General features: G+C 34.8%; 1 non-coding gene across 1 annotated transcript; it reads left to right on the top strand.

The window, feature by feature from the left end:
• Positions 1-35,386: 35,386 nt before the first annotated feature.
• On the top strand, positions 35,387-35,493 carry LOC128284559 (small nucleolar RNA R71). Its single transcript, XR_008274983.1, has one exon. It is a non-coding gene; the product is annotated as a small nucleolar RNA R71 (small nucleolar RNA).
• Positions 35,494-72,089: the final 36,596 nt, after the last annotated feature.

Genomic DNA, 72,089 nt, shown 5'->3' with positions numbered 1-72,089 from the left:
TTAAGCCAATTAGTACAGTTTATTCATTAAAATTTCCCTGTTTCACTTTCTGACAGTTCTGACATCTCTTCACTAAAAATTAATTATCTCACAGTACAAAATTCGGATAATGTTCTTGTTGATTTATCTTGAAAATAGACTCATTAGGGATTTTAAAAATATAAGTTTAAGCCTCTAATTATTTTTATCCAAAATTTTGTGATTTTCCAAATTTAGAACAGGGGATCACGTAATTATTCTAAACCAGTCTCACAAAAACATAAATATCTCAAAATATAGAACTCCTTTTCTTACTCTGTTTCTTTTATATGAAAATAGACTCATTGAGATTTAATTTTATATCTCATTAAGTCTCTGATTTAGTTTCTACTATTTTTGGTGATTTTTCAAAATCAAGTCACTACTACTGTCCAAAACAGTTTTACTGCTATTTCACTCTTTCACACTTTCTTTGTATTAACCTCATTTTAACATACATATCACAAATCATTTTCACCACATTTCATACATCACAAGTATAGGCCCATGATCACAAGGTCACCATAAAATCATCCTCATGTATAACGTACTTGTTTATAACCTCACCACATCCTGGTCACTTAATGAACACATCATTCACATAATCAAGTTCCTGCACTTATTCATCACAAAACTCACAAAGCAATACATAGAGAGTCTCCCGTTGAACACTTTGGATCAATCCTCGATACTTGGTGGTTTCAGCATATAGCTCCACCCATCATATAGTTCGGCTCTCTTGTACACATGGTGAACACTCAGTACCACCCATGTGACCTAGCCAATTTATCTCGTAGCTCTCTTGTCTACATGGTGTCCTTCACCTGAAACCACGCATACGACCTAGCTACATATATCTCATAGCTCTCTTGTCTACATGGTGTACACATAGCATCACCCATGCGACCTAGCTACATCATAATGTCTTGTAGCTCTCTTGTACACATGATGTGCACTCAGCACTATACATGTGACCTAGCTACATACTATCTCAGATCATCCAATCTTTCCGAAGGTTCAACCGGATTTCTCTCTTTTCCAACAATTTCACCAATCAAGTAATTATCCACAAACATATTTCCAATATTATTATAAAATATCATAATACAAGTACTATTGATGTATTACTTACATATAAACTTAAATCTCATTTAATATCAAGGCAATAACATTAAATTACACATTGCCTTATTAAAAATCATATGAACTTACAATTTCCCATAATATCCATAATCATAGAAATCACATTTATGTATGATAATTCAATGCACTTCATGTACCATAGACATATTTTTAAATCAATTCATAAACTTGGCACCATAATCATTTAATTTAATATAATTCAATTAATTCACTAAATTTAATTTTCAAATATAAATTACAAAGATTATTGTCAGTATTATTATCATACCAACTTACATACTTTCAACATCTCGGAAATCATAATGAATATATCAATTTTACATTGAAACATGCATAAATTAATGCTTATTATACATATGAAGTTACCTCGATACTAAAACGGCCATTTTACCAACTTTCCCAATTTTCGATTTTTCTCTCATTCTAGGTTCAAATCTTATTTTCCGGGATCTAAAACATCATATTTTACTTATTTCATTAATGTACTATTCAAAACAGTCCTTAACTCAAACTGTGGAAAAATTACAATTTTGCCCCTAAACTTTTGCATATTTAAACTTTTGCCCCTAGGCTCGGGAATTAAACTTCATCCCTTATTCTTTTGTTTTATGACATGCTGATCACTTTTTCCTTCTATGGCAACATCAAATTCTCACTCTAACATATACTTATGACTATTAGGTATTTTTACCGATTAAGCCCTTTTACTCGTTTTCACTCAAAACCGAGTAGCATAGGTTGTCTAACATAATTTAAAACCTCATATTTCATTATAAAATAGCAAAATAAACACATTTAACCTATGGGTATTTTTCCAAATATGAACCCTAGCTTAAATTATTGCTAGAATAAGCTTAATCAAATTACCGGGATTCCAAAAACGTAAAGAACTTGAAAAACAGGGTTATAACGGACTTACTATTGAGCTTGGAAAGCTTGAAAACCCTATCCATGGCTTCCCCAATGCTAATTTCGGCCTCCATGAGAAAGCTGAGTCAATTTTGGCTTTATTTTCCCTTTTTATTTCTTTTAATTACCAAATGACCAAAATGCCCTTCCTTATTAAATTTTCAAAAATTCCATCTATGTCCAATTTTTATCCATCACTTAGAAATTGGTCAAATTTATATTTAAGACCTCCTAATTAATATTTCAAAGAAATTTCATACTAGAAACTTCTAGAATGCAAGTTTTGCAACTTATTCAATTTAGTCCCTAACTTCAAATTGAGCACTTTATGCATAGAATTTCTTCACGAAATTTTCACACAATCATGAAATCATATCATAGACCTCAAAATAATCATAAAATAATTATTTCTATGTCAGATTTTGTGGTCCCGAAACCTCTGTTCCAACTAGACCCAATTTTGGGCTATTACACTGTGATATACTTATCCATGTTTGTTTGGCCTTTATATGATATTATGTGCTTGACTTGTCTGATTTAATGAATAGATAAGTAATATTATCTAGGAAACATTGAAATACATGTATAAGTACACTTGTTTAAATGAGATAACTAGAAAGTGAGTGTAAAATCAATATGAATGTTAGTTACTCGAAATTAATGACATGATTGAAATATGATTGCTATGATGAAAACTGTGTTACATGTATATGAGAGTTGAGTCAGAGGCCCTACGACCCCCTCCCCCTTACCAAAGTGGTGTTTTATTAGGGAAATTCCTGAGATTTATGTTCAATAAGTTTCTAGGTGAGAAACCAAAGAGTTCAATGATGGAATGGTTATAAGCATGATTAGAGATTGAGAATGGGTTGATAAGTACAAACATAAGCTAGAAAGATATCGGATTGATCGAAAGATTGTTTAATTTTCGCAACATCGCAGTTAGCGAAAAAGGTTAATTTTGGTAAAATGATCTATCCTGGTATGATGTCGAGAAATGTATTGATTGAAATTCCCTCATGAATTGGTTTTCTTAGTAAAGGGAACATTATGGAATTTGGGACGACAGAAATAGTTAAAGGAATAATGTTCAAAATATGAAATGTTCAAGCATGGTAATTATAGTGCACGCTTTGACCTGTCTCTATTGAGATATTGTATGAGATTACCCGACATCGGAAATATTATTGGGGCTATCTAATCCCTGATGAAATCTTATATTATGAAAATGTTCCTTGATCTTAACGTTAGACGAATATATTGTCAGTCTGATTGGGTTATGATCTGCATGGTTCTGTTTTTCTCTGGTATGTTGTTATATTCTGCCTATTGAGAATCGACGAGAAATTGTGTATGGTGGATTTCCTTTCTCAAGAAAGTTAATCAGAGTTAATGTATTCAGTTGAGGTATTAGTATTACTTATGTTAATGCATTTGTTAAGGTATTAGATTGGTGTGATGAGTGAATTTAGAATGATACATGTTGAATCGTTCTGTTGACTAGAAGAGAGAATTTCTTGAAATATCAATTACGGATGAATAAGGTCAACTTGATTGTTCAATCTATATGGAGTATATGTCTAGAATTTAATGAGACGTGCATACTTGAGAATAAGAATTTATTTTTTCACAAGTAAAAAGACGAATAGTCTAATTAAGAAGTGTATGTTTCCTAGAAGAACTGTCTACAATAAGAAGATCTGATATTGATAATGTGAAGATGATCTGGGTATTAAAAAAATGCTGAAACGATCGTTGTTTATCTTTGAGTACAAATTCTTGAAATGTTGAAAGTTTAAAGATGCATAGCAAGAATCATCAGAATTATTTTTGCCGTCTCGGAATTAGAATGGAAATAGAAAAGGTTAATATGGATTTTCTTGTCTAGATCATTCCTATCCTTGAAAGAGGAAAGTGATATGCAGCGTTGTTAAACGTATTGAGATGTGTAAATTATGCTGGTATACCTGAATGTCTGCTCACCAGATTCATAGCCTTTCGTGTCTTTATGAATTTTGGATATTATGGAATTTTAATCTCCACTAATCGGATTGAGATCCGAGTTTCATATCATGATTTCTTTGGAAAGCCAGAAGAGGCTTGAAATAAAAAGTAGCTGAGGGTTGAATTGACAAATAATTGGACTGTGTAAAATTATAAAGAGTATGAGGTTGAGATGAACTGACTAGTTTTACCATTTGAATCCGAAAGGATTCGGGTGCGAATGTATATGTAACATGATGGTATGGATTGGACTTTTGAGTACATGAGCTTTTTAGTAGAGATTAAGTTTTAGTAAAAGTATTGTAAAGTGAATACCACTTATGATTTTTGTATGTAAAATTTAAAGAGACAGGTAGTAAAAGTTTAGCCTGAGTGAAAGCTCTTTGACATTGATTATAGGATTGAGGAATCCAAGTGAAAAACCAAAACCATTTTTTGGTAAGATTTTCGGGGACGAAAATCTCTAAAGGGGGGAGAAATGTAACATCCTGATTTTGGGCTCAGTCGGAATAGTGGTTTCGGGACCAAAAATATGATTAGAAAAATTTCATTTTTATTATATTTTTATGGTCTACAATTTCACGAAATGATTTCGTGAAAATTTCGTTCAAAAATTTCGATGTTTGGGCACTCAATTTAGTAAAAAGGACTAAATTGTAAAAAGTGCAAAAGTTGAGTTCTACATGTTAGAGGTATCAAATTGTTATGAAATTTTAAATGGGAGGACCTTAAATGATAATTAAACCATAGTATAACTTGTTGGACAAAAATGACCTTGATTGGGTAAAATTTGAATGAATAGTAAAAATGGCATTTTGGTCATTTAGGGGTAAAATGAATTAAAAGACAAATTTTAAACTCCAAATGTGTCCTTTTCTTCTTGCTACAGTATAATGTACCAAGAGAGCCATGGTTAGGGTTTGGCCAAGCTTCCAAGCTTAATAGTAAGTGATTCTGAGCTCTGTTTTTAATGTTCTATGTATTTTTGAAATCCCGATAACACGATCTGCTCATTTCTACCATTATTTTGATCTAGGATTTATATTTAAAAATTTACCCATGAATGATATGCATGTATTTTGATGTTTAATGGTAGAACATGAAGCTTGAAATTGTGTTAAACAACTTTTGCTAAGCGATTTTACATGAAAATGAGTAAAATGGTATAATCAGTAAAAATACCTAATGTTCATAAGTACATGTTAGAGTGAGAATTTGATGTTGCCATAGAAGGGAAAAATCATCAGCATGTCATAAAACACAAGAAAATAGGAATAAGTTTAATTTCTGAACCTTGGGATAAAAGTGCAAATATGCAAAAGTTTAGGGGTCAAAATGCAAATTTATAAAAAATGATTTTTAGACCCATATGAATAGTGTGACTAACTAGTAGGTTAAATGTGATATTATAGATCAAGTAAATCGAGATTTGGGCTTAAATCAGGAAAATACAAGGTTATGGACTAGAATGATAAATTGCCATTTCTAGATCCGAGGTAAGTTTGTACGTAAATAATTTATCGATTCTTTTTATTTTATTATATTTTATTATCATATGAAATGTGGTTGCCTATAGAATGATTATTTGTTTGTAAATTGCAAATTGAAAAAGGACTATGAATAAATTGTAACATGTTGGAAAGTGAGGAATTTCCCGGTTGAGCCTTCGAAATAGAAACGATACGAATGGTCTATTGTGAGGCCACATGTGTAGTACTAAGTGCTGGCTACTATGTGTTCTGGATAGTTGGTCGCATGTGTAGTACTAAGTGCAGGCTACTATGCGTACCCAATAACTTCGATCACGTGTATAGTACTAAGTGCAGGCTACTACGTGTATCAGATGGTTAGGTCACGCGTGTAGTACTAAGTGCAGGCTATTACGTGTACCAGATAATTGGTCGCATGTGTAGTACTAAGTGCAGGCTACTATGCGTACCAGATAGCTTTGGCTACAAGTGTGAAAATATGTGCAGGCAACTAAGTATCAGTTATTATTTTGAAGAGTTCAACGGGAAAATCGATTAAGTAAAAAAACATGTGAATATGATTATATGATGAATAAGTGCAAGTATATGTTTAAGAAAATTTTTAGCAATATGCTCGATATTTGAGTGAACTTCGATAAGACAAAATGGATTAAGTGAAATTATGTAAGAGTGAATTTTAGTAGTAAAACAGTGTTAGACAGCAGCAGTTGTTTGACTTTGAAAATTCACCAAAAATTGTGTAAATTGAATTAAATTTCAAAAAAATTATGGAATTAAATCTTAATGAGTCTATTTTCATATCAAGGAAACAGGGGGAGCAAAAGGTTGTATATTATGTGATATTCTATTTTTTGTGAGATAGTGTCAGAATGAATTTTGAGATCCCCTATTCTGAGTTGGAATTTTTTTTTTAAAATTGTTTAAAAATAATTATGGGTTATAGTTTATATGCTTAGAATCTTTGATGAGTCTACTTTTAATAGAAATAAATAGAAACATTATCTAAGTCTCGTACTATGAGATAAATAAATTTTAGTGAAGAAAGGTCGAAGCTGTCAAACAGTGAAATAGGGGAGGCTTTGAATAATAAACTGTACTTATTTGATGGACCAAAAATTCTGAAAAGTTTTTGGTATAAATATATATGAGTCTAAATTTTTGAAAAATTTACGGATCTTAATTTGGAGTTCTGTAACTCTAGATATAAATGATTTAGTGACTATGACTCAAGAAAGCAGCTTAACCAGAACATGTGTAAATGTACAATTGGGTTAGTATTACTATGGAAAGCATGTTAGTAAATTGTTTATTATTATTTCATGCGAGCTTACTAAGCGTAAAGCTTACCCCCTCCTTTCTATTTCTTTTAGTGTTGTCAGGTTAGCTCAGGGTTGGAGATCGTCAGAGGCAGCATCACACTATCAAGCCAACACCTTGACAGTATAAACACATATGCTAGAATTATCAAGTGAGTGGAATGTATAGGAACCTAGTTTTATAACATGTGTTATTATAATTGGGCTAAATATATTGGTCTTTAGTGAGCTAATGATTCTGACTTATAAATCTAGCTATTTATGTTATGTTTGATATTGGTGATGTGCATATGCTTGTTTGCCATGCATGGTTGGTAATATGTTAAGTGTTGTTGTGAATGTTTAAGTCCGTTAACGCCTCGAACCCTATCCCGACATTGGATACGGGTGCGGGGTGTTACAATAAGTGTGATTTTTTTATTTTCTCAACCTTTCAATTTTACTCTTCAATATATAATTTGATGGTTAAATTATATAGATAATTGATTTATCATATTTTTATAAAAAAATTACCATACAGGATGGATATCGGGTTTTGATGTCGCGGTTTCATTTTCCCAAGTACGATCTGGATGAGCGGGTCATGCCTTACTTACAGTTGGCGGGATTTGGGGACGTCGCATTGATCCGGAGGTTTGATTTGAGGGCTAACTTAATATCCGCCTTAGTTAAGCGATGGTGTACGGGGACCCACACCTTCATTGTGCCATGCGGGGAGTGCACTATCACATTGGAAGACGTCGCTATGCAACTTGGGTTACGAGTTGACGAAGTTGTGATCACGGGTCGAAGCAAAATGTTGGAACCTTCAGTATTATGCCACAGATTGCTTGGACGGTCCCTTAGTGATGGGGAACAGAATTTCACATGCTTGACGTTGGCATGGTTAAGAGTAAATTTTAAAGAGTTATCGAGCACTGCCACTGAGCACGAGGTGATGTGTGTTGCTCAAGCCTATATTATGCAGCTGATCAGGGGGTACTTATGCTGAACAACACGTCTAATAGGGTCCACTTAAAGTACTTGCCTCTATTGAAGGATTTTTCTCGTACTGGTAGTTACAGCTGGGGATCGGCAGTTTGGCCGTATTGTACTATGATCTTTGTTGAGCAACAAAACATGGGGTTAGTAACATGGCGGGTTGTCTGGGTCTGCTGCAGTCCTAGGCTTTATATAGGATGTCGTTTCTAGTGGCTGTTAGGCATCAACCATATTCATGGTCACTTATAAATAGGTAAATACAAAATTATACTTAACATTTAACAACTCATAAGTGTAGATAATATTTTCCAAAGTTTAACTGCTAACGTGTTTGTTTTGATTTCAGATGGGCCGCGTCTCTGGGAATTGGTGCGAGCCAATCATTAATCATTTGTAGCCAAATAATAGAAGCGTACGCTGGAGAGAAAGTAATATATATTAATATGGTTTAAGTAACATTGATTTAACTTATCCACTTGCAGTATGTGATTTGACTTGACTCATTATGTTATATTGTGTAGTTCTTGTGGATGTCATATTCTACACTGAACATTGCAGCCCTTATTCCTCAATGGGTTCACGCTGAAGCCCATATGTGGTGCATTAACAAGCCGGTGCTCAACTTCTCAACTGTTGAGTGGTACAACGGTGATCGAGTTATGTGACAATTTGGGTGTAGATAATTTTTGCCGGTCAAGCCACAAAAATTTGCTGATGTCCATGGTAAAACCATGAGGGGGAAACATATAATAGATTGAAGCGTGAGACATCAATGTTATGTGGCACTATGGAATGCCCGGTACGACAGGATGCCTGAGATGCACTCTTGCATGATTGATTTCAGTCCCTTGGCTAAATACATGCAGTGGTACACGACTCGATGACGTATTTATTTATATGGTGGACAACTTATGATAGTACCGGGTCATGACTACAGACGTGAAAATCAACCTATGGGGGAGCTAGAGGATCAACATATGGTGGAGCCTGACTCGGATGACCAACCTTTGAACACATTAGACCAATGGGTTGACGTTTTTTGTGATGAGTCGCAGAGTAGTTCATATAACTTGGACATTGGCTGTTCAAGTTCATATCACCCGGACATGGGCGATTCGGGCTCATATCACCTGGACATAGGCGGTTCGAGTTCATTTCACCCAGAGCAACCACCGATATCATTTGATATGTTTGGTAATAACATGTACTCCACCTCACCTCAGGCCAAGTTCGATCCAGCTGCCGATCCATCTGATGTGTACAGTACACCCCAGCGTCCACCCTGTCAATGAAGGCTCGTAAATCGCTATACCCTAAACGATGATACCACTCCCGGTTCTTTCCAATTTTGAGTTATATAAATTTCAAGTGTTATGTAATATTTGTTGTATTGGTTTAGGGTTCCACAACTTATATATTAGTTTTTTTTGTATAATTTATAATATCTTTTAAAGTATTAAAAGTTGCAACTATTAATTTTAAGTAAAAGCTTAACACTAAATAATACAAACTTTATTTCTAAAAGATCATAAAATACAAACATCAGGTACAACATTTAATTTCTTTCAGACCATGAAGATTGACCAGTGTAGATGTTTCCATGGGGATATTTGCTCCGGTTGTGGCCAACTGTTCTACATATGGTGCAATACTTTGGATCGACTTGTTCTCTTATATCCATGTCGTTCTGAATCCTTATTGTGTCGGTCTACCTTTGACTCTCCTACGTAGTAACTGATCTGGCAACATCTCGAATGCAGGCGGTTACACTTTCCATGTCGATACATCCTTTAATATGAGGAACTCGTTACCCCAAATATGCAACGTATGTTCAAGTGTGTACACATCATTGATATATTGTTCAACATTCAACCTGTAGGTAGCACACACTGCAACCACATGCGCACACAAGTACCGTAGTGTTTCGAACATCCGCACTCACACTACCTGTTTCGAAGATCAGCTCTGTAGGACCGTGGCAGAATCCCCGACTGACGACCGATATACTCTGTCACTTGAAAAGTGTAACAACCAATTTTTTAGTGAAATTGGAACAGTAGTTTCAGGACCACAAATTCGATCTGAAAATAAAATTTATTTTTATTTTATTACATGGTCCGTAATATACTAGAAATGTCATGTGAAAATTCTGATAATAAAATTTTATCAATTTAGTACTTAATTATGGGATGGACTAAATTGCATAAAATGTAAAAGTTGCATTCTAGTAGCTAGAAGGATTAAATAGCTATGAAATTCAAAACTTGAGGTCCTTATATAGAATTAGACCATTAAAGAAAAGTATGTAGATATTTTGGTAACTCATCCATGGATATTTAGAAAAAGGGCAAAGACTAAATTGGAATTTGAAATAATTTAATTAATTAAAAAGATGATAAAAGATATCATCTTTTTTTTCTCATCTTCTTCCCCAAAATTCTATGGAAAAACTAGGAAAGAGAGAAGAAACTTTCATGGCTTAATTGGGTAAGTTTCCTTGTCCCATTTTTAGTAATTTTGATATTTTTGATACCGGGATAGCTTAATCTATCTATTTGAGGGATCAATTTGAAGAGTTATCAAAGTATGAAATTTAGTTCATGGATGTATATGCTGAAAATTAGAAATTTATGGTAGAAAATGAAAGGTTGTTGATAGATAAACAACTTTTATAAAGTGATTTTTAATAAAAACATGATTTAGGGACTAAAATGTAAGGTTGTGAAAATTGATGAAAAATTTTGAAATTTATAAAAAATATGTGCTGTAAATTTTATGTTGAAATTTCGGTTAGGCTTGGAATAGGGAGTAAATTTGCATAAATTTTATTTTCCGATCCTAAGGACGAAATTGGAATTTGTGGAAAAGTTAGGGGCAAAATGGTAATTTTAACTAGGACGTAAATTGAGTCCAAATGAATATGAAATATGTGATGATTAAAGTTATTTATATAGATCCTGACAAAAGAAATTCGAGGTTAGATCGAGGAAAAAAAAAGGTTTCGGATTAGTAGATTTTATACGCGAACCAGTGTTGAGGTAAGTTCGTTTAACTTAATCGAGCATGTAAATATGTTAACTTGAATGTTATGATTGTATGCAATATGAATTATATTTATGTGAATGTTATAAATGTGGGAAATGATTTCATGTTAGGAAATGTTGGAAAAAGGGTAAAGTCTCGCTTGAATATTGAATTTCGATGGATAAATGTGCTTTCCCGAAATGAATGAGGTCCTGCATTTGTTGTTGAAGGGATTTAGCTCGAACAAGTAATTCTATTGATCTCACTATAGAAAAGATTTAGCCCGGACGAGTAATCCTGATATAATCTCTCTTGAGCATATGTTACAATTAGGGTTTAGCTTAGACTGGTAATCCTAATTGAGCTATTCTGAGCATACGTTTCGTAATGGATTTAACCTGGACTGGTAATCCTGTAATACGATCCGTGGCTCGAGAGTATGTTCTTTGATTTAGTGTCCTAATGGGTACTCTTGAATAAGAATTGACGTGTTATTGAATTATACACCTTGAGTGTACTACTTGAGTATCCATCGAAATTTCAATGATTCAACGGATAAAACTCTTGGCATGATGAGAGAATTATAAGATGAAATGATAATGTCTTGAAAGAATATTGCATGATGAGCTTGTCTATGTTTACTTGATGTATATAAAAATTTTGTGACTAACATGTTTGATTGAATACATGTGTTTAGGCAATTTTGCCTAATGGATGGAAAATATGATATTGTATACTTAGATTTAATAAATGGGATTGGTAAGTTTAGTTTCCATTATACGAACTTACTAAGAATGTAATGGTTACCCTGTTTTATCTTCCCTTGTTTTATAGTGCTCGGAAGCTCGCGAAGGTTGGAGGTCATTGGAGCATCATCACACTTTCCACTAATTTATTTTGGGTATTTATAGTAAAATTATTTTGGTACAATGGCATGTATAGGCTAACTTGGCCATAGATGGCTTAACTATGTGGTTTGTTATCTAGCCATTGGAATGACTAGTAATGGTTGTTTTTGATACACTTGTAATGTCATACTATGGTAGCTACATACATGTTAAACGGTTGTATAAATTATGTCTAACATATGGAATATACCAAGGTAAGATTATAAACATGTATGCATGTAATGATATGCCCTGTTGAATGATAGAGTTTGCTTAATTTGAATGCTTGAAATGGTTGGTATTTGGATGTGAGTTTAAGTGCAGGTTATTGGTGTGATTTTGGGTGAGAAATGAAGCTAGAAATTGCTCCATTTTGTCCACACGAGCGTGTGTCTAGACCATGTGTGACACATGGGCGTGTGGCATGGCCATGTGCATAAGTCAGAGAGTTACACGGGGTTGAATACGGCCTGTAGCATGGGCATGTCCCAGGTCACACGGGTGTGTCCCTTGGATCACACGGGCGTGTGAGCCCTGTAACATAGAAAATTTTTGAAATGTCGTAAATTTCTTTTAGAGTTTCCAACTAAGTCCCGATTCAATTTTAATGCTCATATTGGGCCTCGAGGGTCCATTTATGGGACATTTTGAATAATCTCAGGAAATGAACAGTGATTGATGTGATTTATCTGTAAATGTTCTAAAAGTTCCGGTAATGCTCCGTAACTCTGTTCCGTCGATGGATACATCTTCAACCTCCTCCGGGCCTTCATTATCAATATCGTCCAGAACCTCATCAACATTAGGGTCACTAAAATCTTCAACGTCTTGATCAGAATCTTCACCATTATTGGTCATTTCTCTAACATTTGCCTATGTGCTTATTGTCACCTCCGGATGTATTTGTAGACGGAGACCAGGGGTAGGGTTGTTATACGAACTCCCACCATAATTAGGATTTTTGGGTATCTACGATGTCCCTTCGCATTCTAATTGGTATGTCCATCCAACATTAAGATCAAAATCAAATTCACAATATTGACTTATTGGACTAACATTCGCAACAGGCTCTAAGTTTGCTAACTTAGCAAATAATTCAATTAGTATGGGGTTCTCACTCCTAGTCGACCACCATATTTCCATCATAGTGCCCTAGTCATCATTATCTAACAGCTGCATCTCACAAAATTTGAACGGATCTGTAGAGATTAGAAACTTGTAAAATAATTTGGACATCGCCCTTCCACAACGAATAGCTATTTTCGCACTGATCTTCCTTTTCATTTCTGCTAGCTTCACATTTTTTTTTGAATCGCAAACCTACTCTTTGCCGTCCTTGAAATATACAATCAACATCACCTTTTACAATTTCACCATAAAAAAGAATATACACCAAAAACACCTCATTATCCATCTTCAATAGATTTTTTGAACTCTTCTACTGAACACAACAATTTCACCATTTTATATATGTTAGAGAAGCAAGAGATGGAGGCATACTTTATGGCTCCACGAAAATAAAATATTAAATATTAAATATTTATATTAAATATAAAAAAGTACACTATAAAGTTATGGAGCCATTTATCAAATAAAATATTAAATTTTAAAAATTTAAATTTAATTAAGAAAATGTTTGAATATACTTAAAATTAATTTTGAATTAGTAATTTTAAAAATTATATTTAAAATTAAAAAATATTTAAAATATAAATTTAGAATATTATTAAAATAAATAATAAATTTGAAATGTCATATCCTTAAAAATAATATATTTTTAAAAATTTTAAAAATTAAAATATTATAAAACAAATTAAAAATATTAAAATATTTTAAAACAAATTAAACATATTTAAAATTTAAAATATACATTTAAAATATTATAAAATAATAATAAATTTGAAAGATCATATCTTTAAAATATTTAAATGTTTTATATTATTAAAAATATATTTAAAATTAAAAATAATATTTAAAATTTTAAAATATATATATTTAAAATTTTAAAAAATATTATAAAACATTTCAAATATGCATTTCAAGTTTTTAAAATCAATAATAAACAAATAAATAAAATAAATAAATAAGGACAAATAAAAACTTTAAAAAGTAAATAAATAAAAAAGAAAGAAAAAGTAATAAAACAAAACAAAGAATCTGACAGGAAAAAAAACTTTGCCTCAAAACTGTTTGAAATTTTGAATAGGGAAATAGCTAATAGGGTGTAAGGAAATTTTTTGAAATTTGCTAGCGTCAATTTATTTGGATCCACCAGAAAAAGGTAAAATGCCAAAGTCTCCCTTATACTTTTAAAAGTCACTGTATTTTCCTAATATTTATACAAGTGGTGTCATTCTACATGACTCCACCAAATAATTAATTTTTAATGTAGATTATTGACGTGGCATGTTGGTGGCGTCAAACACTTTGGCTCCACCAACTTTTGCTATAGATTTTGGGTTATTTTCGTATTTTATCAAAAAAATATTTCCCTAATATTTATACAAGTGGTGCTATTCTACATGGCTCCACCAAATAATTAATTTTTAATGTAGATTATTGACGTGGCATGTTGGTGGCGTCAAACACTTTGGCTCCACCAACTTTTATTATAGATTTTGGGTTATTTTCGTATTTTATCAAAAAATAAGTTATTTAAGTAATTAAATAATTTTTTAAGGTTATTTTTATAAAAAAGCTGAATCATTTAATATTAAAAGTCATCCCAATACTCTCTTACTTCTTAAACTTCTATTTTGTTTTACTATAAATAATATTATTTTGTCTCATTTGGCCTACCAAGATTCTATGTGGTTAGTGTCTTTCTATTGATGCTTCAATTTTGTATCCACTCACTTATATTTCAAGAGATGTATAATTTACTACTTATAATGTAACACCCCGAACCCGAGACCATTGCCGGTGTCGGACACGAGGGGTTAACAAGCCAAAATCACTTATAGCACCGACCAACTTGACATTCCCAGGCAAGCTGGAAAACTACGTCACTGTTTCCTTAAAAAGCATATCTCGAGTTACAGAACTCAAAAACTGATTCCGTAAATTTTCCCTGAATTTAGACTCATATATACATCCCTGGATTTTTTTCTAGAATTTTTGGTAGGGCCAATTGGTACATTTTATTAGTTAAAGTCACCCATGTTACAGGGGTCGACTACACTGACCTTCGCGCATTACAACTTGAATATCTCTCTGTACAGGGTTTCAATACTGATGCCGTTTGTTTCTAATGAAACTAGACTGAAAAAGAAATCTGGACATATAAGGCATGACTTCTAATTCATTCTGGATAATTTATGGTAAATTTTCAAAGTCACGACAGGGGACCCAGAAACCGTTCTGGCCCTGTCTCACGAGAACTTTAATATCTCTCAGTATACTGTTCATATGATCATTTCGTTACTTTCATATGAAAATAGACTCGTCAAGGTTCAATCACATAATTTATTCACTATTTAACACCATTCCTACAAATTTTGGTGATTTTTCACATCCACGTCACTGCAGCTGGCAGCCTCTGTTTTTAAGGTAGGCTTTACCTATATTGTAGTTCCCATGGACCAACTATAGTCTAGTCATACTTAGGTCCACATATGATCATATTTAGCCATTCCAATGGCTGATCATGTGACCAACACTCTCATTCCAAACCATAATCACATCATGAAACCAAATATAATTACAAACCACATATGGTCAAATTCCATACTCCACTTTTACGAACCATTTTCGCATGGCGCGCACATATACATCACAAAGTACTTAAAACAACCGAGGGTGGTCCTATACATGCCATATCCAAAACTCAACTAAAGGAGTACCAAAAGGGCTTTGATAGTGTGGTTGACTTCAACTTCTATGATCCCGAATCCGATCGCTAACGAGCAAAATCTATAAACAGAGAAACAAAGAAACGGAGTAAGCAATTTATGCTTAGTAAGTTTCGAGCCATAATATACACACAACCAAAGCATAGCATTCAAGTAGCTAAACAATAATTCATATGCACAATTTCTCAAAGACATGCTTACTTCACAATCCCAACTCTTATATTCATACACAAATAACGGCCTAGTTAATGCCGATAGCTCATTTATCATTAGAGCGAATATTCATACGACTTACTCATAGTGTGCGAAGCACACAAAACATACCTTGTTGTTGGGAATTTCACAAGTGCATTAACTGAAAATTTTCCAGCAAGTTCAAAGTTCTCGAATCACATACCTTCGGAGTTTATTCGGATATAGCTACTGCTCAAACGCCGGGACATAGCCCGGTTATGGTAACCCGCACAAAGGCCTTCGGACTTAACCCGGATATCACAATTTGCACAATTGCCTTCGGGCTTAGCCGGATATCATAACTCGCACAATTGCCTTGGGCTTAGCCCGATATCACTCGAACATTCATACACATCTTTGTTTCAATTTCATAACACAACTTTTATGCACAATTCACTTAGCAAAATATCATTTCGCTCAATGGCCACATACAAAGGCACAATTTCGATTGCTTATTACTTCATTCAATCGAATCAAAATCTAAGTTTCGATACTCAAAACTTACCTCGGACGTGGTCGAACGATTTCGACGGCTATTCGACGACTTTTTCCTTCCCTTATCGGATTTAGCTCCCTTTGCTCTTGAGCTTAATTTAACAAATAAATTGGTTTTATCATTTGAGCATCGAAGAGGAATTCAAGATACCTAGCCAATATATATGCTCATTAGGCATCAAAGTCGCATATGTACGAAATCACGAATCGAACTCAACACATTAGTTAATATTCCTCTTAGTCAATTTTCTAAGCCAAGAATAGGCATCAATATCCTTGCCTCTAACCGAATGCATGCACACCAATTTCCCTCATGTGGCCGAATATGCATGTCCATGTTGAGGCCAATTATGCACTTAATACCACACAAAAACAGCATGCATTTTACTAACTAACGATTACATATTGTAGCTCAATACACATCTCTCATGTACTTCATAACCAAACATCATCACAAGAAAATATATACCTTGAAATAGTATATATGTCATGCCAATACATCATGTGCAAACATGTATACACATATAGGTGCAAGGTCAATCTCAAGGGGTTCATACCCATCCAAACACAAATTTTACCAATCAAGTAACAAGCATAAATCATGCTCATGAATGCACCATGGCGAATACATCACAACCATACTCTTTCAACTTCGGTCATGGTTAAACAAAGAATTCAATGTCCTACTCAAGAATACTAAAAAGAAATTTCAAGAGTAGTCAATCCATCATTACATGCATCATCAACAAGCTTCACATTTAGCATGCAATGGCTTTAACACAATATCAACCTTGGCCAAATACCATTTTTCATGGCATAGCAAGGATTTGAACCATGGCTAACATGCACATCAAGTTAGCAACCAAAACAAGCATGAATCTCATGACACAACCTCAACATACCTTAATCTTGATGCAAGTATAGCCAAATCTCCTTCTAGATCTCTTCTAAACTAAAAATGGAGCAAAATTTCCTTCCTTCTTAGAATTTTCAGCCCAAAGAAAATGAGAATGGATGAACCAAATTTTTTCTTTTCCTTTCTCTCAACTCACGGCCAAGGGGGAAGCATGGATGAGACCATTTTTTTTCTTTCTTTGCCCATGCTCTTTATTTTATTATTTCACCCTAATGCACCAACAAAACATGTTTCATGACATGTTTTGCCCATCCACTCTTGCCATGGCCGGCCACTTCATGTTGGGGGAAATTGACATGCAAATCCTTATTTTTGCATGCATGTTCAACTAGTCATCACACCTTTCCCCATCATACTTTCAAAGTTTACTACTAGGTCCTTTCTAATGAAATTCACATTTATAACTCTAAATCGAAACATCAAAATGTCACACATGAATTAACACATATTATAGGCATCAAAATAAATTATAAATTATTTTTATGCCTCGGTTTTGTGGTCCCGAAACCACCTCCCGACTAGGGTCAATTTTGGGCTGTCACATATAAAATGACTATAATTTGCATTATATAATAGCTAAAGTATATAATTTGCATTCAATTACCAGTATATATAAAAATATTCAATTTTTTTTATAGAAATAAAATGGAGGTTAAGTTCCAAATTCAAACAAACAATGTTAAAATGCTTAAAAAACCACAACCTTGCTAAATTTCATCCCGCATTGTCAGCTTCATCAATTTCACTTCAAATTGGCATTTTGGGCATTCGATCCTAAATTCACCTATCCTTGAACCATCATATTCTTTGCCTGAGCAGTATCCACTCTCTTTGTCATCATCAGGGCAGATCCACATTCTTGGAACTAATCTTGCACTATCGGCAGTCAACATGCCCCAAAGCTTCTCCCTATAGCATATTCTTTGGCTCTTGTGTGGATCACTTTCAGATATGAAATGCATAACGAACGTACCTTCAGCAGTACTTGGGTCTATATGGCTACCCTTACCTATCACAATTAAACCTATGGCCATTCAATACAGTACCAATAGAAGGGGTGGCTCAGTTGACACTATGCGCCTCATAATTTGTATACCATCTTCATTCCTGTCTTAATTGAAGAACATTGTAGTCCCACCATAACCCAGGCTTCACTATTTATGACCTCTGTGAATTTCATTATGAAGCCACATATTTGTGGCACAATATACATGGACCGGACACGAAGGCCATCCTATCCACATTGAAGAGAAACAAAATGAATATAGAGTATCATGAATAGCTTCTTCATTAACAGAAAGAAACCAAAAAAACTATTCTCAAAAGTCTGAGTTAAAAGGAATTTATACAAAATTTGTTAACTGCTTGATAACTAATAGCTAACCATTTCTTAACAAACTAACTACTAATAGTTCATTAGTTACAACATGAATCATTCCTTAATATTCACCCAACTGGTGAGTAGCTTTGTAACCACTCAGTTTTGTTGACAACCTTAAGTCGTGTCTTGAACCTGTTAAAACACCTAGCTAACAAAGGTTTTGAAAGCACATTTGCCACCTAGTCTTGAGCTAAAACATAACCAACAATCAATTTTTCCCATTGCCACCTTTTCACGAACAAAGAATAGATCTAGCACTACATGCTTGAACTTGGAGTGTAGAATCAGATTAGTAGACACCATCACTGTACTTGAATTATCACACCAAATAATTGTCTTCCCTGCACCGTGAACATGTAATTCTCCCAATAATGATTCTAACCATGTGACCTTTGTTGTAGCATGAGCGAGGCTCCTATGTTCTACTTCTGTAGAAGAACGATACACTACTTGTTGTTTCTTAGAACCCCATGAGATTGGGTTCCCTTTTAGAAAAATACAAAACCCTAATGTGGATCGCCTATCATCAAGATCATCACCCTAGCTGGTATCTGAGTAACCCTTAAGATAAAGTTTAGGGTTAGCAGTGAAACAAATTCCATGATCAACCGTGGCTTGTAAATAATGTAAAATATGTTTAGTAGCTTTGAAATGATGATCAACGGGCTTGTACATAAACTGGCAGACCATGTTTACTGCAAACGTAATCTCGGGCCTAGTGATCACAATATAATGTAATGCACCCACTATACTCTTGTATTCAGACTCATTTTTAATAGGGCTTCCAAAGTTCACCGACAACACAGAAGAAGAAATCATAGGATTTGTAACACCCCTATCCCGTAACCGTCGCCGGAATAGGAAAGGGGCATTACCGGACTTATAACTCATGTCAGAACCGTAAAATTTTGAACTTTTTCTTGAAATAAAGATCATTCATTTAAATAAGTACTAAGCACAGCCAGGGATAAAATTTAAACTTCTCTAAGTAAACATTCAAAAGATGCCATTTTCGCATGGCTTATATACATTAACCAAAATATTCTTCCGCCACTAGTCTATTCTATACATGCCATAAAATAATTCAAAAATAACAGTAACAAGCAGTGGATAGTGATAGTGTGACTAGTTGCTGACGATCCCCGAGCCTGTAGCTTCCAAATGAGATCTATAAAACAGAGGAAACAAAGTAAATGGAGTAAGCATTACAATGCTTAGTAAGTTTTAAGTAGTGTCAACAGATAATAATCAAATTATAACATAGTTGTTCGTATTTTTATTTCACTCTTCCTTCGGGCATACTATCCCTTTACCGAATATGCACATCTCATCATATACAATAGGCAGATAAACTTTCACATAAAAGTGAGCTCATGTGACATAGATATATTGTATAATTTCACATAACCTCTCACACTGATCCGATGTCACATAATCATAAGAATAGTCTCATAGATTGCTCACGTATGCATCACATAACTGCCTTTATGATTTAGTTTAAATCAACTCAACATATAAACTTGGAGTACATACTGTTTAACCTTTTGCATTGAATATATTTATAAGCAATTCTTATTGCGAAGTCTTATAGCTTTAAACTCTACTCGGATTATCGGCGAGACCTTTAGCTCAGATGAAATCTCCACACGAAGTCAACGGATCTTAACCCAAACATAGTCACCACATATGATCATCCGGTCTTTAATCCCGGGTTTACATCATAGAGTTTCATACATATTTATTCACATGTTACAACATTCACATCGACTATCATATTTGTAATTCATTTACCTCATCAAATATCTAATAAAACACACCTTCCGCCGTTTGTCATTTGGCCACAATATATATATATACACATCTCATACATATCTCACATTAGCCATTTGGCTTTACCACATATCCATCTCATACACATTTCGCATTAACCATTCGGCTTTCCCACATATATACACATCCACGTTCATCACATTGGCCATTCTGCCTTATCACATGTATGCATGTTCACATTTATCGCATTGGCCATTCGGCCTTATCACATATATGCATGTTCATATTCTTCACATTGGCCTTTCGGCCTTATCACACATATGCATGTTCACATTCATCACATTGGCCATTCGGCCTTATCACATATATACATGTTCACATTCATCACATTGGCCATTCGGCCTTATCACATATATGCATGTTCATATTCATCACATTGGCCATTCGGCCTTATCACACATATACATGTTCACATTCATCACATTGGCCATTTGGGCTTATCACACAAATGCATGTTCACATTCATCACATTGGCCATTCGGTCTTATCACACAAATGCATGTTCACATTCATCACATTTGCCATTCGGCCTTAGCACACAAATGCATGTTCACATTCATCACATTTGCCATTCGGCCTTAGCACACAAATGCATGTTCACATTCATCACATTTGCCATTCGGCCTTAGCTCATGTATACACATTCACATCCATCACATAAAATCCTAAATCAAAATATAAATTTTCATGTATTCACATCACAATTATCCAAATATACTTCACATACCACATATACTTTCACTTTGTCTTGGCTGAATCTACATCTATCATTTTCCAATGAATAATTCAATTTCAAGCCATACTATCATTTCATATTCGAATACTTATAAACTTACAATTTCACAAATTTTAATATCAAAGATCCATCTAACACTCATATATCATTTTATAATATCACAATTTAGAATTCAAGTATGGGTTTAATCAATAGCTTATGATCAACTAAAACAAGTGTTATCCATGTTTACAACATAACCACAAATTCTCTACAAGCTGTTTTCCTGAGCAATAGTCGTTAAATTATTTGTAACTGGGGTTACGAAATTCCAAATTATGTTCCGCTAATTTTCCATGAAAATAGACTCGTATATCCTCTATCCACAAAATTTTCAGAATTTTTGGTTTGGCCAATCAATACCAGATTTTTCTCACAGTTTCCCCTATTTTACTACTTGACTACTCTGACTACTCTCCACTAAGAATTTAATTTCTCATTGTACAGAATTCAAAATGTGTTTTCGTTTATTTTGTTTGAAATTAGACTTATTAAGGAGTCTAAGCGTAAAATTTTATCTTATAATCATTTTTTTACGATTTATAATGATTTTCCAAATACTAAACAGGGATTTGAGCCATTCGACTCGCCTCACACAACTTTGAAAATCTCATTATCGGCAACCCCTTTACTTACACGATTTCTTGTATACGAAACTAGACGCATCAAGCTTTAATTACATGGTTTATTCAGCCTTTATCTCAACTCCCACAATTTATGGTAATTTTTCCAAAACATGCTACTGCTGCTGTCCGTAGCAGATTTATACAATTTACTTTGTAAAGTTCTCATTCACATATTTAAAACATAATATCATATATGCCGTCATTTAGAAAAGTCATTGACCTTAACGTATATACATAATTCATATTCATCCCATTTTAAAACTTAAAATTTACAAAGGAATCAAACTCAATTACTTAAGAACTTACCTCGGATGTTGTCGAACGATTTCAACGGCTATTCGATCACTTTTTCCTTTCCCTTATCCAACTTTGACCCCACTTGCTCTTGAGCTTATTCTTGAGTTCAAGATCACCGAATGGTTGTTCTTTGCTTCCTTTAGAATCGGTTAGGAAGAAACATGGATGAAGACTTTGTGTCTTTCACCCATTTCCTTCCTTTAATTATTCTTTCTTTATTTTATTGCATTCACCCATGATAATATGGCATCTAGCTAATTAAAGTTAATAGAAAATTCATATTTGATTATATAATTTGTAGCATGGCCGGCCACTACCTATAGTTTGGCTAATTTGACATGCAAGTACAAGCACTTTCCAACATATATTAATAGGACACTTTAGCATTTGCCTAGCACATTTCTAAATTTTCTCATACAAGTCCTATTTAATAATTTCGCATACAAATGATAAAATTAAAGTATGAAACTTCCACACATTCATATTCACATATAATAAGCATCGAATATGACTGTTAATTATTTTTATGACTCGGTTTTTGTGGTCCCGAAACCACTTTCAGACTAGGGTCAAATTAGGGGTGTCACAGGATTAGGTGTGCCTTTGGAGTTATCCATGCAACTTCTTTGCAACAAGTTCAGAATATACTTTTGTTGACTGAGAAATATCTATGAAGTAGTGTAGGTAATTTTGATGCCCAAAAAATAGCTTAACTTTCCCGAATCTTTTAGAGAGAACCTCGAGTCTAAAGAGTTCAAAAAAGTAACAATACTTGGATGATGGTTACCCATGACTATGATGTCGTCCACATAAAAAAGTACATAAAGAAGAACATCTCTGGAATTTTTGATAAAAAGTGAAGTATCAAATTTAAATAGAACAAACCCCATTTTAACAATGTGGTCTCTCAGTTTTTGAAACCAAGCACGAGGTCCCTTCACTATGTTGTTCAAACCCTGGGGGCTACCATGTAAATTTCTTCAATAAGATCATTATTGAGAAAGGTGTTATTTATATCAACTTGCCTTAAGGTCCAGCAGAATGTAATAACAAAGGATAAAACCCACACGAACTGTTGTAGGGTTAACAACCGGACTAAACGTTTCATTGAAATTGTCACCTACTTCTTGTAGATATCCTTTCACAACAAGTCGACCTCTATAACAAGCCATTGCCCCATCTGAATGTCATTTAATCTTGAAAATCCATTTGTAGCCCACTACCCTTCTGTCAGAAGGTAAAGGTACAAGCTCACACGTGTGATTTTTTAAAAGCACATCATATTTCTGTTGAGTAGAGTTAGTCCATTTCGAACTCAGGAATGTTCCATTGATTGTTAAAGGCTCATGATTAGAAAAAGTAGCAATATAAAGCTTTGGTTTAAAAATACTATGCTTTGACCTTGTTTGCATGATGTGTGTGTTGACAGGAACAAGAGCAGGAGTAATTAAAGGAGTAGTCTCTAGATAAGGAATTAACCCTTATCGTGAACCAAGTAAGGTATTACCAACCTATTCCATAGGAACATTAGTGGAATCTAACCTTGTGTGAGAAGTGGACTCTCGGAATGACCCTTTAGAAAAGCCTAAGGTTTGATCAATTGGTGGTGATATGTCAGCAACAAAACCCTCATCAGAACCAGACAAACAATCAGTAGCAAATGGCCTTTCAGCAGGGGCAATTGGTGACTGTGTAGAAAATTGTCAAGGCAAAATTGGAACAGTTGGCTATTGACGAACCATTAAAGAAGTGTCCTTGGTACATGAAGTCCCTATCACTATCCCTGTCTTAGCAAACAGATAGCAACCTTTATCAAATGTCACATTTCTCGACACAAACTTTTCCATTTTCATCAAGGCATTTATGACCTTTATGATTAGAACTAAACCCAAGATGAGTGTAAGGTCTAGAACGGTACTGTAGTTTATATTTGTTATAAGGCATAAGGTATTGATAACAACAACAACCAAAAACCTTAAGCACCAGATAGTCCAGTGGTGTGTGATACAACTTCTCATTCCTTGAAGAACTGGTGTAGGGAGCCTGTTTATTAAGTAAGCAACATGTAAAAGCGTATGACTCTAGAGATGCATGGGTAGAGAAGCTTGTGCAAGCAGGATGAGACCCGTCTCTATCAAATTTTTGTGTTTCCTCTTGGTAATATAGTTTTTTCAGATGTATGTGGACAAGTTAGCTTGTGTTGTATGCCTAGCTGGGCAAGAATCATAGTCAATGGTCTATACTCATCAACCCAGTCACTGTGATGCCTTTTAATCTTGTACCCAAATTGAATCTCTACAAAAAACTAAATAAACTTGTCAAGAACCTCAGCTTTTGTCTTCAAAAGATAAATCTATGTAAAATAAGTGTAAGCATTTACAAATGAAAGGTAGTAAAGATAACCATCTAAATGTAATGGGGCTGACCCCCATAAATTGGATACAACTAGCTCAAAAGATGATAAATATACAGTTTGAGAATCAGGAAAAACAAGTTTATGAGATTTCCCATACTGACAAGGAGCTCACACTTTTTTCAGAACACACTTATTCGATACAACATTACAATTTCTAAGCACTTGAGTAAGTGTTCTATAACACGGGTGACCAAGCTATTTGTGCCATAACTCAAATACAGAAGTGCCAATTGCAATCGAACGAGTGCGCAGTAGCCCAACTCCACTATTATTCACCCCAGCATAACCTGTATGATGTGTTGATGGAGCAAACTAATTCAGTCTAACACCCCTTACCCATATCTGACGCCAGGATAGGGTACGAGGCATTACCAAACTTGTACTCATACATTCATGCAAAAAGTCGAGCTACAAAATTTTTCTTTAAAACAAATTCATTCATACATACACAAATTGTACCTAATATGGGCCTACAAGGCCCAAAACAGCCATCAGAAAAGAATTGGGACTAAATTGGGAACTTTTAGAAAAGTTTGGGAAAATTTCCCTAATACAGAGCCACACGCCCGTGTGAGACAGGGGACACGCCCGTGTTCTCCAGCCGTGTAACTCTCTGACTATGGCTTCAGCACCAATTTAGGGTCACACGGCGTAGCACACGCTCATGTGGCCAGATCGTGTGGTCAATTAAAATTAAATGAATTTTTCATAAAAAGGTGCAGACTTCACACGGTCAGAGTACACGCCCATGTGGATAGGCCATGTCCCTCACACGGCCAAGACACACGCCCGTGTCTTAGCCCATGTGTTTTCTACTGAGCATACTGACTTGCAAAAATTAGGGTGCAGGGGACACACGACCATTCCACACGCCCGTGGGACAGCCATGTTTCACACACGGCCTAGACACATGCCCGTGTGTCTACCCGTATGGACAATTTGAAGGCTATATTCCAAGCCAATTGCCACCCTTAATCACTCATGTACTTAAGCATATTTCAAAGCATGCAGCATGACATACTTAGACACTCAATATTTAACACCATAGCACTTTCACATCCTTATAATATCATCCTATTGCACATTCCCTTAATCACACTATTTCGGGGCATTTTGTACAAACTTCATGCAAATCAACTTAATTATCAAAATTTCAAGTTGCACATTTATAACTATTGTCATCTTAGATTATTAAACCATTCTTTATCTCTTAGTATTTAATCTATACATCTTCATACATCCACCAAGCAATCATATTCCACATCATCAAGATAATATCTCATTATATATCCATCACACAACCACATAGAACATCATCAAGGCATCAACACATACATGCATGAAAAATTAGATATTACAATCCAAGAATTAATCATGAGCCATATCACATGGCTATTACAAAATGAATCATCAACATCATATGCCTTCACGATTTGGCCAAATAGCATGACACATACCACAAAATGACCAAGTCCCCTATACATGCCATACTCAAAATAACAAATTCACTATACCCAATGTTCTTTTGATAGTGTGATCGAATGCTCCGACAACTCCCAATCCCCTAGGTAGCTTGGCGGAACTACAAATGATGGAAAAGAAAGGGGAGTAAGCATTTAAGCTTAGTAAGTCCACATGCAAATAATATGCAATATTAGTAAACCATAATCATGCAAGACATAATAGCATAACTACCAAGATTATTCATCATTCAAGCATTCTAGCTCATTTATCTAGTATTCATATATACATATATATATGAATATACTTTCTCGTCACATATCATCCTTTAACAAGGCATCACTCATGAGTACAACGTACGTACCTGTACATATCCGTAGCATATCAAATAACTTTACCTTCATTACCATGCCCATCTTGCGACTTTCATCGCATCATTCATCGCATCATTCATTATAATACCCGTTGAACACTCAGAGTACCCTTGGATACACGAAAACTTGCACATGAGTGCCACATAAACATACGTAGCCAAAGCTACCTTATATCATGCAACGCTCACAATAGAGCTACTCACTGGCTTGCTTATATAAGCTATCGATCAAGGTGTAACTACATGGGCTGCTCACAAAAGCTGTCAGGTATCCGACCACTCAAGGATTACCTAGCCACTGGTAGGACACACAAGACCATTGCCCGGGACTCAATCACATGTATCGCATCCATTCTGAACTCGGACCACTCAACGAGTTCGGACTTCTTAATTCCTAGTGACATGTCACTTGTATCCTAAACTATTCCTAAGGTTCAAACGGGGTTTTTCTCACTTGCACATTGTGCCTCTATTGCACTTGCTTGTGACATCGTGGATAGCGACCATAATATCATTCATGCTTACAATAGTACTATTAGGCATAGCATACATAATAAGCAATAAAATAATTATCCCATAATGTTAACACAACAGAACATACCATATTGTCACATTATTTACACATGTACTTACCTCGATATAAAAATGATGGTAACCGAGCCTAATCAACGTATACTTTATTCTTCCCTCGATCAAGACCCAGTTCACATTTTTCTTGATCGATAATGCCAAATTTAACTTGTTTATTAATCACATTACACAATTCAATCCATAATTCATGCTTTGGTAAAATTACTTTTTACCCCTATCTTTCCATTTATTTACGATTTAGTCCCTAGGCTCGTAAAATGAAATGCATGCATTTTCTTGGTTACCTGACCCTAGCTAAACATTTACTATGCTCATATCAGCCAATATTTTCCTTTATTTCACATTATTACTACTCACTTTTACACTTTTACAAACAAGTCCCTTTTTCAGGTGTTTTCACTAAAAATCACCTAGTAAAAGATGTTTATCATGCATCAAACATTCATATTCCTCCATTAATCAACAAAATACATGCATGCTACACATGGGTCAAATTTCAGACATTAACCCTAGCTTAAAATATAGCTAGAAATGGGTAGATCATGCTTCAAAGACTTTAAAAATACAAAGAACATTAAAAATGGGGCTAGGAAGCACTTACAATCAAGTTTGGAAATGTTGAACAAAACCAAAACTATGGCTATTGAGAAATTCAGCTAGCACTTGGAGAAGATGGACACATTTTTGCTTTGATTTTCCCTTTTTATTCTTTTAATTACCAAATGACCAAAATGCCCTTAGGGTTTTTCTTTCAATTTTTTACTATGCATGTCTATTTTTGTCCAAAATTATAAAAATTGGTTAAATTGCTAATTAAGACCCTCTAATTCCTAATCTAAAGCAGTTTTATACTTAAAGCTTTTAGAATGCAAGTTTTGCATCTTACTCAATTTGGTCCCTAAAGTTAAATTAGACATTTTATGCATATAGTTTCTTCATGAAACTTTCACATAAGCATGCATTCATATCATAGACCTCTTAAGAATCATATAATAATTATTTCTATCTCAGATTTGTGGTCTCAAAATCACTGTTTTGACTAGGTCTAATTCGGGATGTTACAACTCTCCCTCCTTTAGGGATTTATGTCCCCGAAAATCTTACCGATAAAAAGGTTTGGGTACTGTTTCCTCATAGCCTCCTTAGGCTCCCATGTAGCCTTTTCAACCCCATGTCTTTGCCATAAAACTTTCACAAGAGCAACACTTTTGTTTCTCAATTGCTTGACTTCCCGAGCTAGGATCTTAACAGGTTCCTCACCATAAGTCATATCCAGTCTGATTTCAACCTCTATCGGTACAATCACATGTGAGGGATCCGATCTATATCAGCACAACATGGACACATGAAACACATCATGAATCTTTTATAACTCAGTCGACAAAGCCAATCGATAAGCAACAGGCCCTATCCTTTCAATAATCTCATACGGTCCTATAAAACGATGACTCAACTTGCCTTTTCTACCGAATCTCTAAACCTTTTTCCATAGAGATACTTTCAAGAATACCTTATCCCCGACTTGATACTCAATTTCTTTCCTTTTTAAATCTGCATAAGACTTTTGTCTATCCAATGCCACTTTGAAACAATCACGAATTACTTTCACATTTTCCTTGGTTTCCTTAATCAAATCTATTCCATGAATCTTATTGTCCTTAAGCTCAGTCCAATACAGTGGTGTACAACATTTACATCCATACAATGCTTCATAAGGTGCCGTTTTCAAACTCGACTGATAACTGTTGTTATAGGCAAATTCAACCAAAGGTAAGTGCTTTTCCCAACTACCTTGGAATTCAAAAACACAACATATGAGCGTATCTTCAAGTCTCTGTATTACTCTCTCTGATTTTCCATCAGCCTGTGGATGAAAAGCGGTACTAAAATTCAGCTTTGTACCCAAAGCTTCTTGAAACTTCTTCCAAAACCACGAAGTGGATCTCTATCCGAAATAATCGATAAAGGTTCTCCATGAAGTCTCACAATCTCAGAAATATACAATTCGGCTAACTTATCAAGTGAATAATCAACGCGTACTGGTATAAATTGAGCTGATTTAGTCAATCTATCAAGCAGAACCCATACGACATCTTTCTTTCTTGACGTTAATGGCAAGCCTGTCACAAAGTCTATAGTAATTCGGTCTCATTTCCATTCGGGAACTAAAATAGGCTAAAGTAAACCTGAAGGTACCTGGGTTTTGGCCTTTACTTGTTGACAAATCAAACATTTCTTTACAAACTCGGATATATCTCTTTTCATACCATTCCATCAATACATTTTCTTTAAATCATTGTACATTTTCGTGCTACCCAGGGTGAACTGACATACCCCTGTTATGAACCTCATGCAAAATATTCTGAATCAACTTAGCATTCTTCGGAACAAAAATCCTTCCACGGAACCTCAGGCAACCATCAGAATCTTTATGAAAATCTGATTCACTGCCCAACTCACACTGAGCTTTCTTAGCTTGGAACACTTTATCAATTTCCTGGGCATCACAAATCTATTGAAGAAAACTCGGTCTAGCTCTTAACACTACTAGAATTGCACCATTATGAGATAGGGTTAGCAGTGCATTCATAGCTCTCAAAGCAAATAGAGACTTTCTGCTCAAGGAATCGACAACCATGTTAGCCTTACTGGGGTGATAATCAATCACAAGTTCATAGTCTTTTAACAATTCCAGCCATCTTTGTTGCCTCAAATTCAAGTCCTTTTGAGTCATCAGGTACTTAAGACTTTAATGGTCTGTATAGACATGGCATTTTGATACGTGATATTCGTGACAGGTTTTAAATATTTATGAATGAATCGTTCTTGAGACTAACTTATTATCATGATTAAGGCAAGTGTACCTATCGAACAGTAGTATAGTTCAGTAAGACTAGATTTGTCGAACCCAAAGGAACCACGAGTACTAGTATTTACTTCCTTTTTATTATCTAGCCTAAAAGTTAAGAGGTTTGGTTATCTAAACTAAGAATGCATAGAAAGAAAATTTGGGAAAATACTTTTGGGAAAATTTGATTGATTAAGACAATACCTAAGGAAAAATCTACCTAAACTTCACTTGTTATTTAACTCTAAATCAGACGATTTATTCATTTGACTTGATCCGTAGAAATCCCTAAGTTATATTATTATCTCTCTCAAGACTAATAACGTCTAACCCTAGGTTGAATAATTGAAATCTCTTTCTAATTAACACCCTAGAATTGCACTAACTCGATCTATGGATTTCCTTATTAGGTTTCACCCTAATCCGACAAAATCTTGTCACCCTATCTTTAGGTGCGCAATAAACTCCGCTTAATTATGACAATTTTACTCTTAGACAAGGTCTATTCCTCCTCTAAATAAGAGCATTAACTTGAATCAATATCCTGGAATATTAAAACAAGAATTAAGAACACATAATTAAGAACAAGTTAAATACTTATCATACAATTCAGATAATAATAACAAGATCTGTCTTAGGTTTCATTCCCCTTAGGTATTTAGGGGGTTTAGTTCATACTTATGAAAGAAAACATCTCAAAACTATAAAGATAACAAAACATAAGAAAACCCAAAAACTCCTGAACTGGAAAGGAGATCTTCAGTCTTGATGATGAATCCGGTTCTGAGATGGATCAATCGGCTTTCCTTGAGTAATTCATTGCTTCCTACTTCGCGTCCTCTTTCTAAGTGACTCCTCAGGTGTTTAAATAGGCTTTAGAATGCCTAAGAGCCCCCAAATTGGCCTTTTCTGAATAGGGTTATACTTGGGCTCGGCAGGGGCACGCCCGTGTGACACGTCCGTGTGCGATTACTCTAGCCCGTGGTCAAGGCTATTGAACAGGCACGGGCGTGTAGTCTACCCGTGTAAGTAGTGCTTCGATCCTACCAAAGGGACACAACCATGTAACACGCTCGTGTGAGAAAGTCCAGGCCGTTTTGATTTCTCACGTGGGTCCATTTTCTCCATTTTCGGCCCATTTCTCACTCTTTTTACTCTCCTATGCTCACCTAAGTATAAAACATGAAATTAAAGGATTAGGAGCATTGAATTCACCAAATATAAGGAGAAATCATCCATAAATGTGCTAAGCATGGGATAAAAATATGTATAATTTATGGTTTATCAAATCCCCCACACTTAAGCATTTGCTTGTCCTCAAGCAAAATCCTCAACTCACAATCAAAATAAATTCTTCTCAATTTATAATCCCTATCAATAATATCTCAAAATAATCCATAAGTATTCATACATTGAAAATTCAAATAAAAGTACATCAAAGTTTCAAACATTCCAAGTTGAGCATTTTATCACGAAAACATAGGTGTCTCCCCTTATCTAAGTGATTACCTTTGATCAAAATATCGCAGAGTTTAACATCCTCACTAAAGATTCACTCAAATCACTCAAGGTGTTTAAGGACATCAATAAAAGCACTCATTAGTCAATATGAAAAGTTATTACCATAGGCTTCCTTGAAAATCAAATCTCCACCACTATATATTGAGCTGATACATCAATCAAAAAGGTCTTTTTAGAGGGTTGTAACGTTGCTTTGGTTAGGGGGTATGGTCAAAAGTTGAAAGAAAAGGTTAGAATCAAGATTGAATTGAAAAATTACCTAGTTAGAAAAATGACTAGTCATTAGTTGAATACAAGTGAGCTTTTTCTCAGAATATGAAATTAACATTCAAGCTAAAAAACGACGAATTACAACTAATATGTATTGAAGAACTCTTTTATTTTTTTAAGAACAAGTCAAATACGTAGAAGAGAAAAACATAGCTAAGCAATTAGTTCAAATCATATCTTGAAAAAAATAGGGATCAAATTAGGGGATTTCAACAATAATGGGTTATGGGTTAATATTGAGGGTAAATCAATTAATGGCTTGTTAGGCTCAAAGGGGTTCACTAAGGGTTAATTATGAAGGTAGGCATTTGTGGAGTGAGTGGGTTAAACCTAAGTGCTTTTATCATCTTGACATATCAAATCAAATGGTGTGGTCTTGACATGCATAATCAAGCAAGTTCTAGAATAACAAATCAAAACTGACGCACTCATAATAAAAGTGAGCATGAAAGGAGTAAAATATGCTCTAAAGGCTCAAAATCTCACAAAAAATATGGCTTTTTGATGTTCAAACTTGTGAATTTCAACTTAAGATAATATTTAAACTTAGGGAAACAACTTAAAAGTTTTTAATTCTTCAAAAATCAACTTATCATGCTTGATTCCCTAATGTCTTAAAGTTTAAACAATCAATGCATAAATGCCTATGTTTTAATTCAAGACATATAAATAAAAATCATAAATTAATTAAAATTCATTCTAATAGTGATATGAGTGATTCACATGAGAGTAAGACACAATTCAAGGATTTCTAATGATGATATAAAAGACCCCCCAACACTTAATATGTACATTGCCCTCAATGTAGAAAGATAGATATATTGAAAAAGATAGATATATAATCATAAGATAGGGAGAGAAGTGAAACTTCTTGAATGATGAATGAACTCCTTGAATTGGAGTTATGGAGAATAATCGACCAAAGCAATGATGAGGGTGGAGGAGGATACTCCAGCGGTGGTAGAGGTTCATTAATCCATGTCTTTTGCCCCTAGAATTTTTATTTCCTATTTGATGATGAGCTTTGGAGCTCTTTATGACAGTGATAAATTCAGGAACTCTTTAGGAGATATACTGAAGCATAATTACTCATAATGAAATAACCAAAAAATAAAAATTGTAAAAAATTAGGATAAAATAGTATTAAAAGGAAATAAAAAATAATAATTTCAAAATATAGAGATAAAAATAAAATAAATAATAGGTGTTTATAAAGAAATTGGGGCACACGGCCGTAGGGCACGCCCGTGTGCTCTCATTTCAGCCTGTGCATTTTGTGGTTTTTGAAATTAGGCGCATTGGTGTGCACGGCCATGTTGCACAGCCATGTCGATCTCCGTTCGCTTCTCCGATGCCTGTGTATGTAGGTGCACGCTCGTGTTATTTTGACAAGCTCGACCACAGTCAATGGGCACAGTCGTGTCGATTGCCCGTGTTACTTTTCCAGGATTGCCCACGGCCACGTCGCACAGCCATGGAAACTTTATCGGATCCCATGATGGGGAAACGTTTTTTCTTTGTTTTCAAACGGCCGTATCGCATGGCCGTGTTGCGTCCCGTGGTATGTGCACGACCTACGGAACGCCCGTGTTCCTGGCCGTGTGGTGCTGGAAATCCTGTGTTCAGTGACTTAGTTAGTGAATTAAATGTTAAAGACTAAAATTTAAAGAAGTTAACACCGTTAGTGCTCGGGGTGACTCCCGAGAAGCGCTTATTTATAGTCTTAAGCTGGACTTACCTTTCTTCTGCATGGTCAAGGTGGGGCGAGGAGTTTACACTCCTTATCACTGCTATCAATTTTATCAACATAAGGTTTAAGAAGAGTATTGTTTACCTTAAATGTGCCGAATTTGGGATGAATTACCTCGTTGCACCATATGGGAAAATATTGAGTACCGTAAGAGGAATTTCTTCATTAGGTTCAGAAGTGGCAATGTGAGGATTTGCTGCATCTAGTAGTACTTTGTCTCCAGCTTTAAGTTGATTTGGTGCGACATTGAGCTCGTCCTGGCTCGGTTTCAATTTATCGGGTGTTTTTGATTTCTGTGTCTGCCATTCATCTAGCTCCTCAATTTGTAGCCTTCATTCTTCATAGATAGGTCCTGTGATGTTGCTTGAACACGGCTCGTGTAGGTTCTTCGAACTTATTTCCTGCAAAGTAGGTTGCAATACGTGGTCAGTTTTAGTAGGATGATTTATACAACCACCTTCAATTTTCGATGTGTTACTTGAATTACGAGCTTGAAGGGTGATTGTTTCGTCTCCCACACGAAGTGTGAGTTCACTTGTGCCAACATCAATAATGGTCCTAGCAGTCGCTAAAAAGGGTATTCCTAAAATCAGAGGTGCGTTACTATCCTCTTCCATGTCTAGAACAACAAAGTCTAATAGGTATATAAATTTATCGATCTTAACAAGAACATCTTCAATGATACCCCTAGGAAATCTAATGGTTTTATCAGCCAATTGAATACTCATCCTAGTTTGTTTGGGTTTCCCAAGACCTAGTTTTTTAAACATTTTATAAGGCATAACATTAATGCTTGCCCCTAAGTCAGCCAATGCATTATGAACATCTAAACTACCAATTAAACAAGGAATCGTAAAACTCCCTGGATCTTTCAATTTGTTGGGTAGCTTATTCTGTAGAATGGCTGAGCAAATTGCATTCAACTTCACATGCGACGCCTCATCCAACTTTCACTTATTTGTTAAAAGCTCCCTTAAGAATTTGGTTGCATTTGGCATCTACGAAAGAGCTTCAATAAACGGTAAGTTAATATGTAACTTTTTTAATAATTTAAGGAATTTAACGAATTATTCTTTGTGCGGTCTTTCCTTGTCGAGTTTGGGTATGACACACGAGGTTTGTATTCTTTACTTACCGGTTTCTGGTCATTGTGGTCCACCTCACCCTTACCTTTACTTACCACAGTTTCTTGCCTCGGTTCTGGTTCTGGTGCCACTAACCCATCCTCATCTTGAATGGTAATTGCATTGATTTGCTCCCTTAGGTTAGATTCTGTGTTACTCGGCAAACTACCTTGTGGTCATTCATATATCAGTTTGGTGAGTTGGCCTATCTGAGTTTCGAGCCCTTGGATTGACGCTTGTTGATTCTTAAGGGCTGTCTCGGTATTCTGGAAATGAGTTTCTGACACCGAGATGAATTTTGTCAACATCTCCTCAAGGTTCGGCTTCTTTTCCTACTGGTAAGGTGGTTGTTGAAAACCTAGAGGATGTTGTGGCCTTTGATTTCCTTGACCACCCCACTAGAAATTGGGATGGTTCCTCCAACCTGCATTATAAGTGTTACTATATGGGTTATTTTGTGGTCTAGAGTTATTGTTACCCATATATTGGACTTGTTTCTCCTCGATGCTAAGGTTGAAGGGTTGATATTCTATGTATGCTCGTCCTCTATTCGAACCACACCTCATCACTATATGTACCTGAGTAGAACCACACAAACCATCAATCATTCTATTTAAGAGTTCTACTTGGTTAGATAGCATAGTAACTGCATCCAGGTTGAAAACACCAGCTGCTTTCGTCGGCTTTGTCCTCATAACTTGCCACTAATAGTTATTCAGTGACATCTCCTCAATAAATTCGTAAGCCACCTCAGGTGTCTTATTATTGATAGTTCCATCAGCGGCTGCGTCAATCATCTACCGAGTCAAAGGATCTAGGCCATTGTGAAATGTTTGAACCTGTAGCCAGAGTGGTAACCCATGGTGAGGGCATCTTCGTAAAAGATCCTTATATCTCTTCCATGAATCGTAGAGTGTTTCTAAATCCATCTACAAAAAAGAGGAGATATCATTACGTAATTTAACTGTTTTAGCCGGCGGAAAATATTTTAATAAAAACTTTTCGATCATTTGTTCCCAAGTAGTGATTGATTCTTGTGGCAACGAGTTCAACTACGAAAAGGGAAACAACTGAAGGCGAATGGCGTCATCAGAAATGCCATTAATTTTAAAAGTGTCACAAAATTTTAAGAAATTCGCCAAGTGAGCGTTGGGATCTTTGTCCTGCAAACCATCAAACTGAACAAACTGTTGGATAATTTGAATGGTGTTAGGTTTCAGTTCAAAATTATTTGCAGCAACAACAGGCCTAACTATGCTTGATTCAGCTCCTGTTAAAAAAGGTTTAACATAATCATACATAGTACGTGGAGCAGGATTCTGATTAGCAACAACCGCAGTATGTAGCGAATTTTCTTGGTTTTCAGCCATCTCATCGGTTGTGGTTGAAGTATTGCCATATTGGTCTTCCTTTGTGTATCGTAAGCTTCACCTTATTTCTCTTCGGTTTCTACGAACTGTGCGGTCGATCTAACCGTCAAAATGTAGTGGTCCTGATGGGTTTTTTCTGGTCATGAACTAGAAAAACCTGTCAAAAAAAAAAATAAATGAAGAAAAGAAAATTTAAAAAAATAAAAATAAAAATTTGAATTGCAAAATAAAATGGCTAAAGTAATAAAAATCGATTGTTCCTACTATCCTAGCTCCCCGGCAATGGCGCCAAAAACTTGATATGTGATATTCGCAACAGGTTTTAAAGATTTATGAATGAATCGATCTTGAGACTAACTTATTATCACGATTAAGGCAAGTGTACCTATCGAATAGTAGTATAGTTCAGCAAGACTGAAATTTGTCGAACCCAAAGGAACCACGAGTACTCGTATTTACTTCCTTTTTATTATCTAGCCTAAAAATTAAGAGGTTTGGTTATCTAAACTAAGAATGCACAGAAAGAAAATTTGGGAAAATACTTTTGCGAAAATTCGATTGATTAAGACAATACCTAAGGAAAAATCCACCTAGACTTCACTTGTTATTTAACTCAATCGATTTATTTATTCATTTGACTTGATCGTAGAAATCCCTAAGTTATATTATTATCTCTCGAGACTAATAACGTCTAACCCTAGGTTGAATAATTGAAATCTCTTTCTAATTAGCACCCTAGAATTGCATTAACTCGATCTATGGATTTCCTTATTAGGTTTCACCCTCATCCGACAAAATCTTGTCACCCTATCTCAAGGCACGCAATCAACTCTGCTTAATTATGACAATTTTACTCTTAGACAGGGTCTATTCCTCCTCTGAATAAGAGCATTAACTTGAATCAATGTCCTAGAATATTAAAAAAAGAATTAAGAACACATAATTAAGAACAAGTCAAATATTTGTCATACAATTCAAATAATAATAACAAGATTTGTCCTAGGTTTCATTCCCTTTAGGTATTTAGGGGGTTTAGTTCATACTTATGAAAGAAAACATCTCAAAAGCATAAAGATAACAAAACATAAGAAAACCCAAAAACTCCTAATGGAACTTGAAGGGAGATCTTCAGTCTTGGTGATGAATCCAGCTTCTGAGATGGATCAATCGGCTTTCCTTGAGTAATTCTTTGCTTCCTACTCCGCGTCCCCTTTCTAAGTGCCTCCTCAGGTGTTTAAATAGGCTTTAGAAAGACTAAGAGCCCTCAAAATTGACCTTTTTTGAATAGGGTTATACTTGGGCTCGGCAGGGACACGCCCGTATGACACACCCGTCTGTGATTACACCAGCCCATGGTCAAGACTGTTAAGCAGGCACGGACATGTAGTCTACCCGTGTAAGTCGTGCTTCAATCCTACCACAGGGACACGGCCGTGTGACACGCCTGTGTGAGAAAGTCCAGGCCATGTTGATTTCCCACATGGGTCCATTTTCTCCGTTTTCTGCCCATTTCTCACTCTTTTTACTCTCCTATGCTCACCTAAGTATAAAACATGAAATTAAAGGATTAGGAGCATCGAATTCACCAAATCTAAGTAGAAATCATCCATAAATGTGCTAAGCATGGGATAAAAATATGTATAATTTACGGTTTATCACATTTGTCTTCAAATAGGTAATGTCACCAAATCTTCAAAGCAAATACAATGGCGGCTAATTCTAGATCATGCGTAGGATAGTTTTTCTCGTAAGGTTTCAGTTGCCTCGAAGCATAAGCTACTACCTTGCCTTCTTGCATAAGCACACAACCTAATCCACTCAAGGACTCATCACTGTAAATCACAAATTCTTTCCCTGATTCTGGTTGCACTAACACTGGTGCCTCAGTCAACAACGCTTTTAATTTCTCAAAACTCAGTTGGCACTTCTCTGTCTATTCGAACTTAACATCCTTTCGTAGTAACCTCATCATTGGAGCAGCAATCTTTAAAAATCCTTTCACAAACCGCCTATAGTATCTGGCCAAACCCAAAAAGCTTCTAACTTCAGTTACATTCCTTGGCGGCTTCCTCTTAACAATAGCAGAAATCTTATTGGGATCAACTCGTATCCTGAAAGAATGTGGTCTAAAAATCCAACCTCTCGAAGCCAAAACTCGCTTTTATTAAACTTGGCATATAACTGTTTATCCCTCAAAGTCTGTAACACTATTCTTAAGTGCTCGACATGCTCTGCCTCATCTCAAGAATAAATGAGAATATCATTGATGAACACCACAACAAACTTATCCAAATACGGCTGAAAAATTTGGTTCATTAAATCCATAAACACAGCAAGAGTATTTGTTAATCCAAATGGCATAACAAGAAACTTGTAGTGGCCATACCTCATTCTGAAGGCAGTCTTAGGCACATCTGACTCCTTAACTCGTAACTGGTAATATCCGGATCTCAAGTCTATCTTAGAGAACCATGTCACTCATTTCAGCTAGTCAAACAAGTCATCAATCCTTGGAAGAGGATACTTATTTTTGATTGTCACCTTATTGAGTTGTCGGTAGTCAATGCATAACCTCAAGGAACCGTCCTTCTTTTTCACGAATAATACGGAAGCACCCTACGGTGAAAAGCTAGGTCTCGCAAAACCTTTGTCAGTCAACTCTTGTAACTGTAACTTCAATTCTTTCAGCTCGGTCGGGGCCATCCTATACAGAGCAATAGAGATAGGTGTTGTCCTTAGCAATAGCTCAATATCGAATTCAACTTCTTTAATTGGAGGCAAAACTGGCAATTCCTCCGGGAATACATCCGCATACTCGCATACAACCAGCACTGATTCAATTTTTGATTTGGATTCTTTTGTATCCAATATGTATGCCAAGTAAGCTTCATACCCTTTTCTCATACATCTCTGAGTAGTCATTGAAGAAATTACCATTGGTGACTTATCTGCATCATCTGATTCAACCTGAAAAATCTCACCGTTTTCACACTTCAATTCCATAACTTTCTGTTTACAATTCACTATAGGATCATGTAATGTCAACCAATCCATACCCAGTATGACATCAAATTCATCAAAAGACAACAACATCAAGTCAGCCGGAAAACAATGACCTTTAACCATCAAAGGGCATTTCTTACTTACTTTATCAACTATCACATGCTTTCCTAATAGGTTTGACACCTTAATCATAAATTCTCTAGACTTGACAGGTATATTCATACTAGATGCCAATTTCATACACACATACGAATGAGTACAGCTAGGGTCTATCAAAGCAATAACATTAGTATCATAGAGAGAAAAATTACCAGTGATCATATCAGGAGAAGTTACGTCTTCGCGTGCGCGTATGGCATAGGCCCTACTCGAAGCCCTAGCTTCAAATCTCACTAATGTATCTCGTGTCACATTCTTACTACCAGACCCATTCCCGGCATTTCTCGAGGGTCTCCCCCTAGAAGCTGCGCCACTCGGTCTTAGACTCTGAAATCTTTCTTTCTCCATCATCTCGGGACAATCCTTAATAAAGTGGTCTACAGAACCACATCTAAAATAAGATCCTTCACTCACCCTACATTTGCCAGAATGACATCTACCATATTGCTGGCATTCGGCCTTGGAAGGTTCAGCGTTACCCACACTTGCCACGGATGCAACTTGAGATCTAAAACTCAAATTCTGTTTTCTACGATTCCAGTATGAGTGTCTAGCCGGCACATGTAAATGGGAGTACATCACTCTAGGTTTCTTAGACTGAGATGGAAATGACTTACTCTGATATCTCTTTCTTGTGTTTCTAGCCTTAGACTTGGCTTTCTTCTTTTCTTTGACCAATTCTTTGGATTTACAAACCTGCTCAACGAGTACCACAAATTCTTTCAACTCAAGAATACCCACTAATGTCTTAATATCCTTATAAGTCCATATTCAAATCTTCTGCACATCATAGCTTCCGAGGATATAGACTCCCGAGCATATTTGTTGAGTCTGATGAATTCTCTCTCATATTCACTAACTGTCATATGACCCTGTTTCAAATTCAGAAATTCTTTACGCTTCTAATCGATGAACCTTTCACTTATGTGTTTCTTTCAGAATTCCTCTTGAAAGAATTCCCAAGTAACCCTCTCTAGTGGTACCACAAATATCAGCGTTCTCCACTAGTGATACGCTGCATCTTTCAACAAAGATATGACACATTTGCGGCACTCCTCAGGTGTACAGGATAGTTCATCAAATACCCGTATCTAGTTCTCTAACCATAACTCTGTTTTCTCAAGGTTGTCATTAGCATTTTCCCTAAATTCCTCAGCACATTGCTTCCGAATTTTATCAACTGGTGTTCTAGAGAATCTCATAAAATCTATAACTTGAGGCATCACGGGGGTGGGTTGAGGATTTGGGGGAGGTGGGGGACGTTGAGCATTCGGGTTTGTTCAAACAAGCTCCGTATACCATGCATTCATCATGTGGAGAAAGGCCTCTCTGCCTTCTTCTCCTCTACTGACAGATTTGGGTCTACTTTTGGATGGCACCGCTCCTTCAGCTAGAGCAGCCGCATTACTTTTTACATCATCCGCCACTACTCTGTCGGGATCCATTTGCTATATGAAAACACATTTTAATATTGTCAGGAGTTGTCACACTATTATTATATATACATATGGCATGTATAGCTAGACTCAAATATGCTAGGTTAGTCCGAGAATTGACTAAACCATAGCTCTGATACCACTAAATTAATACCCCTTACCCGTATCCGACGCCGGGATAGGGTACGAGGCATTACCAAACTTGTACTCATACATTCATGCAAAAAATCGGGCTATATAATTTTTCTTTAAAACAACTTCATTCATACATACACAAATTATACCTAATATGGGCCTATGATGCCCAAAACAGCCAACTGAAAAGAATTAGGACTAACTCAGGAACTTTTAGAAAAGTTTGGGAAATTTTCCCTAATACAGAGCCACATGCCCGTGTGAGACATATGCCCGTATGGCCAAATCGTGTGGTCAATTAAAATTAAATAAAGTTTTCAAAAAAAGGTGCAGACTTCACACGGCCAGAATACCCGCCCATGTGGGTAGGCTGTGTCCCTTACACGATCAAGACACATGCTCGTGTCTTAGCCCGTGTGTTTTCTACTGAGCATACTGACTTGCAAAAATTAGGGTGCAGGGGACACACGACCATTTCACATGCTCGTGGGACAGACCGTGTGTCACACACGGCCTAGACACATGGCCATGTGTCTACCCGTATGGACAATTTGAAGGTTATATTCCAAGCCAATTGCCACCCTTAATCACTCATGTACTTAAGCATATTTCATAGCATGCAGCATGACATACTTAGGCACTCAATATTCAACAACATAGCACTTTCACATCCTTATAATATCATCCTATTGCACATTCCCTTAATCACACCATTTCGGAGCATTTTGTACAAACTTCATGCAAATCAACTTAATTATCAAAATTTCAAATTGCACATTTATAACTATTGTCATCTTAGATTTTTAAACCATTCTTTATCTCCTAGTATTTAATCCATACATCTTCATACATCCACCAAGCAATCATATTCCACATCATCAAGATAATATCTCATCATATATCCATCACACAACTACATAGAACATCATCAAGGCATCAACACATGCATGCATGAAAAATTAGATATTACAACCCAAGAATCAATCATAAGCCATATCACATGGCTATTACAAAATGAATCATCAACATCATAAGCCTACACAATTTGGCCAAACAGCGTGACACATACCAAAAAATGACCAAGTCCCCTATACATGCCATACTTAAAATAACAAATTCACTATACCTAATGTTCTTTTAATAGTGTGATCGAAAAAATGACTAAGTCCCCTATACATGCCATACTTAAAATAACAAATTCACTATACCCAATGTTCTTTTAATAGTGTGATCGAATGCTCTGACAACTCCCGATCCCCGAGGTAGCTTGGCGGAACTACAAAGGATGGAAAAGAGAGGGGAGTAAGCATTTAAGCTTAGCAAGTCCACATGAAAATAATATGCAATATTAGAAAACCATAATCATGCAAGACATAATAGCATAACCACTAAGATTTTTCATCATTCAAGCATTCTAGCTCATTTATCAAGTATTCAAATATACATATATATATGAATATACTTTCTCGCCACATATCATCCTTTAACAAGGCATCACTTATGAGTACAACGTACGTACCTATACATATCTGTATCATATCAAATAACTTTACCTTCATTACCATGCCGATCTTGGGACTTTCATCGCATCATTCATTATAATACCCATTGAACACTTAGAATACCCTTGGATACACGAGAACTTGCATATGAGTGCCATATAAACATACGTAGCCAAAGCTACCTTATATCATGCAACGCTCGCAATGGAGCTACTTACGGGCTTACTTATATAAGCTATCGATCAAGGTATAACTACACGGGCTGCTCATAAAAGCTGTCAGGTAGCTGACCACTCCAGGATTACCTAGCCATCGATAGGACACACAAGACCATTGCCCGGGACTCAATCACATGTACCGCATCCATTCTGAACTCGGACCACTCAACAAGCTCGGATGCAACATATATCACGAACTCAGACCACTCAACGAGTTCGACTTCTTAATTCCTAGTGACATGTCACTTGTATCCTAAACTATTCCTAAGGTTCAAATGGGGTTTTTCTCACTTGCATATTGCGGCTCTATTGTAGTTTCTCGTGACATCGTGGATAGTGACCATAATATCATTCTTGCTTACAATAGTACCATTAGACATGGCATACATAATAAGAAATAAAAAAATTATCACATAATGCTAACACAACATAACATACCACATTGTCACATTATTTACACATGTACTTACCTCCGTACAAAAATGATGGTAACCGAGCCTAATCGTCGTACACTTTATTCATCCCTCGATCAAGACCCGGTTCACATTTTTCTTGATCGATAATGCCAAACTTAACTTATTTATTAATCACATTACACAATTCGATCCATAATTCATGCTTTGATAAAATTACCTTTTTACCCCTATCTTTCCATTTATTTACGATTTAGTCCCTAGGTTCATAAAATGAAATGTATGCATTTTCTTGGTTACCCGAGCCTAGCCGAACCTTTACTTGCTTATATCAGCCCATATTTTCCTTTATTTCACATTATTACTACTCACTTTACATTTTACAAACAAGTCCCCTTTTTTAGGTGTTTTCACTAAAAATCACCTAGTAAAAGATGTTTATCATACATCAAACATTCATATTACTCAATTAATCAAAAAATACATGCATGTTACACATGGGTCAAATTTCATACATGAGCCCTAGCTCAAAATATAGCTAGAAATGGGTAGATCATGCTTCAAAGACTTACAGTCAATCTTGGAAATGTTGAACAAAATCCTAGATATGGCTATTGAGAAATTTGGCTAGCACTTGAAGAAGATGGACACATTTTTTCTTTGATTTTCCCTTTTTATTTTTTTAATATCCAAATGACCAAAATGCCCTTAGGGTTTTTCTTTCAAATTTTTCCTATGCATGTCCATTTTTGTCCAAAATTATAGAAATTGTTCAAATTGCTAATTAGGACCCTTTAATTCATAAACTAAAGCAATTTCATGCTTAAAAGCTTCTAGAATGAAACTTTTGCATCTTATTCAATTTGGTCCCTAAAGTTTAATTAGACATTTTATGCATAGAATTTCTTCATGAAACTTTCACATAAGCATGCATTCATATCATAGACCTCATAAGAATCATATAATAATTATTTCTATCTCAAATTTGTGGTCTCAAAACCACTGTTTCGACTAGGTCCTAATTTGGATGTTACATTCAACCCTTTATGAACATGTCCTACCAACAGGACCATCCCTATCGTGATGTCTTTCACAAAGCAATGTTAGGGATGAAATTCAAAATACACCTTGTTATCTTTTGCAAATTGAGCTACAGAATTCAAGTTTTTACATACATTCGAAACCTGTAAAACACGGTTGAGGTACAAAAGTCTATTACTAGTGGTAATCGAGGAGGTCCCTACATAAGGGATAGGGATAGGAGTCCCATTGCCCATCATGAGTTGACTCATAACTGTATATTCAGTATGATGACTAAGTGAAGAGAGATATTTGGTAACATGATTTGTGGCTCCGGAGTCGGGGTACCATATCTAATCATCACAGCTGGTTGAAGACCTTGATGGTTGACCACTAACTCCTTGAGAGCTAGGAAATTTATTACAATAGTGATACACACCATAGTTAGATGCAGTCTATCTTGGATCGAAAAGATAATGATTATTTATTGAGATCGACCTATCGTCATCAGAGATTCTTGCAAAATTCTCATCAAATTGGTAATAACACTTTTGAACAACATGTCCAACTTTACCACATAACTGACATTGGGGTTGATTATGTGAAAACCAACCCTCACGTCCTCTACCACGATGACAACCTCTATTTAAATAAAAACCACCTCTATACGATTCTCTGTCAGACCCTTTTTCCCGAGCACCACCTTCATGAACTTGTTTACTAGCCAAGTTTGCCTATATTGGAACGCTAGTGAGGAACTTTTTTTGTCTTGCTTTGCAATCAAGAAACAACTCTGTCAATAGATCAAGGGACACACAAGTAGTTGAAGCCACTACCTGCACTGACTCATATTCGACCGGAAGGCCCGTAAGAACTATACTAACTTGTTCTTATTCAGAAATTGAACTCTCTATTGCAATCAACATATCACTCATCGACTTGATCTTGGACAAATATTCTTTAATAGATAAGTGACCCTTCTTCAGATAATACAACGCATGTCGCATATTGGAGAGTTTAACAGTGGGCTTAGTTACAAACTTATTTTCAATGGTTGTTCATACATCATAGCTAGTACGAGCATTGGTAAGATAGACCAAGACCTCATTACCAATAGTTGAAAACAACCAATAAGCCAATAGTTTGTCTTGTTGGACATGTAGAGCATAACTAGATTTCTCGATTAATTTCCCTTCTTTATTCACAGCAAACTGTGCTGGAACATTAATAGTACCCAGAACGAAATCTTACACACCATAACCTTTAAGAATTAGCATAACTTGATGCTTCAATAAAAGAAAATTACTCTCACCAAACTTGATAGTATCATGTTTAGGGAATTACTGAAGTTGTTTGTTAACAACAGAAGTGACTGATCCTGGATTTGAACAAGGAAAGCTTACGTGTTCGCCACTAATATTGGTGAAATGATTCAGACTCTATTCAACCTCCTTAGTCGCCATGGCAATTAAACAAATCAACAACAAAACCTTAGCTCAAATACCATGAAGAGAAACAAAATGACTATAGAGTATCATGAATAGCTTCTTCATTAATAGAAAGAAACTAAGAAAACTATTCTCAAAAGTCTAAGCTAAAGGAAATTATACAGAATTTATTAACTGCTTAATAACTAATAGCTAACCATTTCTTAACAAACTAACTACTAATGGTTCATTACTTACAACAGGAATCATTCCTTAAAACACGTTGACAACCTTCATTACATTTTCCACTTCAAGGTCTTCCTCAATGTTTAGCAACTGTAACAACATTGCAACAGTTCATATAACAAAGATAGGACCAGTAAGAATCAATAAAAAAAAGGAAGTCACATTTCTACTACGAAGTCAAAGAAGTCCTTCATTTCTACAACCCTAGGCACATAACATCTTCTAAACTGAAGGGGAAACAGTTAATAAAAAAAAATTCTTTATCTATAATCCCATTCAAAACAAAGAAATCAAGTATGAAAAAAATCCAACATCTAAACTTATTAAGACAAAAAAAAATTGAGTAAAATTCTAAGGACTCATAAACCAACCTCAGTAGTAGACTATCAAATCCATTTCCATCCTTTGCAAGACAATGACAGCAAATCTTTACAAAGATGCCTTTGGGCAATGATAGTAATCTAGAAAATTGCTGCTCAGATGTTTGTCATTGTTTCATTTTTTCCCTTTTGTGAACAGGATTATGTTTATACAACTCCCTCTCGGAAAAAAAAAACCTAAGAAAGGAAGGATTTTTCGGTGGAAGAGGCTGTAATAATTTTTCTTCTACAAGGAAGGAAAACTTTAAACAACACCCTTATCACAAAGTCTTGTTTCATATATGAGATTGATTCTTTTGGACTTCTCATTGATTTGTTTAGTGTAGGGAAATTACTTTTAAAAACTATTTAGTAACCATTAATCAAAATTAATATATTGTTATATTGGTAACCCACGTTAGCAAACATAATTATTTGTACCAAGTTTGATTCCTCTCTAATCCATATATATTCTTTCCTTAAACGACTCATTATCCATAATGAAAAGCCTAACCTTTTTTAACTATAACAAAAAAATGTGTTATGTTTGACCTATTACATCAACTTACACCAACCTTCAATAATTAAAAAAATTATGATTTATATAGGGTATGAACTCTTCAAATTTACAATAAATAATGATACACATTGAATATGTACAAATTAAATTAAAATATATATTTTTAACTTATGTTTTTAATCAAACATAATTGTCTCCTTTTGTAATCAATATTATCTTTAAAATTTTAATTTATTTATTTTATTAATTTTTAGGGTTTATTTTAAATATATAGTTAATTTTGTTAAGATTTTTTCAAACATTCCAATTTCTAACTACATCAACTTCAACTTTCCAATTAAATTTGCTTTTCGTTTTTTTTTCATTTCATCGTGTTCATTTCCTTAAAAATTATACTTCTTTCCAATTATATATTTAATTTTAAATTATATTAGAAAACATATCACTTATGCATTATTGTATAAATGCTTAATAGAAGCAACTACTTAAATTTAATCTTGACATTTATTAATATCATATAAAATTATGTTAATAATCTTCTAATCATTATATTTGCAATGTTTAAACTTCATAATCTAAATAAAACAACAATTAAAACTTCATTACAATCAAACCCTAAACATTTCTTTATTCACTCCTAACAGTAAGTTTTATCAACTCCACTTCAATGTAGCAATAAGAACATTTGACGCCAAATTCAGCCTCCCCATCCACTTCAAATGTGTACCCTAAGCAATGGCCATTAAAGAAGTCCTCCCCATTGCATAACCATAACAATAAACATGCAATTGTGTTCCCACCCTCCACATTTAACTTCTCCCGCAACAAATTCCTACAAACCCTCCTATCTGGATCTTTTTTCAGAAAAGTGTAACATATTTGTTGTAACACCCATAACCTGGTCTGGTTGTTGGACCGAGTTACGGAATGCTACAGTCATAACCGAAATAGAATACATTCAATTCATATTTATTCCTTAAATAAACGTAGAATACTTCATAAATGTATAATTATTACTCAAATTAAACAAAAATCATCCAATCATAGTCAGTTCAATTTATAATTAACAAATACTTCATTTCTTATATCATATACATGCTTATGTATGCTCCAATATCATCCAGAATTTAACTAGGACTAATGTGCAACATTTTCAAAATTTTAGTTCAATTATAACTTAAATAAATCCTTCAAATAATCATTCATATCATAAACACTCAAGTATTATGATTATAATTAATTCGAGTATTAATCGAACTTATGAAAGCTCTAAAAAAATATTTAGAACTAGGTGTGGACTAATGTGAAACTTTACATAAAAGTGAGGTAAAAATGTAAAACAAGGGTCACACGACTATGTGGCCAGACCGTATGGACCTAATTGCAAACATTCACACGACTGTGTGCTTAGGCTGTGTGTGAAACTAAGACGATGTCAATAATCCTACATCTAAATTATCAGTGGTACATGGTCGTGTCAATCACTTGTATGACACACGGCTGTGTGTCAAATCGTGTGACATAAAAAATGCCTACTTTTGCAACTCATACAATCCAACCATTAAGTGTTACCAAACACATGATTGTATACATCAAATCTCACCTAAACACTTCAAGAGTTCAATCCAAATCATGATACAAAACAACCTAAAGTACCTAAGCAATAGCAATATGTCATTTTGGCACCATCACAAACAAATTATAAATCATTACCAAAACATTCAACATTTATAAAACCAACATGATTTTTTCCAATGATTCATTCAAACATTTTATCTTAAAATGAAATGGTACATTCTTGCCATGATAAACATACCAAACCTTACTTTTTAAAAAAATATAAGACATGTCATACACTTACCAATGTTCACCATATAAATCTCAAGCCAGCAACTAACCTTATATTATATATATCTAATAATCAACCACATCAAGCATTACCAATTCATAATCTACCATGATTCAAGGATAAGCACAGAATCAAGAACCAAAGTACCAGTATTCAAGATTGGCCAAAACTGAATTACCTATATATATGCCACAAAATCGAGTTTTTTTAAATGATAAAAAGACTACAGAATCAATATCGAGATAGTGTGAGCTTTTTGACGATCTGCCTGACACGTCCCGCAAGTTGGATCTACAAGGAAAAAGCAAACAATGGAGTAAGCATTACAAATGCTTAGTAAGTTCATGGTTATTAACACACTTACCTCATTTTATGAATTTATACAACAAGTTATTCAACTTGATGATTTTGCCTAAATCTGGCAATCCTATATCAACAAGGTGAGTTCATCCAATAACCAATTCATATAATAATCTAAACATTTAGCATTTCAAATAATTTTAATACCAATTTCATGGAAATCAACAACTCAATACCATTCACAACATTCCAATCAGCATTTCAATTCACAATTACAACTAAAAGTCTCAATTGTACATATATATATAAATGTATACAAGCTTCAATTAATCAATATAAAGATTATATCGTATCATTTTGTTTTGTTTTCAATAGTACATCCAATTTCAATATAATGACAATCATTATTTATTTTATCGTTTGAATTCTGCATCAAATTCATAGATTTATTACATTTCTATATTGACCTTCCCGTCAGTATATCTGATACATATGAGCATTCAATACTAACGATATCCATTTATATCATTAATCAACTTTGTATTATCATATCATAATTATCAATCCAGTTTACATCTCACAAATCAAATATCACATTACTTCACATTTCATATTTATTTGGGATCTCAATTATCCTACAACACTTTTCATTTCAAATTTTCAATATCATAATTTCGAGGACTCTATCATCATCGTTTCAATTATATTTATCCCTCTTTTACCATTTATTCCTTCTATTAACTCAATTCAGACTCGAACAGATATATGGATCCAACCAACACACTAGTTTGGCACTAGTGCCTCATCGGATAAATTCGAAGTAAATAGTTTGTGCCCAACATTCATTAATAAATTTGACACTCAGTGCCTCATCGGTATAATTGAAGTAATTTGGCACCCAATGCCTCATCGACTCGTAATAGAGGTTGTTTAGTAGGGAAATTGGGGTTAAAATGAGTTATGATATATATAAGGCCCATTCAAGTTGTGTAGAAATTGGGTCGAAAAAGTACAGACTCAAACCGATGTCGCGACACTGAACTTTGAATGCTTCGGGTTTTTTTAATTCGTAATTAGGAGTCATGACACTGACCCTAATTTTCAAAATAATTTAAGTTCAAAATGCAATGTCGCAACACTAGTTTGGAATTTTTGAATTTGGATGCTTCAAGTACCATATTGCGACGCTGAGATGTAATGTCACGACACGAACATATTTTTGAAAATACTATTGGAAGTTCTGTGTTGCAACACCGAGGTTCAGTGTCGTGACATGGCCAACATTTTTCCAAATCTCGTGTTCTTAGGCGTGTCGATCATTTCTATTTACTCATAATTTGAAAATACGTCTCAAATAGCTACACTTTGACTTCCTAAGGCCATAATCCAATCCTAATTAAAATTACTAATCCCAATTAAAGTTCCAAAACATGAAAAATTCTAATTTACACTCATTTACATTATGGATTAAAGATTTTAATGGTTAAATTAGTCAGTTTAAAAGGTTACTTGCACAAAAAGTATGCTAGATACATAATATCTTAATTTCCTAATTTAAGTCTGATTGAATTTAATTGGCGAACCCCAATTTGCCAAACCAACTGGAAAACACCAGCTCGCCAAACCAATTGGCGAACCCAACTTACAATGAATCTGGTGTATACTACTTACTTCTTCTTTTAGTGTACACTACTTCGTCATATCTCAGGTGTACTTCTTACTACTTCTTTTAGAGTACACTACTTTGTCATATCTTTGTTGTACTCCTTACTGATACTCTTTTGGAAAACCCTCACTTGCAAGGCCAAAACTTCCAGGCTCCAACTTAGGATGTTACAAATTAAGTCATTCATCACAAAGAAAAATGACTCGTGACAACGTTTACTTTTTATCTGTCATGTAATACCAATGAGAGGTTATCATTTACCCATGTTATGAGCTATGAATTCCACTTTTGTGAATGGAGGCTACATACTACAGAAGTCGTATACTCAATGCACCAATTTTTGGTTCCTTATCTATTCAAACTCAGGCTTTTACTTACATCAAAGTATACGAGTCACACATACATAGCCCATCATCCGCTTAGGATTAAGGTGTGCCACACTATGAATGTCACAAGTGAATAAATCCATAAGCAGATTCATGATCTATTCTGCTTGGGTCCATTTTAATGTACTATTAGTCCAATTAGACATATTTATATCTCTATCTTCTAGGAGTCATCCACTCCGATGCCCAAGACAAAGAATCTCCCCAATTGGACTTGATAGATAACATATTAGTCTATAAATCAGTTTGCTCATTTTTATTAGACTAAGGGTAAGTTTAGTTTGTCTACTATTGTAATTTTTCTTTCTGTATTACGATCTGACCACGTAATACCGCTTTGTATTAGTCAAAGATTAAACAACCACTTGAGGACATTATACAAAGGATATTAATTTGATTCATGAATAATTTTACTAACTAATCTGTTAAAAAAATACAAGTGTACAAATGAATATGCTACATCTAGGGAACCATATCCAACAATCACTCGACTTTAGTAAAAATATTTTTGTTGTGAAAAAATTTTCTAACTGAATTTTTCCAACAAGGTGTGATGCTCGACCCTTTGTCCCACTTGGTCAGCTCCATCGGTAAGTGTCAATCTAGTAGGGCATGACTGTAACAACCCATTTTTAATGAAATTAGAATAGTAGTTTTGAGACCACAAATCTAAAGTCAAAAAATTTATATTATTATTATTTTAGTGTCTACAGCATGATAGTGTTACCATATAAAAATTTAGTTAAGAAAATTTACCATTTACATCTTAATTTGATAAAAAGGACCAAATCACATAAAGTGCAAAAGTTGGGTTCTAATAGCTAAAGGTATTAAATAACTATAAAAATTTAAAGTGGAAGTCCTTATTTGGTAATTAGACCATTTAACTTGATAGTGGAAGATGTTTGCTTGTAATTATTAAAGTTTATAAAGGTTAATTAAGTAAAATAGTAATTAATGATAAAAATAAACAAAAAAAATTATCATCATCTTCCATTACCATCTTCCACCAATTTTTACAAGGGAAAGAATCTATCTTTGTGCTAAACATTTGGCCAAACTTGTAAGCCCACCTAGGTATGCATTTTTGTCCCATTTTTTTTAATGATTTCTATTTTTTCGGGATAGTCGTAACTGAATCTAGTTAGCCCGGGGACTAATTTGTGAAATTGTTAAACAATTAGGGTTTTACCATTGATGAATATATATGATTTTTGAAGTTTGATGATAGAAAATGAATGGTTTTTGTTAGATAAATAACTTTTGTAAAGGAATTTGTGATGAAAATATCAATTATGGGCTAAATTGAAATGTGTGATAAATTTGCGGTAAAATTTGTAAATTTTTGAAATATATGGGCTGCTATTAATATGTATAAAAATTGGCTAGGCTTGGGTAAGGGTAAAATTGTATGAATTTCAATTTCTGAGCCTAGGGACTAAATTGTAATGAAATTAAAAGTATACGGGCAAAATGGTAATTTTGCCAAAAATATGTGTTGGACTAAATTTAATGAAATATATATTAAATTGAGTTAAATTTATCCATATAGATCCAGTCAGACCTCGTACGGAGTTAGATCAAGGCAAAGAAAAAATCTCAAGTTAATCATCTCTGTATCTACGTATACCCGTCGAGGTAAGTTTGTGTAATTAAATTGAGTATTTATATGTTTTAATTGAATTATATGTATGTGATTTGTGTAATTTCCATGTATAAGTACCGATTGCATATCCAACGATGTAGATGATTATCGAGTCCAGTTTAAGCCTTAGGAATTCGTAAGATACAAATGACATGTCATTAGGGATTATTGATTGTAGTAATAAGAGCTTACCAATTCTCAGCTCGTATGGGCTTACCCATTGCAGCTCGTAAGAGCTTACTGATTCTTAGCTCGTTTAAGCTAACCGATTTGCAACTCGTGAGAGCATACCGATTCATAGCTCGTATAAGCATACATGTACAAGAATTGACGAATTACAGTTTAGCACACTATGTGTGAGCTATCCTGAGTATCCAACGATATTCTAAATGGTTCAACGAGCAATGTTCTGTTATGATATGATATGAGTTTAATACGAACTATTATATGTATATACATGAAATACATGGAAATGATATTACATGATATATTGAAACATGAAATGGATGATACATGTATATGAAACTTGCTTAGTGGTTATGCTCATCCATGTTTATTGGCTATTATATGTGTTTTGCATGGCTAATATGTTAGTGAATATGTGCTTAGGCATTTGGCCAAATTGTGTTGGGATATGCTATGTTTACTTACTTAAATTGTGACTAAATGGTAAGTTAAATTCTATGTTATACGAACTTCCTAAGCTTAAATGCTTACTTGGTGTATTTTCCATGTTTTTAGTGATTCGAAAGCTCATTCGGGTTGGAAGCTTGTCAGAGCTAGGGGTGAGCAAAATTCGATTCGATTCGAAAAAATCAAAAAAAATTCAAATTTCGAATTATTCGAATTGAGTTAATCGAATTAATCAAATTAACTCAATTTTTTTTTTGAATTTTGAGTTCGAGTCGAGTTGAATTCTCAAATTCGAATAACTCGAATAATTCGAATAAACCGAATATAAAATATATTTTTTAATTTTTTAAAATTTTAGGCTTTTACTAATTACTTAACCCAATTTCCTCCAAGCCCAAATATTTTATTTTATCCCATTTCCCCAACCCCAAGCTCTGCCCAAAGATTTATTTTTCGAAAACCCAATTCCTCCCCCAAATCAAACCCCCATGCCCCAGCCAACTCTATCTTCCAAAGTCCAAACCAAACCCCAAATTATTTTTCTTATTCTCTCAAGACTCCAATCTCCATTTCCACGAAAATCAAACCTTAAAATCTATTTTTTTCAAAAAAACCGTAGAATAAACCATTCTTCCTTTTTTTTTCTTCTAGTTCATTCAAACCTTCAAATCAAAATCCTTACCTCCAAATCGAGTTTCTGTATTTTTATTATAATCTTGTTGTATTGTTTTTGTTGTTTATTTGGACTAATGTTGTTTGTTTGGGTTGATGTTGTGTTGCTTTTATTTATTCACTTATTTACTTTAATTTTTTGTTGTATAATCATGTTTAAAAACTTTAAAGAAAATTATTTTTTTGAAAAATTACATAAAAATAAATAACGCTAGAGTCAATTTTTTAAAAAATTTAACTCGAACAAATATATTCGATTCGATTTGATTCGAATTCTATCTCACTCGACTCGACTCAAGAAAATTTCAAATAAAGTTAGGATGATAAAATAAGATTAAAAAACTTGATTAACTCGAAAATTTTCAATTCGATTCGATTCGATTCGATCGAATGCTCACCCCTAGTCGGAGCTATATCACACTATCTATCGGCTCATTCGGTACTTTTGATTGGGTTAAGTTTGGTCATAATGACATGTATAGGATATTTTCGCTAATGTTGGCCTATATGCTTTGTCTATAATTTAGCCATTTATTTGGCTAGTGTTTTGGCACTTTGATGATAGTATAAGTCTAGTATATGATATGTAAATATTTGCTCTCTAATGGTTGATGAATAACTTGGTATGGTTGAATTATGGAAGATGAAAATTGTGGTATGAATATGTATATTAAACATGTACTTTGTGATAGGAAGTAATTGTGGTAAATTGGTTTTTTAGTGGAAATGATTTATATGGTAATTTGATGCTAGTTTTAGAATGGAGTTTTGGGACCAAATGATATGTTTTGTTAAATGATCTACATGGTAAGTTTTGGTGTAAATATGCATATATGTTAGTTGAACAATTGCTTATATTGAGCACATGATTACTCATGTTTATAAGTTGTCATTTGAGGTGCCTAATGGCATATTGGTTGTATGTGATCATACCATATGTATAAGACTAGTTTATGCTTGATTTGGACGCCTTGTAATGGCTTGCAAGTAAATGCAATGCTATGTGTAGGTACATGCCAATTTGGGTGATAAAAATGGCTATTAAAATGGCCTATTTCCACATAGGCAGACACACGGGCGTGTGTTTCAGTCGTGTGTGACTCACGGCCAGGTGATACAGCTTTGTGTCTTTTGTAGCTTTTAAAAGCATTGCAAGTCAGGTTGTTACACGGCCTAGCACACAGCCTGGCACACGTGCGTGTGAGGTTAATTCGAATGGTACATGGCTTGGCACACGGATGTGTGGATTGGCCGTGTGACCAAGTCAGTGAGTTACACGGGTACGGGCACAAGCTGGGACATAGTCGTGTGTCCTTATTTTGAATGTCCACACGGCTATATAACCCCTACAGTATTGAAAATTTTTAATGTTTTCTAAAAGTTTCTCCGAGTTTCCTATTTAGTCCTGACTTGTTTCTAATGTGTATTTTGGGCCTTGAGGGTTTATATAAGGGACAATTTGTATGTTTTGAATTGGTTTTAACATGAATATTGATATGTTATGAGATATTTGAAATTTTTGTTTCTTTAATTTGTAATCTCTTATAATGCTCCGTAACCTTATTTTAGCGACGGATTTGGGTTAGGGTGTTACATTTATTGGTATCAAAGATACGATTTAGTCAACTTTTGGACTGAACGTATCATGTATGAGTCTATCTATACATGCCATTATATAATCTTTGATAGTGTGATATCTCTTGACCGTTTTAGAACACATTTTTATATAGCAATAACATCAAACCGAGCTGACTCCGATGAAGTAGAAAGCAACGCCCAAGCCTCCGTTCAAGGAGTAGCATTGAGCGATACAAGGCCCATATCTGAGGGTCGGGAAGGAGAGGGTAAGGAAGCCTTCTTCCATATGATGAGGAAATGGTTTATTGAGTTTGTGCGGACCAACCTGGCTACTGAACAACATCCACCCCCTCTTGCTCCCCAACTGGTTCCCATTATTCCTCAAGGTATGGAACCAATCTGAATTAGTAAGCCATCTTTCCATAGGATTCGTAAGTATGGGGCTGAAGAATTCTGAGCTATTATTTAGGATGATCTCGAGAGAGCTGAATTCTGATGAGCTATCCTGTTCACTGGCTGAGTGCGTTAAATGTGCGATATCATTACTAAAAGATTTAGATTATCAGTGGTGGAACATGTTGATTTCGGTTGTGCTGAGAGAATGGATCACTTGGGAACTTTTCCAAACCGAGTTCTAAAAGTAATATATCAAGTAAATGTTTCTGGATCAGAAGCGTAAAGAATTTCTAGATCTCAAACAAGGTTGTATGACTGTATCAGAATTCAAGCGGGAATTTTTCAGATCGAGCAAATTTGCTTGAGAGTGTATTCCGACTGAGACTGCTATGTGTAAGAGATTCAAAGATGGGTGAAATGAATACATAAAGCTTCTGGTTGGAATTCTTGAGTTGAAACAATTTGTTGTACTGGTTGACCGAGCACATAAAGCTGAAGAACTGAGTAAAAAGAAAAGACATGTTGAATTTGAAGCTAGAGATTGGCGGGAAAGTCATACTTGTCAGCATCAAAGAGGTGAAAAGAACACCACAATCGTTCTATTGTTTCTGTGGGATATTCTTGTAGAGACAGAGGTACCCGATGCTTCAGTCCAAAACCTCAAGTAATGTAATAACCCGATAGTTATGGGTAATCAGAAAGTGTATTTTTAGGTCTCCGTTTTTGTAGAATGGATTTGTAAATATTTAATAAAAAATATTTATGAAGTTAGTTGTGTAGTTAATTAGGTTTTGGTTAGGTGAATTAGCTTGAATTAAGAGTAATTAGGCATAAGGACTAAATTGCGTAAAGGGTAAAAGTTGAATTATAGATTAAAGAACAATTAAAGGGACCAAAAGAGGAATTATGCCAATGGTCATAATTGACGCAGCATAACATTAAAACATGTGAAAATTTTGATAGATTTTATAATAAAATATATTTACTTAATAATTAAGAATATATATTATAATAATATAAAACAAATAAAAGAAATAAAGAAATAGGACGAAACAGTTTGGAGAAAGAAGAAAAAGAAAAAGAAGGAGAATTAGGGTTTTAAGGTTCAAAGCTTAATTGGTAAGTCAATTTAGTCCCTTTTCTTGTAATTTTATTTTTTAGAATCCTAGTATTAAATACTACTTGACTTATGTTGAAATTTTAGAAAATATTGAATTTTTAAATGTTTTTCCTTATGAATAATTTAAATTTTGGACTAAATTGATAGAATATTAAGTTAGAAATGAAAAAGGGATTTAATTGTAAAATAAATTATAAGTTTTGAGTAATATGGACTAAATTGTGAAAATTTTTAAATTTTGGGATTTAAGTGAAATTAGAGAGTTGAATTTAGTTTAAAATGGAAATTGAATGAAAATATGGAATTAGTTGTGAAGAAATAAAGTTAGTCTCGGTTTAGGACTAAATTGGAATTTAGGCAAAAGTTGAATAAAAATTTGAAATGCTTAATGTGAAATTGAATTTTATTGTATTGATGAATTTCAATTGTTTTAATTCCAAGCTAACGTTGTACCGGAAACCTCGGCTAAGAAAGGAAAAGATAAAGTCGACAAGGAGTAACTTGGAAATTTTAGTTTGTATTTCTATAATCCGAATCTAGTAATTATTATTTGTTGTATTTTGATTAAATGTTATGGTAAGTAAATGAGGTGAGTAATTATCATTATGACATTGAATTGAAAGTATGTGATTTTGTGATTTTTTAATATTCGATGATTGTGGCATTTGAAAACTGAAATTGAAACCCTATTAATTGTATCGGGCTGAGTCGGATATAGATGGCATGCCATAGGATTGGAAGAGTTCAGGGATACTTCAACTTCGATTCGATGAGACACTGGGTGTCAAATTCTTATTTCGGATAAATTCGATGAAGTACTAGTTCCCAAATTACTTCGGCGTAGCCAATGAGACACTGGGTGTCAACTTATTACTTTGAATTATCCGATGAGGCACTAGGTGCCAAACTAGTGTGTTTTGGTTGGATCCGTGTATCCATCCGAGTTTGAGTCATGTTAATAGGGGTAACTAAATAAAGCAGTATTATGACTGATATAGAATTGTGAGTTGAAATATGGTAAGAGATACATGAATTGTGTATTTATAAATTGAATATGAATGAACAATATTGTTGTTCAAATGATTTGTGTTCATATTGTGAAAAGCTAACTGGGATAACAAATGATAAGAATTGAATGAATTATAAATACCTTATCTATTAATTGTTTAAATTATATGACTATAGTTATTGTATGATATATTATTTTACCTTTAAGTATTCAGATTATAGAAATACTACTAAGTTCATACTCAGCGTACAATTTGTTTTCCGTGCGCAGGTTAGGTACTTAAAAGTTGACTGTCGATTCAGCACCTACATCGATCCCGAACTCAAAACGTGGTGATGTATATTTCTTTTTGTGTCGGCATGTACCTAGGTTGTCTGATGCTTACCATTTTGTGGAGTAACTGTAAATGATATTATAAGTTGATAATGGTTGGTGTCATATATATGAACATATGTGTTTTGTGGAGGCTATCAAATGGTATGTTTTGGTTGATTAATTTTAAATTGGTTTGAATGGTGTCTTATTGAACTGATTTGATGAAATATGTGAAGTAACTATGTGAGTACCTAGGTTATGAAACTAGAATGATTGTTTTGACATGTTTTAGAGATATTTGATCGTATTTAAAACTGATTGAACGATTGGTTTTTGAGTTTCATGGTGTTTAAGGATGCAGGGAAGGTTAAACTTGATGTTTAAGGTTCATTTTGAGTTCACACGGCCAGACACACAGAAGTATGACTGGACTGTGTGAGACATATAGCTAACACATGGGTATGTGATTTGGTCGTGTGTCCCCTGCAACTTAAAATTTTCAAAACAGAATGCTCAGGTATTTTTACACGAGCAGAGACAGGGGCGTGCGGCTAATCCGTGTGAGATACACCGCCTAGCATAGGAGCCTATGCCTTGGCCGTGTGAAACTGCACCAAAATTTCAAAAAAATAAAAAATAAAATAAATTGACCACACGGCATAGCACACAGGCACCTGGCTGACCATGTGACTTAAGTTAGAGAGTTACACAGGGTCGTACACGGCTTAAGGCACGGGCATGTTTAATGGCCACACGGGCGTGTCCCTTACCCACACAGGCCTGTGTCCCTTGCATCTAGAAAAAATTTTGAAATTTCGCGAAAAATTCTCGGAGTACCCAGTTTAGTCCCGTTTTGTTTTTAACATATATTTTGAGTTTCGAGGGCTCAAAAGAGGGACAATATAATTAAATTATGATGTGTATGCTAAATGATTATATAATGTTCGTATATGATCTAAAAAGTTTGGTAATGCTCCTTAACCCTGTTTTGGCGACGGATAAGGGTTAGGGGGTGTTACATTTAGTGGAATCAATGATTTGCAGGTTTAGTCGATTCTCGTACTAAATCGAGCTCAGGATTGAGTCTAGAGGTACATGTTGTAATTGAGTCAAATTGAGTCAGGATTTGGATGTTGATATATATATAGTCTGTTTTGTTTTATAGTTGAAAATTTCAGATGATTATAGTGATTATTTTGATCAAGAAATGTATACAGGAGATGAAGAGTCTCATGAATTAGATGAAATTGAATTGGTAACACTGAGTGTTAACCCAGTGGGTAATCAACCTCTTAATGTCGAATGAGGTAATGTTAGAGAAAGGGATGATTCACAATTACTTAGAGCTATTGTTGATGCTCTTCAGCAAGTAGCAGGAACTGCATCTGCTACGACTTTTACCCCTACTGTCCGTCGAGCCCCAATTAAAGAATTACATAAGTATGGAGCTGAAATATAAGAATGTAAATGAAATTAATGTATTATTTACATACAAACTTACCTCGGTGCAAAATATGGAAATTTTGTAATTTAGTCCAAAACTTTTTCCTTCCCCCGTTCGAGGTCGATTCCACGCCTTTCTTGATCTATAACAACATATTTAGCTCATTTAACACTTAAACTATTTATTTTAATCCAAAAATCATATTATACAAAAATTACATTTTTGCCCCCTAACTTTTACAAAATTATGATTTTTCCCCAAGGCTCAAAAATTTAATTTCAGCCCTTATTCTTATGTTTAATGACCTATTGATCATTTTTCTCTTCTATGGCAACATCAAATTCTCACTCTAACACATAGTTATGAACAATAGGTATTTTTATCGATTATGTCGTTTTGCTAGTTTTTGTTAAAAATTGCTTAGAAAAGATCGTTCTCCTAACTTCAAACATTCATATTCTACCATAAAACAACACAATACATGCCTATCATTCATGGGTAAATTTTTAAACATAAACCCTAACTCGAAATAATGGTAGAAATAGGTAAACCGAGCTACGATGATTTCAAAAATGTGAAGAACATTAAAAATGGGGTTTGAAATCACTTACTATGAAGCTTGAAAGTTGAAGAAACCCTAGCTATGGAGGAGAGAAAATTTCGGCAGCAACTAGTGAAGATGATGATCAATTTTGTGTTATTTTTCCCATTTTATTTCATTTAATATACAAATGACCAAAATGCCCTTAGTACTAAACTTTCCAAAAATTCCCTCCATGTCCAACTTTTGTCCATAACTTAGGAATGGGTCAAATTGCTATTTAAGACCTCCTAGTTAATATCCCAAAGCAATTTCATACTAAAAACTTCTAAAACACGAGTTTTACAATTTATTCGGTTTAGTCCCTAATCTCAACTTAAGCGCTCAATGCATAGAATTTCATCACGAAATTTTCACGAAATCATGAAATCATATCATAAACCCCAAAATAATTATAAAATAATTATTTCTATCTCGAATTTGTGGCCACAAAACCACTCTTCCGATTAGGCCCTAATTGCGTTGTCACAATTCTCCCCTTTAGAGATTTTCGTCCCGAAAATCTTACCCAGAAAGAGGTTCGCATCTTGTTTCCTCATAGCTTCCTCAGGTTCCCATGTAGCCTCTTTTATCCCATGTCTGTGCCACAATACTTTCACTAAGGCTATACTTTTATTTCTTAACTGTTTAATTTCCCGAGCCAAAATCTTTATTGGTTATTCCTCATAGGTCATATCCGGTCGAATCTCAATTTCTGTTGGAGAAATCATATGTGAAGGATCAGAACGATAACGTCGCAACATTGATACATGAAACACATTATGAATTCTTTCTAACTCTGCCGGTAAGGCCAACCGATATGCCACTGGTCCAATCCTCTCAATAATCTCGTACGGCCCAATAAAATGCGGACTCAACTTGCCTTTTCGGCTAAATCTCAGAATTTTTTTCCATGGTGACACCTTCAAGAACACTTTATCACCCACCTGAAATTCAATCTCTTTTCTTTTTAAATCTGCATATGACTTTTGTCGATCTCAAGCAGCTTTCAAACAATCCCGAATTACTTTTATTTTCTCTTCGGTTTCTTTAACTAGATCAACTCCGTGAATCTGTTTCTCACTAAGTTCGGTCCAATATAAAGGAGTCCGACACTTGCGACCATATAAGGCTTCGTACGGTGCCATTTGTATACTTGACTGATAACTGTTATTGTAGGCAAATTCAATCAAAGATAGATATTTCTCCCAACTACCTCCAAATTCTAAGACACAGCATCTAAGCATATCCTCGAGTACCTGGATTACTCTTTCCGACTGACCATCTATTTGTGGTTGAAACGCGGTACTAAAGTTCAATTTTGTACCCAAAGCTTCTTGTAACTTTTTCCAAAATCTCGAGGTAAATCTCGAATCTCTATCTAATATTATAGACATAGGTACTCCGTGCAACCTCACAATTTTAGCAATATCTAATTAGCAAATTTATCAAGTGAGTAATCGGTACGTACTGGTATAAAGTGGGCTGACTTTTTTAATCTATCAACCACTACCTAGACAAAGATCCTTCTTTTAGGAGTCAAAGGCAAACCGTTACAAAATCCATGGTAATCTTGTCCCATTTCCACTCGTGCACCATTACCGGTTGAAGTAGTCTTGAAGGCACTTGATGTTCACTTTTACTTGTTGATGATCAAACACTTGGTTACAAATTCGAAATGTCCCTTTTCATACCGCCACCAATACAACTTCTTTAAATCATTATACATTTTTGTGCTACCAGGTGAATCGATAAATGACCACCGTCGCCTCATGTAATATTTTTCGAATCAATTCATCATTTTTCGTACACATATCCCGTCTCGAAACATCAAACAGTCGTCTGGTCCAACTCAAAAATCTAAGTCGTAACCTGATTCGCATTGAGTTCTCTTGGTTCGCAACTCACTATCGTTCTTTTGAGCATCACAAATCAGCTGGAGAAATAACGGTTTAGCCCTCATCTCTGCTAAGATTGACCCATCATCAGACATTGCTAACCCCGTAGTCATGGCTCTCAAAGTAAAAAGAAATTTCCTGCTCAAGGCGTCAGCAACTACATTTGCTTTTCCCTGATGATAATCAATCACTAGCTCATAATCCTTTAATAATTCAAGCCATCTCCGCTGTCGCAGATTCAAATCCTTTTGATTCATCAAATACTTCAAACTTTTATGATTAGTAAAAATTCGGCATTTTTCACCATACAAATAATGTCGCCAAATCTTCAAGGCAAAGACAATAGCGGCCAATTCCAAATCATGTGCAGGATAGTTATTCTCATGCGGTTTTAACTGTCTCGAAGCATAAGCTACCACTTTACCGTCTTGCATCAACACACATCCAAGGCCTGTCAATGATGCATCACTATAAATTACGAACTCCTTTCCTGGCTCGGGCTGCACTAAAATTGGTGCTTCAGTCAATCGTGCTTTCAACTTTTCAAAATTCTGCTGACATTTATCAGTCCATTCAAACTTAAAATTCTTTTGCAACAACTTAGTCATAAGAGAGGCAATCATCGAAAATCCCTCAACAAAACGTCTATAATACCCAGCCAAGCTTAAAAAGCTTCTAACCTCGGATACATTCTTTGGCGGTTTCCAATCAACGATCGCGGAAATCTTACTTAGATCCACCCGAATACCATCACCTAAGACTATATGTCCCAAAAATCTGACTTCACGAAGCCAAAACTCACTTTTACTAAACTTAGCAAACAGTTTCTTTTCTCTCAAGATCTGCATTATGGTTCTCAAGTGTTCGGCATGTTCAGACTCATCCCGAGAATAAATTAGAATGTCATCTATAAACACTACTACAAACTTATCCAAATATGGCCGAAAGATCCGGTTCATCAAGTCCATAAATATAGCTGGAGCATTTGTTAAGCCAAAAGGCATCACAAGAAACTCATAATGTCCATACCTTGTCTTAAAGGTGGTTTTCGGCACATCCGACTCCTTAACTCTCAACTGGTAGTAACCAGACCTCAAATCGATCTTTGAAAACACTGTGGCCCCATTTAACTGATCGAATAAATCATCAATCCTCGGCAATGGGTACTTGTTCTTTATAGTCACCTTATTGTCGACGGTAATCAATGCAAAGTCTCATTGAACCATCCTTCTTCTTCGAACAATATAGGAGCACCCAGGAGAGAAACTCGGTCTCACAAATCCCTTATCTGTTAACTATTGCAACTGAGCCTTCAATTCTTTTAATTCAATCGGAGCCATTCTATATGGAGCAATCGAGATCGGTGCAATACCCTGCAACAAATCAATGGCAAACTCTATCTCTCTGTTCGGAGGCAACCTGCAATTCCTCCGAAATACATCCGAAACTCACAGACTATCAGATCGATTCAAACTTGATTGAGGCAACTCAGTATTCGTTACATAAGCCAGATAAGCTTCATACCCTTTCCTCATGTATTTCTGTGCAGACATGTGTGAAATCACCATAGGCAATTTATTTTATTCATCTGTTTCAACCCACAGAATTTCTCCATTTCACATTTCAACTCTAGTGTTTTTTGTTTACAATCTACCTTGGCATCATACAATGTCAACCAGTCCATTCCCAAAATAACGTCAAACTCATCAAATGGTAACAGCATCAGATTAGCCGAAAAATAGTGACCTTGAATCATTAATGGACAATTCTTGCAAACTTTGTCAACTAGCACATATTGGCCTAAGGGGTTCGACACTTTAATCGTAAACTCAGTAAACTCAACAGGCAACTTTTTATTAGATACTAAATTTATGCAAATATAGGAATGAGTGGACCCGAGATCAATCACTGCAATAATAATAGTATCATAGAGAGAAAATGTACCAGTAATGACATCGGGAGATGATGCATCCTCTCGGGCACGTATAGCATAAGCTCTAGCAGCGCCTAGCCGATCTCGCTGCTGAATCTTTTATCACTTTTATCGCTAGTCCCACCTCCAAGATTTCTCGGTGGTCTACCTCGCTAGCGGTGGTATTCATCTAGCACTCAAATCTTTCTTCTTTAACTTTCTCGGGACAGTCTCTAATAAAATGCTCACGAGAATCGCACCTGAAACAAGCTCGCTCGTTTCCCCAACACTCACCATAATGTTGCCTGCCACATTGCTGAAACTCGGGCTTTCTAGGCACACATTACCCACACTTGCCACCGAAGTAGCTTGAGCTTTAGACCCCGAATATGCTCTACCACGATCTCTGTGTGAATCCCCAGTTGAAACTGTCATTCGAGGGTTTGTCTCTTTGGACCTATTTGGTTGAGATTGAAATGACTTTCTTATCGGCCTTTTTCTGGCATCTCGAGCCTCAATAGCAGCTTTTCTTCTTTCTTTGTTCAATTCTTCGGCTTTAAGAGCTCGGTCAACTAATACTACAAATTCTTTCAACTCTAAAATTCCCACAAGCACTTTAATGTCCTCATTTAGCCCATCCTCAAACCTTCTGCACATAATGGCCTCGGTGGACACACATTCCTAGGCATACTTGCTGAGTCTTACAAATTTGCGTTCATACTCTGCCACAGACATCTTGCCCTGCTTCAATTCAAGGAACTCCTTCCATTTTTGATCAATAAATCGCTGACTTATGTATTTCTTTCCGAATTCTTCCTGGAAGAAATCCCAAGTAACTCTTTCTTTTGGCACCATTGCTACCAAAGTCTTCCACCAGTGGTAGGCTGAATCTCTCAAAAGTGATACAGCACATTTTAAGCACTCCTCGGGTGTACATGAGAGCTCATCAAATACACGGGTAGAATTTTCAAGCCAGAACTCCGCTTTCTCAAGATCATCATCGATCTTTGCTCTAAACTCTTCGGCCCCTTGTTTTTGAATCTTGTCAACCGGAGGCTTGTTCGTTCTTACCAAATCTATGCCTTGAGCAGCTACAGGAATCGTCTAAGGTATGGGAGAGGGTGGAGGAGGTTGAGCATTTGGATTTGCTCGAATAAACTCAGTATACCAATTGTTGTTCATCATTTGGAGAAAGGCATCCCGAGCCTCATCTCCCTGTCTCAATGTCTCAGGTCTACTTTCCACAGGCGCAGTCCCTTGTGCGGAAGCGGCAGACATTAGCAAAGATCATCACCGCAGTTCCTTCAGGATCTATTACTATATTAAAACAAAACACGCTTTAGAATAATCGAGTCACCACACTATCACAATATTTTTATGGCATGTATAGCTAGACTTTTACACACACTTTATTAGTCCGAGAACCGACTAAACCATAGCTCTGATACCACTAAATGTAACACCCCTTACCCATATCCGTCGCTAGAACAGGGTACAAGGTATTAACAAATTATAGTATATACTATTAAATAAAACCCAACAAAAATATGGCGTGCAATTTGATCATGAATCATTATAACATATGCCATTAACAATACAAACCAATTTCAAAGGCTTCGTACAAAATGATTAGTTTGATACTATAATTAGTATTTTAAACCTAGACAATTATGACACGTAACAAAATAACTAAGTCTGCTATACATGCCATATTTCAAAATGTTGAGTTCGAATACCAAGAGTATTGATAGTGCGGGCGGATCTTCAATGATCTCTAACTCCTGTGCTAGCTGGATGACACTATAAGACAAAGGAGAGAAAAGAAAGTAAGCTTATATCTTAGTAAGTAAGTATATAAATAAAAAATAAGAAATCTAATATGTTTACAACATAACTCAATTATATCATATTTTTAATTTTACTATTTACTCCGATTTGATCAAGCTGTCCCTCCTGCGTCATGATCATTAAATAAATCATAACTCGAGTTATGAAACTCGAAATTCAAATCCGTAAAATTTCCCTGAATCTAGACTCATAAAACTTCTTACTAATTGTTTTCTAGAATTTTGGTTTAGCCAATTAGTACATTTTATTAGTTAAGTTTTCCCTGTTACTGACTCAACCGATCGACCTCTGCTCACTACTGAATTGAATTTCTCTCAAGACACAATTCAAATAACCATGAAACCTATTTCATTTAAAAATAGACTCAATAAGGAATTTATTTATATAAACTATATTTCTAAATTTGTTTTTTTACAATTTTTAATGATTTTTCAAAGTTGGAACAGGGGATCACATAGTCATCCTGAACAAGTCACACACAATTGTAAATATCTCAAAATATAGAATTCCTTTGCTTGCTCTATTTCTTTTATATGAAACTAGACTCATTAAGCTTTAATTTCACATCTCATTAAACCTCTAATTAAATTCCTTATATTTTGTGTGATTTTTAAAAATCACGTCACTGCTACTGTCCAAAACAGTTTTAATGCTAATTTCACTCTTTCACACATTCTTTGTACTTACCTCATTTTAACTTATATATATATATATATATATATATATATATATATCACAAATCATTTTCACCACATTTCATACATCACAAGTATAGGCCCATGACTACAATGTCACCACAAAGCCATCCCGTTGAACAATTTGAATTAATCCTCGATACTAGATGGTTTCAGCACACAGCCTTACCATCATATTTCATTTAGTTCGGCTCTCTTGTACACATGGTGAACACTTAGTACCACTCATGCGACCTAGCCGATTTGTCTCATAGCTCTCTTGTCTACATGGTGTCCTTCAATTGGAATCACGCATACGACCTAGCTACATTTATCTCTCACGTAGCTCTCTTGTCTACATGGGATACATCCCGTATCACACATGTGACCTAGCTACTACATAGTATCTCGTAGCTTTCTTGTACACATGATGTGCACTCAGCACCATACATGTGACCTAGCTATGCTCCCTCTATTTTATTTGATCTTTCCGAATGTTCAACCGGGATCTCTCTCTCTATTACTTATTTCCATTCTTCCAATAGTCGATTTATACTTCAACATCAGCTAGTATATATATATATATATATATATATATATATATAATAGGATGAAATATAAGAATGTAAATGAAATTAATGTATTATTTACATACAAACTTACGTCGGTGCAAAATATGGAGATTTTGCAATTTAGTCCAAAACTTTCTCCTTCCCCCGTTCGACGTCGATTCCACGCCTTTCTTGATCTATAACAACATATTTAGCTCATTTAACACTTGAACTATTTATTTTAATCCAAAAATCACATTATACAAAAATTACATTTTTGCCCCCTAACTTTTACAAAATTATGATTTTGCCCCAAGGCTTGGAAATTTAATTTCAGCCCTTATTCTTATGTTTAATGACCTACTGATCATTTTTCTCTTCTATGGAAACATCAAATTCTCACTCTAACACATAGTTATGAACAATAGGTATTTTTATCAATTATGCCGTTTTGCTCATTTTCGTTAAAAATCGCTTAGAAAAGATCGTTCTCCTAACTTCAAACATTCATATTCTACCATAAAACAGCACAATACATTCCTATCATTCATGGGTAAATTTTTAAACATAAACCCTAACTCGAAATAATGGTAGAAATAGGTAAACCAAGCTACAAGGATTTCAAAAATGTGAAGAACATTAAAAACGGGGCTTGAAATCACTTACTATGAAGCTTGAAAGTTGAAGAAACCCTAGATATGGAGGAGAGAAAATTTTTGCAGCAACTAATGAAGATGATGATCAATTTTGTGTTATTTTTCCCATTTTATTTCATTTAATATACAAATGACCAAAACGCCCTTACTACTAAACTTTCCAAAAATTCCCTCCATGTCCAACTTTTTTCCATAACTTAGGAATGGGTCAAATTGCTATTTAAGACCTCCTAGTTAATATCCCAAAGCAATTTCATACTAAAAACTTCTAAAACACGAGTTTTACAATTTATTCGATTTAGTCCCTAATCTCAACTTAAGCGCTCAATGCATAGAATTTCATCACGAAATTTTCACGAAATCATGAAATCATATCATAAACCCCAAAATAATTATAAAACAATTATTTCTATCTCAGATTTGTGGTCACAAAACCACTATTCCGATTAGGCCCTAATTTGGGTTGTCACAAAAAGAATATCAGATTATGAGATATTTGAATTTTCGTGGGACAAAGTCAGAATGTTTTTGGCATCCCCTATTCTTATTTGGGAAAATCATCAAAAATTTTAAAAAAATAATTATGAGTTATAATTTATATTCTTAGATTCTTTAATGAGACTATTTTCAAAATAAACAAACAGGAACATCATTCGAATCCTGTATGAGAAGATAATTAATTTTTAGTGAAGAAGGGTTAGAACTGTCGAACAGCAAAAAAGGGATAACTTTGAAGAATAAACTGTACTAATTTTCTAAACCAAAAATTTTGAAACTTTTATGGTAGGAGGATATATGAGTCTAGTTTTAGGAAAAATTAACGGATTTTAAATTGGATCTCTATAGCTCTAGATATAAATAATTTAGTATCTACAACTCGAGTAGACAACTTGACTAGAATTTGATCAAATAGTGGATTAAATATGCAATTATAATTGTGATACCTTGAGAGCATGTTGTAAGAATTTAGTAAAAGCATACTAATAAAATTTTTTATTATTTTCATATGAACTTAGTAAGCTTTATAGCTTACTCTCCTCCCTTTCCCATCTCTTATAGGTTAATTTTTACTAGCTCGGGTTGGAGATTGCCGGAGATGTCATCACACTATCAAATTATCACGTTGGGTAAAAATAGATGCAACCCTCTTAAGTTTATGGCATGTATAGGGACTAAGTCACTTTATGAATATGTCTTTATAAGTTAGCCAAATGTATTGGCTTGTAATAGTTAATAGATTGATATTGTGGGTAGCCATGAAAATTTGCTTATATGGCTTAAATGGTTGTAAATCAAATTCTGTATACATGTATGTGCCAATGCTTCGAAGACGTGGATTTTGTTATAAGGCATGAATGCTTGAAGATTTAAATTAGATTTGTTGGCATGTTGATAATCATGATATAAATGGAACAATTGGAGGTAAACCAATTATATATATATTATATGTGTTTTGGTAAGTTTGGACTTGAATAAGAGAAATGTCATGTGCATGCATGTGTTGTTGTGAGGATGCCATGCTTAAGCCTTGATTGTGGATGTATAATTGCTCAATTAAGTATGTTAATTGCTATAGAGATGTATAAGTGTATGTGTACAACTATGGGTGGCAAATGGCTTGGAAACTAGCCTCGTATTTGTCTACATGGGTAGACACACGGGCGTGTGTCTAAGTCGTCTATGACACACGACCTGCCCCCATGGGCGTGTAGTCCGACCATGTGTACCCTGCATCTTGTACTTTAATTTCAAATTGGTCACACAGGTTAAGACACGGTCGTGTGTCTCGGTCGTATGAGGGACATGGCCTTGGGACATGGGCGTGTGCTTAGGCCGTGTGCCCCTAATTTGATGATGATGTCATAACAGAAAGTTACACGAGCTGAGGACACGGGCGTGTCCCAAGCCACACAGGCATGTGTGACCACATAGCCTACCCGCACGGGCGTGTGACCCTGTTTCATGATGAAATTTTCTAAGTTTTTCCAGAAGTTTTTAAAGTTTTTAGTTTAGTCCCGAATCATATTTGATGCGTGTATAGGGCTTCGTAAGCCCGTTTAAGGGAGTTATACATATGTATGAATGATTTTTATTTGGACAAAATTTTATGGTTCATTTTATGTTATTATGTATGTTTAAGTCTGGTAATGCCTCATATCCTGTCCCGGCCTCAGACACGGGTAAAGGGTTTTACATTGAGAGAGAAACAATTATTTGCTAAATTCAACAAATGCGAGTTTTGGCTTCGAGAAGTGGGATTTTTGGGACACATTGTTTTGGCAGAGGGCATCAAAGTTGATTCGAGCAAAATTTCAAAGATTGTCGACTGGAAACCACCATGAAACATTTCTGAGGTCAGAAATTTCTTGGGACTAGCGGTCTATTATTAAAGATTTGTTAAAGGTTTCCGAATGATAGTTACACCGATGACATGGTTATTGCAGAAAAATGTAAAGTTTGAGTGGTCAATGAAATGTCAACAGAGTTTTAATCAGTTGAAAGCACTATTAACCAAAGCACCAATTTTGGTTCAGCCTGAGCTGGGTAAAGAGTTTGTGATTTTCAGTGATACGTCCTTGAATGATTTAGGATGTGTTTTAATGCAATAAGGCAAAGTGATAGCGTATGCTTCCAGACAGTTAAAGACGCACGAGAAGAAGAATTTGGAGTCGGTTGCGATCGTATTTGCATTAAATATTTGGCGACACCATTTATTCGGTGAAAATGCCATATTTTTACTGATCACAAGAGTTTGAAGTGTTTGATGTCTCAGAAAGATTTGAATTTGCGACAACGACAATGGCTGAAATTGTTGAAAGATTATGAGTTAGTAATCGATTATCACCTGGGAAAAGTAAATGGTGTCACAGATGCTTTGAGTAGAAAGTCTTCATTTTCTTTAAGAGTGATGCATACACGGTTGACTTTGTCTAATGATGGCTCAATTTTAGCTGAGTTAAAAGCTAAATCAGTGTTTCTTCAGCGAATTTGTGAAGCTCAGAAATATGACAATAAATTGAAAGCTAAACGAGTACAATGTGAGTTAACTTATGATTTAGAGTTTTAGATTGGAACAGATGATTGTTTATTGTTCCAAGGTAGAGTTTGCATACCGAAAAATCTAGAGCTTGTACAAATAATTTTACACGAAGCATACAGTGGTTCCTTATCTATTCATTCGGGGAGTACTAAGATGTATAATGATTTGAAACAGATGTACTGGTGGTCAGGTATAAAACGTGACATTTCTTAATTTGTGTCGAGATGCTTGATTTGTCAACAAGTTAAAGTCAAACATCAAGTTACTTCGGGACTATTACAACCAGTAATAATACCTGAGTGGGAGTGGGATAGAGTTACAATGGATTTCATATCGAGATTACCCCTATCTCTGAAAAAGAAAGATGCTATCTGGGTCGTTGTTAATCGTTTGACAAAATATGCACATTTCATTCCGGTACATACAGATTTTTCACTTGATAGATTAGCTGAATGTACATTTCAGAGATTGTCAAATTGCACAGAGTGCCGGTCTCCATTGTTTCGAATAGAGATCCGCGGTTTACATCACGATTTTAGAAGAAATTGTAAGAGGCTTTGGGTACACGGTTAAATTTTAGCACTGCATTTCATCCTCAAACCAATGGTCAGTCTGAGAGAGTGATTCAAATTCTCGAAGATATGCTTCGTTGTTGTGTTTTAGAGTTTGAAGGCAACTAGAAAAAATATTTACCTTTGGTTGAATTTGCGTATAATAATAGTTTTCAGTCGAGCATAAAATGGCACTGTACGAAGCTTTCTATTATATATCATTACGAAAGCAACTTATCAAGTATTCATTCAATGATAATGTCATATGTGTGTTACCCTCACATGATATCTTAATTCTCTTCGGGTTAAATCTATTTACCCAATATGATCATATTTTATCTCATGGTAATCGTTACATCTTCTTTAATGAAAAAGTCAATTACTAACACATATTAATTAAATCATATTTCCTAAACAAATGATCCATGACCACATTACTTTTCTATCTATCATGTAATACCTATGAGAGGATATCATTTACACTTTATTAGGATATGAATTCCACTATTATAAATGAAGCAATGCCACGTAAAAGTCGTAGGCTCTATGTACTAGTTTTCGGCTCTATTACCAATTAAACTTATGTTTTCAATACATCAAAGTATACAAGTCATACACGCATAGTCAATCACTTACTCAAGGTTAATGTGAGCTGCACTATAAACGTCACAAGTGAATAAATCCATAAACAAAATTAGGATTTATTCTGCTTGGGTCATGTCTTTTTATTATTAGTCTAAACAATTACACCATGTCCACTCCAATATCTAAGACAACACATCTTCCTAATTGGACTTGATAGACAACATAACAATCATTGAATCAATTTGCTTAATTTTGATTCATCAAACTATGAACCATTTAAATTATCTACTAATATAAGTTGTCTTCCCACATTATAATCCGACCATATAATACAACTTAATATTAGTTAAATGTTAGGTGATCAGTGAGATAATATTAGCATGTTCATAATGCTTTGCGTGCAAAAACCATTAAGGACAAATACAAGCAACATTAATATGAA

The sequence above is a fragment of the Gossypium arboreum genome, chromosome 11 (assembly GCF_025698485.1).
Source record: "Gossypium arboreum isolate Shixiya-1 chromosome 11, ASM2569848v2, whole genome shotgun sequence".
Classification (NCBI taxonomy): Eukaryota; Viridiplantae; Streptophyta; class Magnoliopsida; order Malvales; family Malvaceae; genus Gossypium; species Gossypium arboreum.
Note: the sequence above shows the minus strand (reverse complement) of the source record. Positions and strands in the feature narration are given on the sequence as shown.